This window comes from Triticum aestivum, chromosome 3A (assembly GCF_018294505.1).
Source record: "Triticum aestivum cultivar Chinese Spring chromosome 3A, IWGSC CS RefSeq v2.1, whole genome shotgun sequence".
Classification (NCBI taxonomy): domain Eukaryota; kingdom Viridiplantae; phylum Streptophyta; class Magnoliopsida; order Poales; family Poaceae; genus Triticum; species Triticum aestivum.
The window spans coordinates 134,361,637-134,433,725 of NC_057800.1; the positions used below are offsets into that span (position 1 = coordinate 134,361,637).

Below are 72,089 nucleotides of genomic sequence, written 5' to 3' on the forward strand. Positions count from 1 at the left end.
GTTCGTACTAGAATAACACCTTAAGACACAAATCAACCAAAACCCTAATGTCACCTACATACTCCAATGTCACCTCAAGTATCCGTGGGTATGATTATACGATATGCGTCACACAATCTCATATTCATCTATTCAAACCAAATTAAAGTACTTCAAAGAGTGCCCCAAAGATTCTATCGGAGAGTCAAGACGAAAATGTGTTCCAACCCCTATGCATAGGTCCATGGGCGGAACCCGCAAGTTGATCACCAAAACATACATCAAGTGGATCAATAGAATACCCCATTGTCACCACGGGTATCCCACCCAGGACATACATCAAGTGTTCTCAAATCCTTAAAGACTCAATCCGATAAGATAACTTCAAAGGGAAAACTCAATCCATTACAAGAGAGTAGAGGGGGAGAAACATCATAAGATCCAACTATAATAGAAAAGCTCGCGATACATCAAGATCGTACCACCTCAAGAACACGAGAGAGAGAGAGAGAGATCAAACACATAGCTACTGGTACATACCCTCAGCCCCGAGGGAGAACTACTCCCTCCTCGTCATGGATTGCACCGGGATGATGAAGATGGCCACCGGAGAGGGATTCCCCCCTCCGGCAGGGTGCCGGAACGGGCCTGGATTGGTTTTCGGTGGCTATGGAGGCTTCTGGCGGCGGAACTCCCAATCTATTGTGCTCCTCGAAGTTTTTAGGGTATATGGGTATATATGGGAGGAAGAAGTACGTCGGTGGACCTCCGGGCTGTCCACGAGGCAGGGGGTGCGCCCAGGGGGGTGGGCGCGCCCCCCACCCTCGTGGGCAGCCCGGGACTCTCCTGGTCCATCTTCGATACTCTGTGGGCTTCTTTTGGTCCAAAAATAAGTTCCATGAAGTTTCAGGTCAATTGGACTCCGTTTGATTTTCCTTTTCTGCGATACTCTAAAACAAGGAAAAAACAGAAACTGGCACTAGGCTCTGGCTTAATAGGTTAGTCCCAAAAATCATATAAAATAGCATATAAATGCATATAAAACATCCAAGGTTGATAATATAATAGCATGGAACAATCAAAAATTATAGATATATTGGAGACGTATCATCCAGCAGCCCGGAGAGTCAGCCAGACAGCTTTGGACCAGGTTCTTTGTTAAAAAGAACCAAATCGTCGACTATCCGAACGCGGAAGCCCTTGCGTCCTTCAAACACAGCGTCTGGGATGAATGGCTTGCACGCCACCTCGGTCAAGAAGGACCTAGATCCATGACAGCCCTTACCGCTCTAATGAACCGCTTTTGCGCGGGAGAAGACAGCTGGCTCGCTCGTGGAAGCAATAGTACCAGCAACTCGGGCACTTCCAAAATCCAAGACGGCAATGGCAAGCCATGACAAAGTAAACACAACAGTCACAATAATAATGAAAGATCACGCGACACAGCGGTCAACACCGGATTCAGCAATCCCATGCCCGGTCAACGGAAAAAGCCATTCAAGGCGAACAGAGACAAACCATCCAACCTAGATAGGATACTGGACCGACCCTGCCAGATTCACGGCCACGCCAATAAACCAGCTAATCATACCAACAGAAACTGTTGGGTCCTCAAGCAGGCCGGCAAGCTCAACGCCAAACACAAGGGAAGGGGGCCGCCAAGCAACAGGGATGACAAAGCGATTCACCAGCCAAATGTCAGGGGCCAAAAGCAATTTCCCCCGAAGGTCGATCAAATCCGGAGCAGAAATATCAGTTCGGCTTCCGTCGCCCATCTCATATACCTGTTAAAACTATACCGCGCATACATAACTACGCACTAAAGATACCATGGGCATTGGCGGAAGCATAATACAAACAAGTCTGCAAGCACTCTGGTAACATTTTTATTTACTTTCCTTTTTCTTTCTTCATTACCTCTTAAAAACAGGTGGCTTGAAGGAGAAACATCTAAGACTGACTCTATCGGAGTTCGGATCCGTACACTCACCTATGGGGCTATTTCCTTCAAGGATTCCCCTAGCCGAGGACAGGTGGCGTAGACGTGCGACAGGAGGTCCAAAATAACTTTTTCTAGACCGCACTCTTTTTCGAGCTTGTAACTTGCCTTTTTCCTCTGCCTTCGACCCAGGGAACATCAAATAGCAGGGGTCATGGCCTTTATATATATCAAGTAATCTTTGGCATATCGCTCAGGTCCCAGTTCACATTACCAGTATTAATTATCCGCGTCTTTTCGCAAATGAATACGCCTGCTATGGTTGTTTCACAGATATACCCTGGTTTAAACTTGCCAGGGGTTCGATACGGGAACAATTGAGTTGCCAACAAAGTCCGAACAGCTTTTGCAGCATACTTTGACATCGCGAGTTTGGCCTTATATGCATCAGCTCCGAATCATGTCTTGGGTCAATAGTTGGGTTGCCCGGCTCCTGTGCTTGCTATCCTACATTCAGCTCTATCGGCTAGGGTAGTAAAGGGAGAACTACTGCGATTGTGCTTCCGGTTCACCTGGCTCAGCACCTCAGTAGAGAAAGCCAAAAACTAACTGTCATGATGTGGCGAGAGCTAGTCAACCACTCGATGACTTATCGGAATCTCTAGCGATTCCTCTGTGTCACACGAAGGACCTCTTTTCGGTAAGATATGTACACGCATCGTATGAATAAGCCGCATACATACCAGGGGCTATGTCGTAGACCCACCATAAAACTCCTATGGCTAAGTGAAAGTGTTAACGCCCTATAGTCTGGTTGCCTGGTTCGCCGCATTGACACCTCCTTCACGGACCAAGACGTTGGGTCAAGAGTGATCAAATGCTTTTTCGAAACCCCCGTACTTCCTACGAGGGGGCTGAAGCCGACGACTGTAAAACTTTCAGATTATATTAAAATGGCCGCACAGGAGGAACACAAACTTTCGAGCAATATATAAAAAAACAGATTAACTATAAAATTGTCTCATATAATTCTCATACACCTCACTCGAACATTATGTCTTTCGAGCACTGACCCTCTATCAAGCGGGCAGCCACTAGGACATCTTCAAAATAATTCTCCGGTTCATGGTAGTCCTTGCCCTTGGGTGGACTCTTCACCGCAACATCGATGGCCTTCATCTTCCCCCAGAATGTCTTGACTCGGGCAAAGGCCATCCGTGCACCCTCGATGCACATCAACCGCTTCACAACATCGATATGTGGCACCGCGTCAACAAGCCGTTGCACCAAGCCGAAGTAACAATTCGGAATAGGCTCAGTTGGCCATAACCGGGTTATGACGTTCTTCATGGCAACGCCAGATATCCTATGAAGCTCGGCCCACTTGGACATTTGCTCATTTAGCAACAGGGGGCGCTTTGACGCGCTGAATTGTGACCAGAAAAGCTTCTCCGTTGCATACCCCTCTCACGCCTGGTAAAAATGCGCTGCATCGGAAGAACTCTTCGGCAAGTCTAGAAACTCATCCGGAGAACTCCACAATTGGTTAAGCTGAGCATAGTTCGGATCTCCGAACTTAGTCTGTAGATAACATGGCTCACCGGCCGCAATCTCCCTAGCTTCCCGGATCTCCTCACGGGCGGCTCTGGAATCAGACCACGCTTCTCTCGCCTCTCGTAAGGCCTTGTCAACTTCAGCCGTTTTGGCTTCATTCTCCTTCTTAAGGATTTCACAGCGGCTAGCAGCACTTTTTAGTTTGAGGGCCATTGTGGATATCTTCTCCTTGTCTTGACGCCGAGGAGCTCGTTCGGCTTTTAACTCAGCCGATGCCTTTTCAACAGCCGCATTACTACGGCGGTCCTGCTCCTTGGCCCGGGCTAGCTCCACCCGAAGAATTTCAACGGCAGCAGCACCATCTGCAGCCATGCATATTACAGTATATAAATTTCAGCATTATGCTTATATCACAAAAATGTATGTGAAGGGACTGCCCCGAATACATACCTTGCGATTCGTCAAGACGCACATTAATTAACGCAATGTCATCCCCGGCCATATCAAGCTTCCATTGCAGCTCGACAATATCCGTAGTCTGGGAAGTAGCCAGGGGGGAAGCAGCCTATGTTCAAGTTAATCAGATTAGTCCTTGAATGTTTCTTCTTGATCCTCCGTTCGCCTCCCATGGGAAGCCAACATGAGTCTGAGGGGATACTATCTATACACAGGTGTATTTTGTTAATAAAACCCAATTGCACATATTACAGTACAAACCTCGAAGACTCTTAGTAGGCTCGCAAAGGCCTCATCCAATCCCCTCTTCGCGGACTGGACCTTTTCAACCACCGTGCCCATTAAGGTACGATGTTCCTCTGAGACGGACCCCTGCCGCAGCATGTTCGTCAAGATATCCGGCGCCTCTGGGTCTCTGGAGGCTGGCGTAAGAGTACGGCTACCCTTTGAAGGGATCCCTTCATTCGTATTCGGCTGTATATCAGATTGTCCGAGGCCCTCATTGTTATCCCCTGGACCCTAGGCCACCGAAGTATCACCTTCAGGCAATGTCTTCATCATCCCTTGCACCACTTGTTGGTCGGGGGAGATCCTCCGCGACGACACCTCCAAGTCATCTGCCCTATTGGACGGGGAATCCGGTGGGGGCGTCTCGCTTTCCATCATCTCTGGGAGAAGGTCCCCCGAGGAAAAGGATTGTTGAGGAAGACTATGTGTTGAACTGCAAAAACAAGGAATATATATTCCGGACTTAATAAGAAAGGAATGGGACACGTTTAAAACGGCCTTGATTCACTTACGAATTGGCCTGAGGCTTGTCCTCGTCATGAGACTGCGCTTCGATGTCCTCCAAGCCTGAGCCAGCCACCTGAGGCATCTTGCCTCGCTTAGAAGCCTGCTTCTCCCCATCTTCGGAGGCGGCCCTTCTCTTCCTAGGAGGAAGGGAGACGGTGCCCCCCCCCCTTCACTTTTGTCTTCGGATGAGGGGACTTTGATTCCTCCAGACACAATGTCCGATGCACCCTTGGAATAGGGGCCATCTTTGGTCTTCCCACTCTCCGCCTCGCCCTCCTTCACAGGCATCTGGTATGGTGCCAGGGCCAGCATCCTGGTTAGAACAGGATTCGCTGGGCCCTCTGGCAGAGGGGCCGAACACATAATTAGTTCTGCCTTCTCTATCCAGCCCTGGAAGAAGATAGCTTGCTCAGTACCATATTACGGTATGCATAATTACAAAGTGTTCGGGAGCCAAGTGCTTACCGGGGTATCCGGACGGTTGCAGTTAAGGCCAGCATCTTCGGTGGTGTCCGGCCAATGTTTCCGCTTCCCAAAAAGTGTTGTGACGAAGAAGTGTTGGAGAGTTTGTGGTCCTTCTGGATTAAACTCCCACATGCGGCGAGACCTGCGCTGGCACGGTAGGATTCGACGAACTAACATCACTTGGATCACGTTGACAAGATCGATGTCTCTCTCGAGGAGGGTTCGGATGTGGCTTTGTAGAGTATGTACTTCATCAACTAATCCCCGGTCCATCCCCTTGTTAACCCATGATGCAAGCTGTAACGGTGGGCCAGGACGGAATGTGGGTGCAGCTACCCACTTGGTGCTGCGGGGCTCCGCTGCCAGTGATTGGAAGTTTCGGTAAAAGAACCTTTTGGCCAAGGAGTGCTGGTGAGTTGGCTGATCGTAGCACCGCCGCACTCCACCTGTTTCCCATCGACCACCTTCGGCTTCACACTGAAGGTCTTGATCCATAAGCCGAAGTGTGGGGGGATTCAGAGGAAGGCCTCGCATGTAATGATAAACGCCGTGATGTGGAGGATAGAGTCCGGGGCTAGGTTATGAAAATCTAGTCCATAATAAAACATTAGCCCCCGGAGGAAGTGGGAGATGAGTACGACCCTCTCGCCAGATCTGGGGGTCGGAATAACCTGCCCTTGAGCAGGAAGCCTGTGGTGGACCTCCGCGGTCAAATATTTGGCCGCCTAAAGCTTTGTGATATCCTCCTCCGTAACGGAGGAAGCCACCCATCAACTTTGGAGCTGGGCCCGGACATGATGGGAGGCTTGAAACGATGAAGTCGAACCTTGGGTGCTAGAACTCGAGGTCGGGAAGGCTGAGGAGAGGTTTGGCATAAAAGCGGGCCCTTGGTTCCTTTATAAAGGCAGTGGGTGTTGGACGCCTCCTCCTAAGCCTAAGAACCTGCCTATTCCTAAGGAATCTTTCCCGCAGGACGTTGGGTTACCCACGCTCATATCAATGATAATCCCGCAATTAGGGTACACGATCTCTGCTTCGACGAGACGTGTCAATGACAACCACGCCCCGAAACGTGGAACAGCGGGATGGGAAATGGTTTGAAATAATGACCGAGAAGCGCGACGTCACATTACTAAAAGTTATCAGCAGATTGGATTCGTAGAATACTATACTCTCTGCGGTTGTGTGTTACAGGTCCAGACATGATCAATTCGTCCGAATGCTATTTTGGAGTTCGGAAGGAGGAACCCGCCTTGCAATGCCGAAGACAGCACTACGCGTCGGATACCTTGTCATTGAAGCCAGGTTCAGGGGCTACTGAGGGAGTGCTGGACTAAGGGGTCCTCCGGCGTCCGGCCTGTTAGCCATGGGACGGACTGATGGGCTATGAAGATACGAAGACCGAAGACTGCACCAGTGTCCGGGTGGGACTCTCCTTGGCATAGAAGGCAAGCTTTGCAACCGGATATGTAGATTCCCTTCTTTGTAACCCACCTTGTGTAACCCTAGATCCTCCCGGTGTCTAGATAAACCGGAGGACTTAGTCCGGATAGGACACTCATCATCATAGCCATACAAGCTAGACCTTTAGGGTTTAGCCATTACGATCTCGAGGTAGATCAACTCTTGTAATACTCGTATTCATCAATATCAATCAAGCAGGACGTAGGGTATTACCTCCATAGAGAGGGCCCGAACCTGGGTAAACATCGTGTCCCTTGTCTGCTGTTACCGTCGACCTTAGACGCATAGTTCGGGACCCCCTACACGAGATCCCCCGGTTTTGACACCGACAGCTGGGCCTTCGGCCCAGTCGGGCGGCGAACTTTTTTTAAAAAAAATTGCCCGAACAAAAACCATGTTAAAATATAAAAAAAATAAAAATACTAGAAACAATTTTCGTCGTCTAAACCTATTATTTAGAACAAAGTGAACATTTTTCTGGCCTAAAATGCAATTTTCAAAAATGCATATTTTTAATTCAAATAAAATCCAAATAAAATATAAATTTCATTTTAAAATTTCTTCTCCAATATTCCTTTCTTTTGAAGAAGTCATCTTATCTTATCTCTTTTATTTTGATTATTGGAAATAATTGGAGAGAAAAATATTAAAACCAAATTGACCCTCTTTTCAAATTTGAGAAAATTCAAATACAAAAATATGTGAAACCTCCAACTCTCTCCTTGGGTCCTTGAGTTGCTTAAGATTTCTAGGATCGCAACAAAAAATGCAAGTAAAACATGATATGCATATGATGACCTATGTATAACATCCAAATTGGAAATTGGGATGTTACATTATCCATCTATATCATATCTCACTTTACAAATAACCGTGATGGGATTGATAACCCCTAATCACGTTTGGTGCAAGTTTGTGTTTGTTTGTGCATGTATTCGGTGGCTTGTCGTGTTGTCTCCTACTAGATTGATATCTTGGTTCTCAAAACTGGGGGAAATACTTACTCTACTTTGCTACATCACCCTTTCTTCTTCAAGGGAAAACCAACGCAAGCTCAAGAGGTGGGAGATAGACCTTGCTTTTCATGGTCGGATGCATCATATTTTTGTCTTGGTGCTTTACTGCTACTGTTACCTACTTCCTTGCACCATCAAAATGTTTCATCGGTATTCTCGCAAAAAAAAAATAATCTATTTGTAGTAATTTTCATCGAAGCTGACACTTTACAACTTCTTTTGGTTGTTTCTACACTCAGGTATGGAAGGAACAATCGGATATTCTAGCTCCACGCACTTATGAGAGGTGAGCTTAGATTTGTTCACTGATCAAGACGATATCTTGCTGCATGCCATTGACGACCAAATTGCATCAATATTGACTCTCGGGATGAGGAGAAAAAAAGGATCAATGGGTGTGAGAAAGGGTGATAGGGAGAAGCACGCGGCCCTAGTGGTAATGCCTAATGCGGAGCAAACCCTTGATCTACATGTTAATAAAAGTTCACTATTTTTAATAGTTGTCAATGAATTTGAAGTGTATTTGGAGTTTGCACATTTTTCACTTTCAACTTTTAAAGGTTATAAGTGTCGTATCCAGGATTCTTTAAACATGTTTATGTGATCATCTGTTCGTCTTATTAATTTCTCTCTTGAAGTGTATTCGGTGTTTGCACGTTTTTCAGACTTTCGGCTTTTAAAGAATATAAGTGTCGTATCCAGGATTCTTTAAGCATGTTTATGTGCTCACCTGTTTCCTCAATAATGGTCTTATTAATTTCTCTCTCTCATTACTAGATGAGAGACAACCACTGATGTTAATGAATTTCTAAAAACTTCGATTACAATGAACTTGTTTGGTAATATTGCTTTTCTATATTGTGGGACCATAATGTAATTTATTTTTAAGAGCTAGAGGTTTCTGACACATACATGTTTGTAATATTCCTATCATCTTTTTGTCGAAATCGGCGGGCGTGGCAACACTCGTGCCATCAATGGTCTAGTGCCTCCTAATAGCAAAGGGAGAGGCATGGTCGTCCAACATGTATTCTTTTAGAATCTGGCCGAACACTAAGTAAGTCATTTGGCTGGACCTCCACCTGGGCATACGCTCGAAGGCCCAACCAAGCCAGTTAGGTCATCGCATCATCAATATAATGTACTTTCAAACATAAGAAAACTCAATTAGCAAAAAAAAATTGGTGTGGATTGTGAGAATTGAACCCACAACCTCACGCTCAATAGTAAGAGCGTCTACAGCCGGCCTTCTCAAATCCTCCTCAAACCCGGTCAGTGACTGGACAGAAGAGAGGATAAAAAACAACCGGCCCTCATATCATCCCTATACATTTGGATTGTCCATGAACCCTCGTATTGAGACCAAATGTAGAAGGATACGAGGGCTCGAGGATGCACCCGGTCAATTCGACACATAGGACGCGGCCCACCTGAACCACATTTTCTCTTTCTTTATTCTTTATTGTTTTTCTCTCTCTTCATTTCCGTCAATAACATGCAAATGACCAGACATATAACAGAGACAATGAGGAGTAGGGCTACATGGACGACCAAATAGGGGCTCAAAATAGATACGCCCGGTGCACGGACGGTTAGGGGATGCGGATTTGCTAAGTTTGGTTGTATATGCTCTAACCCTAGTAACCAACTGAGCGCCCAGATCACATTTCATGTAAAAAAAACTACAAGCTGTGCAATAGATTGTGCATGTGCTAAAAGATAAGATTCATTTACCAATTAATAAGTCTATCTCACTTCTTTACACCAAATCTCACCAATTTATATATTCTCCGAGTAATGAGTAGTGGGGGAGCTTGGTTAGGGCCAAGAGGGGCCATGGCCCACCCAACTATTTTTCTTGTGCATATTAACACTTAATAGTGACCACTATATTGGTCAAATTTTGACATGATATCCCAAATTAGTCCCCTCAACTCTCACTAAGTATCATTTAGCCCCCTCTTAATTTTTGCTGAACCTTCGCCACTGATAATGAGAATCACAAGCTGAGTCATCAACAAACAAACGATGTGGTATGTGTTTCGTTTACTCAAGAAAAACGAAGAAATTAAATTAGATGATGACTGATCCCGGATTACTTGTCTTCGTATTTCGACATATATTAGTATTAGATACATCCATACCTATAAAAATTTAAAACAAGTTTTTTTAGGACGTAAGTAATAGAAGATCTCGTGCCAACTAAAAAAACAGAAGATCTTGTGGGAATCTAGCTGGAGAGCATGGATGACTTTCAAGGCGGGCAACTAACTAGCAGAAGAAGCACACATGTGTGCATATAACAATCAAAGAGAGCGCATGAGTGCCAAGGCACTGAGCTCTCCTCTCTCGCGAGTTCAGATGTTTTTTGTTGGAGGTGGTTGCCGGCTTTTGAGCATTCTGGTGGTATTCTGATGGGTGGTCGCGTTGAGGTTTTTGATTTTTCTCTCCTTCGAGTTGGGTAATTTCTTTGCCACTTCATCATCGGATTCTTGACAAGACATGGGAGGTTATAGGTTTTGACGTCCCTACTGACACTCCTTACCTAATGCTTTCATCTATGAAATTTCTACTTAGCTTGAGGTCTCCTCTCTTCCTCTTCTAATTGGTAGTAATTTTAACTTGCTTAGGTTTCCTTGGGATAAGAATAACGACAATTTCTCTTGGTCTAGGGTGGAGGGCTTCAACGATTTTATCATCAACTTTGTCATGAGAGAATTACATAGGGTTGGTGCTCGGTTTACTTAGTCCAGTCACCAACTTGATCCGGTCATATCGGTGCTTGATAGGGTGCTTATTTCTCCAAATTGGGACGTCCTCTTTCCTAGATCTTCCCTCATCGCTGAATCCCATATTGGCAGGGACCACACCCCTTGGTCTTGGACTCGGGGGACATTCCCCACAAGTTTAGGTTCGATTCCTCTTGGTTGTTAGTTGATGGTTTTATCCCTATGGTTTCTGACAAGCTTACGCCTACCTACTATCCAACCACCACTCTTTTGCTCCTATTGATGATTGGAAGTTTTGCTCCTCCCTTCTCTGCAAATTCTTGAAAGGTTGGAGCCTAAATCAGGTTGTGAAGAGCCATAGGGCAAAGGTTAACCTATTTGGGCTTGATCAAAGAACTTGATGACTAGGCGGATACTGGCAATTTGGGGCCCGCGGGTTGGGCGGGTATAATCTTGAAAAGGCCCTTCTTGACATCCATCGCTAGGAGGAGGCTTATTGGCAACAATACGGGAGGTTGACCTGGCTCCTTAAGGGTGACCCCATTTTGGCTTATTTTTGTTTTTGTGGCCAACGGTAGAAGAAGAAGGTGCTCGATTTTTAGGTTGCTCATATACGGTGTCCTAGTGGCGGATCCTTCGGTTATTTGGGTAATGTATGTTCTTTTTTCACGTCCCTCCTCGTGGATGCCCCTCCTTTCAGTTTAAGAATTTCTCCCAACCTTTGGCATCCTGATAACCATATCTCTGCGGAGGATAAAACTGCTCTATTGATCCCTCTCTCCCCCACTGAGATTGATGAGGTGGTGGCCTCATCCAAGTCTAATTCTGCCCCGGGTCCTGATGGCTTTTCTGTTTCCTTTAAAAAGTTCTAGCAGGTGCTGAAACATTTGGTCTACGTGGTCATCATGGGCTTCTGCCTTAGTACATTAATATTTATAGGCTTAACTATGATACGATCTATCTTATTCCTAAAGTTAAGGGTGCTAACTAGATTTGCCTCTTTAGACCTATTGCCTTGATGAATAACATTGCTAAGTTTCCCTCTAAAGGCTTTGCAACTCACCTTTCTCCTGTAGCCCACAAGGTCATTAGCCAACATCAATCTACCTTCATCAAGGGCCGCTTCATCCTGGATGGCATTCTCTCACTACTAGGGAGAAGCCTAGTATTAGCACGGGGTAAAGGCCTAGTAGTACGACCCACGCTACTACTAGCGCGCTACAACTAACTTTTAGTAGTAGCATGGACCTTGCCTCGCACTACTACTACATTTCTTAGCAGTAGCATGCGGTAAGACCCCTGCTACTGCTAAATAGCAGCAGCGCTTGGTATTACCCTGCGCCACTACTATACCTACGTATTTCATTTCAGCGTATTTATACACCCTTATACAAATTTTTATACAGTAGCAATGATATTTCAGATCTGGCTGCACGAGATCGTGCATGACCTCGGATCTAATGGCAATAAGGCAATAATCCTTAAGCTTGATTTTGACAAAGTGTACGACAGTTAGTTGGCCTTTCCTGCGTGATGTCTTGCTGGATAAGGTTTCGATGTGGCCTATGTGCAACGTTTGATGTAGTTGGTCTCGGGTGGCCATACTGTTGTGAACGTGCATGGGGTTGTAGGCCCCTACTTTAAGAATGGTTGGGGCCTCTGGTAAGGGGACCCCATCTCCCCCTACTATTTAATTTTTTGGATGATGCTTTCTCTTGTATCCTCAACCGGGCCGCGGAGGCTGGGCATATCACCCTTGTGATCTCCAATCTTATTCATGTTAGGGTTTCTCACCTTCAGTATGCTGACGCCACGATTATGCTAGTCCAAAATAATGATGTCTGCATTGCTTGAGTGCACACATGCCAGATTTGATAAACATAAAAGTGGCTTCTTCTGGAATACAACCGATAACAAGAAAAAGTACATGATGGTCTGGCACATCATGTGTAGACCTAAGAATTGTGGAGGCATGGGCGTCATCATTACGTCCATTATGAATAAGTGTTTGATCCTGAAATGGTGGTGGAGTATCCTTACTACTGATCATAACGCCCTATGGATGCAAATCCTCAAAGCTAAGTACTTCCCTGACTCCAGCCCCTTGTTTGCCTTTGGACCCGGAGGGTCTCAATTTTGGTGTCAACTACTGGCTGTTTGAGATTCTTTCCAGTCTCAGGTCAAATTTTCTGTTGGGAATGGTGCTTCTATCTGCTTTTGGCTGGATTGGTGGGCCGTGGAGGGCCCATTGGCCTATGCTTTCCCCACCCTCTTGTTCTATGTTTATAGTCGTGGGTGGGACTTGGGCTTTCACCGAGTTCTGTTTCATGTAGAGTTGGAAGAATGGCATGGTCTCGCTGCTCTCCTTCTGGTGCTCTCGGAGTCCTCGTATACTGTCTCTTGGCCCCACTCCACTTTTGGGCATTTTTCGGTTAAGTCTTGCTACCGCTCATTGGTGTCTACCGCGTGTACCTCCGGGTTCTCTAGGATTTGGTCTGCTCGTGTCCCTCTCAAAATCAAGATTTTCTTGTGGTAGGCCATGCGCGGTCGTCTGCTTGCGGATGGCCAGATCATTAAATGACACGGAACGGGCTTGGAATTATGTGCTCTTTGCGGTTTGGTCGAAAAGTTGGACCATATTTTCTTCTCTTGCCCCCTGTCAAAATTATTCTGGAGTTGTCTTAGGGAGTGGTGTGTTGTTTCTTGGGCCCCATCTAGCTTTGGGAAGCTGCGACCCTTACTACTCACTCTCTCTGGGCAATTCAGAAGGCTTTTCTGGTTCGGTTTTGCGTGTTGGGGAACGTTGCAGAAAATTAAAATTTTTCCTATGGTTTCACCAAGATCCATCTATGAGTTCATCTAAGCAACGAGTCAAGGGAGTGAGTTTGCATCTACATACCACTTGCAGATCGAGTGCGGAAGCGTTCAAGGGGATGGTGATGATGGAGTCGTACTCGTCGTGATTCGGATCACGATGACCAAGTGCTGAACGGACAGCACCTCCGCATTCAACACACGTACGGGACGGATGACGTCTCCTCCGTCTTGATCCAGCAAGGAGGAAGGAGAGGTTGAGGAAGGCAGCTCTAACGGCAGCACGACGGCGTGGTGTAGTTGGTGCAGCAGTACTCCGACAGGGCTTCGCCAAGCACGTACGGAGGAGGAGAGGTGTTGGGGAGGGGAGGGGCTGCGCCTTGAGTTGTGTCCAGCAGCCCTCCCCTCACCCCTCTATTTATAGGGGAATGGGCAAGGGGGGCCGACCCCTCTAGATGGGATCTAGAGGGGGGGCGGCGGCCAGGGAGGGGAGGCTTGCCCCCCAAGCAAGGGGGGCGCCCCCTTTAGGGTTCCCCCCCAACCCTAGGCGCATGGGCCCAAGGTGGGGGGCGCGCCCAGCCCTCCAGGGGCTGACTCCCTGCCCCTTGCGGCCCATGTGGCCCTCCGGGAGGGGTGGACCCCCGGAACCCCTCCGGTGGCCCCGGTACAATACCGATAGGACCCCGAATTCTTCCGGTGTCCGCATGACAACTTCCCATATATAAAACTTCACCACCGGACCATTCCGGAACTCCTCGTGACGTCCAGGATCTCATCCGGGACTCCGAACAACTTTCGGTAATCACATACAAGTCGTCCTAATAACCCTAGCGTCACCGAACCTTAAGTGTGTAGACCCTACGGGTTCGGGAGACATGCAGACATGACCGAGACTCTCCGGTCAATAACCAACAGCGGGATCTGGATACCCATGTTGGCTCCCACATGCTCCTCGATGATGTCATTGGATGAACCACAATGTCGAGGATTCGATCAAACCCCGTATACAATTCCCTTTGTCAATCGGTACGTTACTTGCCCGAGACCCGATCGTCGGTATCCCAATACCTTGTTCAGTCTCGTTACCGGCAAGTCACTTTACTCGTACCATAATGCATGATCCCGTGATCAACCACTTGGTCACTTTGAGCTCATTATGATGATGCATTACCGAGTGGGCCCAGAGATACCTCTCTGTCATACGGAGTGACAAATCCCAGTCTCGATCCGTGTCAACCCAACAGACACTTTCGGAGATACCTGTAGTGCACCTTTATAATCACCCAGTTACGTTGTGACGTTTGATACACCCAAAGCACTTCTACGGTATCCGGGAGTTACACGATCTCATGGTCGAAGGAAGAGATACTTGACATTGGAAAAGCTCTAGCAAATGAACTAACCGACCTTTGTGCTATGCTTAGGATTGGGTCTTGTCCATCACATCATTCTCCTAATGATGTGATCCCGTTATCAACGACATCCAATGTCCATAGCCAGGAAACCATGACTATCTGTTGATCACAACGAGCTAGTCAACTAGAGGCTCACTAGGGACATATTGTGGTCTATGTATTCACACGTGTATTACGATTTCCGGATAATACAGTTATAGCATGAATAAAAGACTATTATCATGAACAAAGAAATATAATAATAACACTTTTATTATTGCCTCTAGGGCATATTTCCAACAGTCTCCCACTTGCACTAGAGTCAATAATCTAGTTACATTGTGATGAATCGAACACCCATAGAGTCCTGGTGTTGATCATGTTTTGCTCGCGAGAGAGGTTTAGTCAACGGATCTGCGACATTCAGATCCGTATGTACTTTGCAAATTTCTATGTCTCCATCTTAAACATTTTCACGGATGGAGTTGAAACGATGCTTGATGTGCCTGGTCTTCTTGTGAAATCTGGGCTCCTTTGCAAGGGCAATAGCTCCAGTATTGTCACAGAAAAGTTTGATCGGCCCCGACGCATTGGGTATGACTCCTAGGTCGGTGATGAACTCCTTCACCCAAATAGCTTCATGCGCTGCCTCCGAGGCTGCCATGTACTCCGCTTCACATGTAGATCCCGCCACGATGCTCTGCTTGCAGCTGCACCAGCTTACTGCTCCACCATTCAACATATACACATATCCGGTTTGTGACTTAGAGTCATCCAGATCTGTGTCGAAGCTAGCGTCGACGTAACCCTTTACGACGAGCTCTTCGTCACCTCCATAAACGAGAAACATGTCCTTTGTCCTTTTCAGGTACTTCAGGATATTCTTGACCGCTGTCCAGTGTTCCTTGCCGGGATTACTTTGGTACCTACCTACCAAACTTACGAAAAGGTTTACATCAGGTCTGGTACACAGCATGGCATACATAATAGATCCTATGGCTGAAGCATAGGGGATGACACTCATCTCTTCTTTATCTTTTGCCGTGGTCGGGCATCGAGCTGAGCTCAATCTCACACCTTGCAACACAGGAAAGAACCCCTTCTTGGACTGATCCATTTTGAACTTCTTCAAAATCTTATCAAGGTATGTGCTTTGTGAAAGACCTATGAGGCGTCTTGATCTATCCCTATAGATCTTGATGCCTAATATATAAGCAGCTTCTCCAAGGTCCTTCATTGAAAAACACTTATTCAACTAGGCCTTAATGCTGTCCAAAAGTTCTATATCATTTCCCATCAAGAGTATGTCATCTACATATAATATGAGAAATGCTACAGAGCTCCCACTCACTTTTTTGTAAACGCAGGCTTCTCCATAAGTCGGCATAAACCCAAACGCTTTGATCATCTCATCAAAGCGAATATTCCAACTCCGAGATGCTTGCACCAGCCCCTAAATGGATCACTGGAGCTTGCATGCTTTGTTAGCGTTCTTAGGATTGACAAAACCTTTCGGTTGCATCATATACAGTTCTTCCTTAAGATGCCCGTTAAGGAATGCCGTTTTGACATCCATCTGCCATATCTCATAATCATAGTATGCGGCAATTTCTAACATGATTCGGACGGACTTCAGCTTCGCTACGGGAGAGAATGTCTCGTCATAGTCAATCCCTTGAACTTGTCGATAACCCTTAGCGACAAGTCGAGCTTTATAGATGGTAACATTGCCATTCGCGTCCGTCTTCTTCTTAAAGATCCATTTGTTTTCTATCGCTCGCCGATCATCGGGCAAGTCTGTCAAAGTCCATACTTTGTTTTCATACATGGATTCTATCTCGGATTTCATGGCTTCAAGCCATTTGTTGGAATCTGGGCCCGCCATCGCTTCTTCATAGTTCGAAGGTTCACCGTTATCTAACAACATGATTTCCAAGACGGGGTTGCCGTACCACTCTGGTGCGGAACGTGTCCTTGTGGACCTACGAAGTTCAGTAGCAACTTGATCGGAAGTACCTTGATCATCATCATTATTTTCCTCTTCATTAGGTGTAGGCATCACAGGAACATTTTCTTGACCTGCACTACTATCCCGTTCAAGAGGTAGTACTTCATCGAGTTCTACTTTCCTCCCACTTACTTCTTTCGAGAGAAACTCTTTTTCCAGAAAGCATCCGTTCTTGGCAACAAAGATCTTGCCCTCGGATCTTAAGTACAAGGTATACCCAACGGTTTCCTTAGGGTACCCTATGAAGACGCATTTTTCCGACTTGGGTTCGAGCTTTTCAGGTTGAAGTTTCTTGACATAAGCATCGCATCCCCAAACTTTTAGAAACGACAGCTTAGGTTTCTTCCCAAACCATAATTCATACGGTGTCGTCTCAACGGATTTAGACGGTGCCCTATTTAAAGTGAATGTAGCTGTCTCTAGAGCGTATCCCCAAAATGATAGCGGTAAATCGGTAAGAGACATTATAGACCGCACCATATCCAATAGAGTGCGATTACGACGTTCGGACACACCGTTACGCTGAGGTGTTCCAGGCGGCGTGAGTTGTGAAACGACTCCACATTTTCTTAAGTGTGTACCAAATTCGTGACTTAAGTATTCTCCTCCACGATCTGATCGTAGGAACTTTATCTTTCGGTCACGTTGATTCTCTACCTCATTCTAAAATTCCTTGAACTTTTCAAAGGTCTCAGACTTGTGTTTCATTAAGTAGACATACCCATATCTACTCAAGTCATCAGTGAGAGTGAGAACATAACGATATCCTCCGCGAGCCTCAACGCTCATTGGACCGCACACATCGGTATGTATGATTTCCAACAAGTTGGTTGCTCGCTCCATTGTTCCGGAGAACGGAGTTTTGGTCATCTTGCCCATGAGGCATGGTTCGCATGTGTCAAATGATTCATAATATAGAGACTCCAAAAGTCCATCAGCATGGAGCTTCTTCATGCGCTTGACACCAATGTGACCAAGGCGGCAGTGCCACAAGTATGTGGGACTATCGTTATCAACTTTACATCTTTTGGTATTCACGCTATGAATATGTGTAACACTACGCTCGAGATTCATTAAGAATAAACCATTGACCATCGGAGCATGACCATAAAACATATCTCTCATATAAATAGAACAACCATTATTCTCGGATTTAAATGAGTAGCCATCTCATATCAAACGAGATCCAGATACAATGTTCATGCTCAAACTTGGCACGAAATAACAATTATTAAGGTTCAAAACTAATCCCGTAGGTAAATGTAGAGGTAGCGTGCCGATGGCGATCACATCGACTCTGGAACCATTCCCGACGCGCATCGTCACCTCGTCCTTTGCCAGTCTTCGCTTATTCCGCAGCTCATGCTGTGAGTTACAAATACGAGCAACGGCACCGGTATCAAATACCCAGGAGTTACTACGAGTACTGGTAAGGTACACATCAATTACATGTATATCAAATATACCTTTGGTGTTGCCGGCCTTCTTATCCGCTAAGTATTTGGGGCAGTTCCGCTTCCAGTGACCCTTCCCCTTGCAATAAAAGCACTCAGTCTCAGGCTTGGGTCCATTCTTTGATTTCTTCCCGGTAGCAGGCTTACCGGGCGCGACAACCTCCTTGCCATCCTTCTTGAAGTTCTTCTTGCCCTTGCCCTTCTTGAACTTAGTGGTCTTATTGACCATCAACACTTGATGTTCTTTCTTGATTTCAGCCTCTGCTGACTTCAGCATAGAAAATACTTCAGGAATGGTCTTTTCCATCCCTTGCATATTGTAGTTCATCACAAAGCTCTTGTAGCTTGGTGGGAGCGACTGAAGGATTCTGTCAATGACCGCCTCATCAGGGAGGTTAATATTCAGCTGGGTCATACGGTTGTGCAACCCAGACATCTTGAGTATGTGCTCACTGACAGAACTATTTTCCTCCATCTTACAACTATAGAACTTGTCGGAGATGTCATATCTCTCGACCCGGGCGTGAGCTTGGAAAACTAGTTTCAGCTCCTCGAACATCTCATATGCTCCGTGATGCTCAAAACGCTTTTGGAGCCCCGGTTCTAAGCTGTAAAGCATGATGCACTGAACGAGGGAGTAATCATCAGCACGAGTCTGCCAAGCATTCATAATGTCTTGGTTCTCTGGGACGGGAGCGTCACCTAGCGGTCCTTCTAGGACATATTGTTTCCTGGCAGTTATGAGGATGATCCTCAGGTTCCGGACCCAGTCCGTATAGTTGCTGCCATCATCTTTCAGCTTGGTTTTCTCTAGGAACGCGTTGAAGTTCATGTTGACATGAGCGTTGGCTATTTGACCTACAAGACATATTTTGCAAAGGTTTTAGACTAAGTTCATGATAATTAAGTTCATCTAATCAAATTATAATGAACTCCCACTCAGATTTGACATCCCTCTAGTCATCTAAGTGATACACGATCCGAGTCGACTAGGCCGTGTCCGATCATCACGTGAGACGGACTAGTCATCGTCGGTGAACATTCTCATGTTGATCGTATCTTCCATACGACTCGTGTCGACCTTTCGGTCTCCGTGTTCCGAGGCCATGTCTGTACATGCTAGGCTCGTCAAGTTAACCCTAAGTGTATTGCATGTGTAAATCTATCTTACACCCGTTGTATGTGAACGTAAGGATCTATCACACCCGATCATCACGTGGTGCTTCGAAGCGACGGACTTTAGCAATGGTGCACAGTTAGGGGAGAACACTTCTTGAAATTGGTGTAAGGGATCATCTTATTTACTACCGTCGTTCTAAGTAAACAAGATGCATAAACATAATAAACATCACATGCAATTATATAATAGTGACATGATATGGCCAATATCATATAGCTCCATTGATCTCCATCTTCGGGGCTCCATGATCATCTTGTCACCGGCATGACACCATGATCTCCATCATCATGATCTCCATCATCGTGTCTTCATGAAGTTGTCACGCCAACGACTACTTCTACTTCTATGGCTAACGCGTTTAGCAATAAAGTAAAGTAAGTTACATGGTGTTCTTCAATGACACGCAAGTCATACAAAAATAAAGACAACTCCTATGGCTCCTGCCGGTTGTCATACTCATCGACATGCAAGTCGTGATTCCTATTACAAGAACATGATCTCATACATCATCATTCATCACAACTTCTGGCCATATCACATCACATCAACAATCGCTGCAAAAACAAGTTAGACGTCCTCTAATTGTTGTTGCATCTTTTACGTGGCTGCAATTGGGTTCTAGCAAGAACGCTTTCTTACCTACGAATAACCACAACGTGATTTTGTCAACTTCTATTTACCCTTCATAAGGACCCTTTTCATCGAATCCGCTCCAACTAAAGTGGGAGAGACAGACACCCGCCAGCCACCTTATGCAACTAGTGCATGTCAGTCGGTGGAACCGGTCTCACGTAAGCGTACGTGTAAGGTTGGTCCGGGCCGCTTCATCCCACAATACCGCTGAAGCAAGATAAGACTAGTAGCGGCAAGCAAGTTGACAAGATCTACGCCCACAACAAAATTGTGTTCTACTCGTGCAAAGAGAACTACGCATAGACCTAGCTCATGATGCCACTGTTGGGGAAAGTTGCAGAAAATTAAAAATTTTCCTACGGTTTCACCAAGATCCGTCTATGAGTTCATCTAAGCAACAAGTCAAGGGAGTGAGTTTGCATCTACATACCACTTGCAGATCGAGTGCGGAAGCGTTCAAGGGGATGGTGATGATGGAGTCGTACTCATCGTGATTCGGATCACCGATGACCAAGTGCTGAACGGACAGCACCTCCGCGTTCAACACACGTACGGGACGGACGACGTATCCTCCGTCTTGATCTAGCAAGGAGGAAGGAGAGGTTGAGGAAGGCAGCTCCAACGGCAGCACGACGACGTGGTGTAGTTGGTGCAGCAGTACTCCGACAGGGCTTCGCCAAGCACGTACGGAGGAGGAGAGGTGTTGGGGAGGGGAGGGGCTGCGCCTTGAGTTGTGTCCAGCAGCCCTCCCCTAACCCCTCTATTTATAGGGGAACGGGCAAGGGGGCCGACCCCTCTAGATGGGATCTAGAGGGGGGGCAGCGGCCAGGGAGGTGAGGCTTGCCCCCCAAGCAAGGGGGGCGCCCCCTTTAGGGTTTCCCCCCCCCCAATCCTAGGCGCATGGGCCCAAGGTGGGGGCACGCCCAGCCCTCCAGGGGCTGACTCCCTGCCCCTTGCGGCCCATGTGGCCCTCCGGGAGGGGTGGACCCCCGGAACCCCTCCGGTGGCCCCGGTACAATACCGATAGGACCCCGAATTCTTCCGGTGTCCGCATGACAACTTCCCATATATAAAACTTCACCTCTGGACCATTTCGGAACTCCTCGTGACGTCCGGGATCTCATCCGGGACTCCGAACAACTTTAGGTAATCACATACAAGTCTTCCTAATAACCCTAGCGTCACCGAACCTTAAGTGTGTAGACCCTACGGGTTCGGGAGACATGCAGACATGACCGAGACTCTCCGGTCAATAACCAACAGCGGGATCTGGATACCCATGTTGGCTCCCACATGCTCCTCGATGATGTCATCGGATGAACCACGATGTCGAGGATTCCATCAAACCCCGTATACAATTCCCTTTGTCAATCGGTACGTTACTTGCCCGAGACCCGATTGTCGGTATCCCAATACCTTGTTCAGTCTCGTTACCGGCAAGTCACTTTACTCATACCATAATGCAAGATCCCGTGATCAACCACTTGGTCACTTTGAGCTCATTATGATGATGCATTACCGAGTGGGCCCAGAGATACCTCTCCGTCATACGGAGTGACAAATCCCAGTCTCGATCCGTGTCAACCCAACAGACACTTTCGGAGATACCTGTAGTGCACCTTTATAATCACCCAGTTACGTTGTGACGTTTGATACACCCAAAGCACTCCTACGGTATCCGGGAGTTACACGATCTCATGGTCGAAGGAAGAGATACTTGACATTGGAAAAGCTCTAGCAAATGAACTAACCGACCTTTGTGCTATGCTTAGGATTGGGTCTTGTCCATCACATCATTCTCCTAATGATGTGATCCCGTTATCAACGACATCCAATGTCCATAGCCAGGAAACCATGACTATCTGTTGATCACAACGAGCTAGTCAACTAGAGGCTCACTAGGGACATATTGTGGTCGATGTATTCACACGTGTATTACAATTTCCGGATAATACAGTTATAGCATGAATAAAAGACTATTATCATGAACAAAGAAATATAATAATAACACTTTTATTATTGCCTCTAGGGCATATTTCCAACATTGCGGCCATGTGTTGACTCTTTGGACCATGAGGAACAAGTTTACCATCGAGCACTCCTTCCCTAACCGGGTGGTTGAATGCATTTTCAAAATGTCCTTTCTTTTGCAGCAGTGGATATCTCTGATTTAGGAGGGCGATAAGGTAGTTGTGGAGCTTTTGATCTCTCGTTTGCGGGGAACTGCGAACTTCATCTTGGCCAGAGTTTCAATGCGGCTGTCCTAGTTGGGTGCTAGTTTCTGTTGGAAATATGCCCTAGAGGCAATAATAAAAGCATTATTATTATATTTCCTTGTTCATGATAATTGTCTTTATTCATGCTATAATTGTGTTATCCGGAAATCGTAATACATGTGTGAATAACAGACACCAACATGTCCCTAGTGAGCCTCTAGTTGACTAGCTCGTTGATCAACAGATAGTCATGGTTTCCTGACTATGGACACTGGATGTCATTGATAACGAGATCACATCATTGGGAGAATGATGTGATGGACAAGACCCAATCCTAAACATAGCACAAGATCGTATAGTTCGTTTGCTAGAGTTTTCCAATGTCAAAGTATCTTTTCCTTAGACCATGAGATCGTGTAACTCCCGGATACCGTAGGAGTGCTTTGGGTATGCCAAACGTCACAACGTAACTGGGTGACTATAAAGGTAGACTACGGGTATCTCTGAAAGTGTTTGTTGGGTGACATGGATCAAGACTGGGATTTGTCACTCCGTATGACGGAGAGGTATCACTGGGCCCACTCGGTAATGCATCATCATAATGAGCTCAGAGTGACCAAGTGTCTGGTCACGGGATCATGCATTACGGTACGAGTAAAGTGACTTGCCGGTAACGAGATTGAAAGAGGTATTGGGATACCGACGATCGAATCTCGGGCAAGTAACATATCGATAGACAAAGGGAATAGCGTACGGGATTGATTAAATCCTCGACATCGTGGTTCATCCGATGAGATCATCGTGGAGCATGTGGGAGCCAACATGGGTATCCAGATCCCGCTGTTGGTCATTGACCGGAGAGTCATCTCGGTCATGTCTGCTTGTCTCCCGAACCCGTAGGGTCTACACACTTAAGGTTCGGTGACTCTAGGGTTATGAAGATATGTATATGCAGAAACCAGAATGTTGTTCGGAGTCCCGGATGAGATCCCGAACATCACGAGGAGTTCCGGAATGGTCCGGAGGTAAAGAATTATATATAGGAAGTGCTGTTTCGGGCATCGGGACAAGTTTCGGGGTTATCGGTATTGTACCAGGACCACCGGAAGGGTCCCGGGGGTCCACCGGGTGGGCCCACCTGTCCCGGGGGGCCACATGGGCTGTAGGGGGTGCGCCTTGGCCTAGATGGGCCAAGGGCACCAGCCCCTATAGGCCCATGCGCCTAGGGTTTCCACCATGGAAGAGTCCATGTGGTGGAAGGCACCCCTAGGTGCCTTGGGGGGGAGGGAAACCTCCCCTTGGCCGCCGCCCCCCTAGTAGATCTCATCTACTAGGGCCGGCGCCCCCCCTGGCACCCCTATATATAGTGGGGGGGAGAGGAGGGATTTCACACCAGCCCCTGGCGCCTCCATCTCCCCCGTTACGTCTCTCCCTCGTAGTCTCGGCGAAGCCCTGCTGCTGTGACGCCCTGCATCCACCACCACGCCGTCGTGCTGCTGGATCTTCATCAACCTCTCCTTCCCCCTTGCTGGATCAAGAAGGAGGAGACATCTCCTGTCCCGTACGTGTGTTGAACACGGAGGTGCCGTCCGTTCGGCGCTGGTCATCGGTGATTTGAATCACGTCGAGTACGACTACATCATCACCGTTCTTTTGAACGCTTCCGTGCGCGATCTACAAAGGTATGTAGATGCATCTAATCACTCATTGCTAGATGAACTCCTAGATGATCTTGGTGAAACGAGTAGGAAAATTTTTGTTTTCTGCAACGTTCCCCAACAGTGGCATCATGAGCTAGGTCTATGCGTAGTTCTTCTTGCGCGAGTAGAACACAATTTGTTGTGGGCATAGATTTGTCAACTTTCTTGCCGTTACTAGTCCTTTCTTGCTTCAGCGGTATTGTGGGATGAAGCGGCCCGGACCAACCTTACACGTACGCTTACGTGAGACCGGTTCCACCGACTAACATGCACTAGTTGCATAAGGTGGCTGGCGGGTGTCTGTCTCTCCTACTTTAGTTGGAGCGGAATCGATGAACAGGGTCCTTATGAAGGGTAAATAGAAGTTGAAAAATCACGTTGTGGCTTTAACTTAGGTAAGAAGACGTTCTTGCTAGAACCCTAATTCAGCCACGTAAAACTTGCAACAACAATTAGAGGACGTCTAACTTGTTTTTGCAGCAAGTGGTTTGTGATATGATATGGCCAAAGTTGTGATGAATGATGAATGATCTATATGTGATGTATGAGATGTTCATGCTATTGTAATAGGATTCACGACTTGCATGTCGATGAGTATGACAACCGGCAGGAGCCATAGGAGTTGTCTTTATTCTTTTATATGACCTGCGTGTCATCAAGAAACGCCATGTAAATTACTTTACTTTATTGCTAAACGCGTTAGCCATAGTAGTAGAAGTAATAGTTGGCGAGCAACTTCATGGAGACACGATGATGGAGATCATGATGATGGAGATCATGGTGTCAAGCCGGTGACAAGATGATCATGGAGCCCCAAGATGGAGATCAAAGGAGCTATGTGATATTGGCCATATCATGTCACCTTTATTATTTGATTGCATGTGATGTTTATCATGTTTTGCATCTTGTTTACTTAGAACGACGGTAGTAAATAAGATGATCCCTCACAATAATTTCAAGAAGTGTTCCCCCTAACTGTGCACCGTTGCGACAGTTCGCTGTTTCAAAACACCACGTGATGATCGGGTGTTTTATTCAGACGTTCACATACAACGGGTGTAAGACAGATTTACACATGCAAACACTTAGGTTGACTTGACGAGCCTAGCATGTACAGACATGGCCTCGGAACACGGAAGACCGAAAGGTCGAGCATGAGTCGTATAGAAGATACGATCAACATGAAGATGTTCACCGATGTTGACTAGTCCGTCTCACGTGATGATCGGACGCGGTCTAGTTAACTTGGATCATGTAATACTTAGATGACTGGAGGGATGTCTAATCTAAGTGGGAGTTCACTAATAATTTGATTAGTTGAACTTAATTATCATGAACTTAGTCTAAAAATCTTTGCAATATGTCTTGTAGATCAAATGGCCAACGTAGTCCTCAACTTCAACACGTTCCTAGAGAAAACTAAGCTGAAAGACGATGGCAGCAACTATACGGACTGGGTCCGGAACCTGAGGATCATCCTCATAGCTGCCAAGAAAGATTATGTCCTACAAGCACCGCTTGGTGACGCACCCGTTCTCCCTGCAGAACAAGATGTTATGAACGCTTGGCAGGCACGTTCCGATGACTACTCCCTCGTTCAGTGCGGCATGCTTTACAGCCTAGAGCCGGGGCTCCAAAAGCGTTTTGAGAGACATGGAGCATATGAGATGTTCGAAGAGCTGAAAATGGTTTTCCAAGCTCATGCCTGGGTCGAGAGATATGAAGTCTCCGACAATTTCTTCAGCTGTAAGATGGAGGAAAACAGTTCTGTCAGTGAGCACATACTCACTATGTCTGGGTTGCATAACCGCTTGACTCAGCTGGGAGTTAATCTTCCGGATGATGCGGTCATTGACAGAATCCTCCAGTCGCTTCCACCAAGCTACAAGAGCTTTGTGATGAACTTCAATATGCAGGGGATGGAAAAGACCATTCCTGAAGTATTTGCTATGCTGAAATCAGCAGAGGTAGAAGTCAGGAAGGAACATCAAGTGTTGATGGTCAATAAAACCACTAAGTTCAAGAAAGGCAAGGGTAAAAAGAACTTCAAGAAGGACGGCAAGGAGGTTGCCGCGCCCGGCAAGCAAGCTGCCGGGAAGAAGCCAAAGAATGGACCCAAGCCCGAGACTGAGTGCTTTTATTGCAAGGGAAGCGGTCACTGGAAGCGGAACTGCCCTAAGTACTTAGCGGATAAGAAGGCCAGCAAAACAAAAGGTATATGTGATATACATGTAATTGATGTGTACCTTACTAGTGCCCGTAGTAGCTCCTGGGTATTTGATACCGGTGCAGTTGCTCACATTTGTAACTCAAAGCAGGGGCTGCGGAATAAGCGGAAACTGGCAAAGGACGAGGTGACGATGCGCGTCGGGAATGGTTCCAAGGTCAATGTGATCGCCGTCGGCACGCTGCCTCTGCATCTCCCTTCGGGATTAGTTTTAAACCTTAATAATTGTTATTTAGTGCCAGCTTTGAGCATGAACATTGTATCGGGATCTCGTTTAATTCGAGATGGCTACTCTTTTAAATCTGAGAATAATGGTTGTTCCATTTTTATGAGAGATATGTTTTATGGTCATGCTCCTATGGTGAATGGTTTATTCCTTATGAATCTCGAACGTGATGCTACACATGTTCATAATGTGAGTACCAAAAGAAGTAAGGTTGATAATGATAGTCCCACATACCTGTGGCACTGCCGCCTTGGTCACATAGGTGTCAAACGCATGAAGAAGCTCCATGCTGATGGACTTTTAGAGTCTCTTGATTATGAATCATTTGACACATGCGAACCATGCCTTATGGGTAAAATGACCAAGACTCCGTTCTCAGGAACAATGGAGCGAGCAACCGACTTATTGGAAATCATACATACTGATGTGTGCGGTCCAATGAGTATTGAGGCTCGCGGTGGCTATCGTTATGTTCTCACCCTCACTGATGATTTAAGTAGGTATGGGTATATCTACTTAATGAAACACAAGTCTGAAACCTTTGAAAAGTTCAAGGAATTTCAGAGTGAGGTTGAAAATCAACGTGACAGGAAAATCAAGTTTCTACGATCAGATCGTGGAGGAGAATACTTGAGTCACGAATTTGGCACGCACTTAAGAAAATGTGGAATAGTTTCACAACTCACGCCACCTGGAACACCTCAGCGTAATGGTGTGTCCGAACGTCGTAATCGCACTCTGTTAGATATGGTGCGATCTATGATGTCTCTTACCGATTTACCGCTTTCTTTTGGGGCTATGCTTTAGAGACTGCCGCATTCACTTTAAATAGGGCTCCGTCGAAATCCGTTGAGACGACACCGTATGAATTGTGGTTTGGGAAGAAACCTAAGCTGTCGTTTCTAAAAGTTTGGGGATGCGATGCTTATGTCAAGAAACTTCAACCTGAAAAGCTCGAACCCAAGTCGGAAAAATGCGTCTTCATAGGATACCCAAAAGAAACTATTGGGTACACCTTCTACCTCAGATCCGAAGGCAAGATCTTTGTTGCCAAGAATGGGTCCTTTCTGGAGAAAGAGTTTCTCTCGAAAGAAGTAAGTGGGAGGAAAGTAGATCTTGATGAAGTATTACCTCTTGAACCGGAAAATGGCGCAACTCAAGAAAATGTTCCTGAGGTGCCTGCACCGACTAGAGAGGAAGTTAATGACAATGATCAAGATACTTCTGATCAAGCCCCTACTGAAATTCGAAGGTCCACAAGGACACGTTCCGCACCAGAGTGGTACGGCAACCCTGTCTTGGAAATCATGCTGTTAGACAACGGTGAACCTTCGAACTATGAAGAAGCGATGGCGGGCCCGGATTCCGACAAATGGCTAGAAGCCATGAAATCCGAGATAGGATCCATGTATGAAAACAAAGTATGGACTTTGACTGACTTGCCCGTTGAGCGGCGAGCCATAGAAAATAAATGGATCTTTAAGAGGAAGACAGACGCGGATGGTAATGTGACCATCTATAAAGCTCGGCTTGTCGCTAAGGGTTATCGACAAGTTCAAGGGGTTGACTGCAATGAGACTTTCTCACCGGTAGCGAAGCTGAAGTCCGTCCGAATCATGTTAGCAATTGCCGCATTCTATGATTACGAAATATGGCAAATGGACGTCAAAACGGCATTCCTTAATGGTTTCCTTAAGGAAGAATTGTATATGATACAGCCGGAAGGTTTTGTCGATCCTAAGAATGCTGACAAAGTGTGCAAGCTCCAACGCTCGATTTATGGGCTGGTGCAAGCATCTCGGAGTTGGAACATTCGCTTTGATGAGATGATCAAAGCGTTTGGGTTTACACAGACTTATGGAGAAGCCTGCGTTTACAAGAAAGTGAGTGGGAGCTCTGTAGCATTTCTCATATTATATGTAGATGACATACTTTTGATGGGAAATGATATAGAACTCTTGGACAGCATCAAGGCCTACTTGAATAAAAGTTTTTCAATGAAGGACCTTGGAGAAGCTGCTTATATATTAGGCATCAAAATCTATAGAGATAGATCGAGACGCCTCATAGGTCTTTCACAAAGCACATACCTTGATAAGATATTGAAGAAGTTCAATATGGATCAATCCAAGAAGGGGTTCTTGCCAGTGTTACAAGGTATGAAATTGAGCTCAGCTCAATGTCCGACCACGGCAGAAGATATAGAAGAGATGAGAGTCATCCCCTATGCCTCAGCCATAGGTTCTATTATGTATGCCATGCTGTGTACCAGACCTGATGTTAACCTTGCCGTAAGTTTGGTAGGAAGGTACCAAAGTAATCCCGGCAAGGAACACTGGACAGCGGTCAAGAATATCCTGAAGTACCTGAAAAGGACTAAGGAAATGTTTCTTGTTTATGGAGGTGACGAAGAGCTCGTCGTAAAGGGTTACGTCGACGCTAGCTTCGACACAGATCTGGATGACTCTAAGTCACAAACCGGATACGTGTATATTTTGAATGGTGGGGCAGTAAGCTGGTGCAGTTGCAAGCAAAGCGTCGTGGCGGGATCTACATGTGAAGCGGAGTACATGGCAGCCTCGGAGGCAGCACATGAAGCAATATGGGTGAAGGAGTTCATCACCGACCTAGGAGTCATACCCAATGCGTCGGGGCCGATCAAGCTCTTCTGTGACAACACTGGAGCTATTGCACTTGCCAAGGAGCCCAGGTTTCACAAGAAGACAAGGCACATCAAGCGTCGCTTCAACTCCATTAGTGAAAATGTTCAAGATGGAGACATAGAGATTTGTAAAGTACATACGGACCTGAATGTAGCAGATCCGTTGACTAAACCTCTCCCTAGAGCAAAACATGATCAACACCAGAATTCCATGGGTGTTCGATTCATCACGATGTAACTAGATTATTGACTCTAGTGCAAGTGGGAGACTGTTGGAAATATGCCCTAGAGGCAATAATAAAAGCATTATTATTATATTTCCTTGTTCATGATAATTGTCTTTATTCATGCTATAATTGTGTTATCCGGAAATCGTAATACATGTGTGAATAACAGACACCAACATGTCCCTAGTGAGCCTCTAGTTGACTAGCTCGTTGATCAACAGATAGTCATGGTTTCCTGACTATGGACACTGGATGTCATTGATAACGAGATCACATCATTGGGAGAATGATGTGATGGACAAGACCCAATCCTAAACATAGCACAAGATCGTATAGTTCGTTTGCTAGAGTTTTCCAATGTCAAAGTATCTTTTCCTTAGACCATGAGATCGTGTAACTCCCGGATACCGTAGGAGTGCTTTGGGTATGCCAAACGTCACAACGTAACTGGGTGACTATAAAGGTAGACTACGGGTATCTCCGAAAGTGTTTGTTGGGTGACATGGATCAAGACTGGGATTTGTCACTCCGTATGACGGAGAGGTATCACTGGGCCCACTCGGTAATGCATCATCATAATGAGCTCAGAGTGACCAAGTGTCTGGTCACGGGATCATGCATTACGGTACGAGTAAAGTGACTTGCCGGTAACGAGATTGAAAGAGGTATTGGGATACCGACGATCGAATCTCGGGCAAGTAACATATCGATAGACAAAGGGAATAGCGTACGGGATTGATTAAATCCTCGACATCGTGGTTCATCCGATGAGATCATCGTGGAGCATGTGGGAGCCAACATGGGTATCCAGATCCCGCTGTTGGTCATTGACCGGAGAGTCATCTCGGTCATGTCTGCTTGTCTCCCGAACCCGTAGGGTCTACACACTTAAGGTTCGGTGACTCTAGGGTTATGAAGATATGTATATGCAGAAACCAGAATGTTGTTCGGAGTCCCGGATGAGATCCCGAACATCACGAGGAGTTCCGGAATGGTCCGGAGGTAAAGAATTATATATAGGAAGTGCTGTTTCGGGCATCGGGACAAGTTTCGGGGTTATCGGTATTGTACCAGGACCACCGGAAGGGTCCCGGGGGTCCACCGGGTGGGCCCACCTGTCCCGGGGGGCCACATGGGCTGTAGGGGGTGCGCCTTGGCCTAGATGGGCCAAGGGCACCAGCCCCTATAGGCCCATGCGCCTAGGGTTTCCACCATGGAAGAGTCCATGTGGTGGAAGGCACCCCTAGGTGCCTTGGGGGGGAGGGAAACCTCCCCTTGGCCGCCGCCCCCCTAGTAGATCTCATCTACTAGGGCCGGCGCCCCCCCTGGCACCCCTATATATAGTGGGGGGAGAGGAGGGATTTCACACCAGCCCCTGGCGCCTCCATCTCCCCCCTTACGTCTCTCCCTCGTAGTCTCGGCGAAGCCCTGCTGCTGTGACGCCCTGCATCCACCACCACGCCGTCGTGCTGCTGGATCTTCATCAACCTCTCCTTCCCCCTTGCTGGATCAAGAAGGAGGAGACATCTCCCGTCCCGTACGTGTGTTGAACGCGGAGGTGCCGTCCGTTCGGCGCTGGTCATCGGTGATTTGAATCACGTCGAGTACGACTACATCATCACCGTTCTTTTGAACGCTTCCGTGCGCGATCTACAAAGGTATGTAGATGCATCTAATCACTCATTGCTAGATGAACTCCTAGATGATCTTGGTGAAACGAGTAGGAAAATTTTTGTTTTCTGCAACGTTCCCCAACAGTTTCGCCCCCTCGTTATCTTATCTGGTATGTGTGCCATGCTTTCTGTTGCCGGTTGTGGCCTTCTTATTTTCTCCCTAGTTGTTTGCGTACCTCTGCTCGTGTACTTTTTATGTTGGATGCTTGGTGACTTTGCCACGCTTGATGGCTTTATTAATTTAAAGTCGGGCCACCACTAGGGAAAAGCCTAGCAGCAGCGCGGGTTTTAGGCCTATCAGTAGCGCGGGATGGTGCGCTACTGGTACGGCACTACACCTAAAGGTTAGCAATAGCGTGGGTTAACCAACGCTACTATTATATCGACTTAGTAGTAGCGTTTTCTCCAAACGGCGCTACTGGTAATTACTAGTAGCGCTTCTCCCTGCACGCGCTACTACTATTATTTCGTATTTTATTTCTTTTTTATTTCATGTTTTATTCGTACACCTTCATACAAGTTTTCATGCAGCAGCAATTTAGATATTGTTTTTACATCATAATGAGTTATTACATCACTGGGTGAAAGAACCATGGACTAGTTTCAAGTGGATGGGCATCCACTTGAAACTAATCTGCGGTTCTTTCACCCAATGATATAATAAGTATCATCATCATATCATCATCATCATATCATTAACAACTTATCATCATAATACATCATTGTCATATAACACCTCCTCATGATCATAATTTTCATCAATGAGACATCACATAGCAAGTTGGTCACTAGTCATAATCACAACTACTCCTCATCATCAACTCTAACACATTGTACCACATAATAAATATTATACCTCATAGGACCTACTACATTCTCTTAGGACCTACTATATTCTTTTAGGTAAAATAGCATAAAACAAGATAGCCCCTGACTCTCCATTATGGAGAATGGAGATTGTCCTGTCTCCAATTCTTGCCTTTCGCACAATGTTGCTTCCAAGTAGCTCCTTATGACTGTTCATACATTTTTCCATTCTGTGATTTTCATGTCTCCGTCTCTTTTCGAAATCCGATATGGACAGCTGAGATTCGTAGGACGACCTGGCTGCAGGTTTAAAACATTAAGGCGACATTTCTGATACATCATATGAGGCGCACAATCATCCGGTATTTTCTGTTGAAAAACATAGTAAAAACTTTGTAGTTAACAATGTAGTTAAGTTTTAAAAGAATTTATGCAAAAGATGCACGGATGTCGTAATAGTAAAAAATCTTACCATGGCATCTCCATGGATGTTACCTTAGTTCAACACGTGCACTAGTGGCACGTATTGACCATAATGTGGAGGTGTTTTATTATAGATATTGTAATTCTCAAGATCAGTACAAAATGCGACCAGATGATTTTTCTCCTGATAAGTTAACTGAGAGCCATCGGTGTAGTAGGTTATGTCTACCATGTTCAGCACATTGTTTGAATAATTAAAATAAGCTATCAATGGAAATAAGTTGTCAACTATTTTGAAATGAACAATATAAATTAGTTAATAACTATGTTTGAGAAACTCACATAGCGATAGAATTGGAAGCGTATCAGCAAGGACCCAAATGTCCAAATTGTCTTGGTCGATGTCAGGATCACCAAGATCCATGGTGACAAACATCCCCTCTTGAAAATCATACATCTTGCGAAGTGCTTCCCAACCCGGGCAACCAAAATGGGATACGCTCTCAAAATTGTATAGATTTACCTCAAAATCCATACCATGATGGGTCCTTAGGTTAATTTTCTTTGTTTCATTCCTCTCATGATCTTCAAAACCCATCCTCTCCAAGACATAGCGTCTTGCATGGCATGAGATAAGCTAGTCGAATTGTAAAAGACAAAAATTACATGCTGAAGTAGTGCAAGTCGAGCTTAATTACGAAAAAAACACTTTGCATTGTAGCTTACCGTATCACAATCGAAGGCCTCCTCGAGCTTAATGCTGAAGTGCCGATCTTCGTCCAGGTGAGGCCTATCACAGAAACCCCGGTCGCCGTGGCACCAGAAGCACTCACCCGGGAGACTTTCTTCATCCAAGTACGACATTTCCTATGTTCATAATTCAAATATTAAACTTGTAGAATTAAATATATGTATTATAAAAATTAATTTATATCATTATTATTCATCATGGGTTGACTATCGGTCTTTAGTCTATATGTTGGAGGCTCTCCCTCACTGATTCCCCTCTGACATTTGCGACCGTCGGTGATGGTCGTTACTCCTTTTTCCCTAGTGCATAACAAAGGTCTAGCACAAGGAAAAGAAGGAGAAACGACCCCCATGACAATAGTCGGGATTCTTCGTCCTCTCTCATATATGGTGGATACACTCCCTCACTGATTTTTCGACCTTCGGTGATGGAGCCTCGGCAGACTTAATGTCAACCCGAAATGCCATTTAATTATTTTTCTAAAAAGATCCAGGCCACTCGATATTTCCTACATATTCTAGCACAAGTCATGCCAAAATTCACGAAAAATCCAGCATGATCTTTGCTAAAAACAGGACATATCGAGCGCTTGAAATTTGCCGGAACGGAAATTAATCAACACTCCGGCAAAACATAGGCCACTCGAAGGTGTAACATGAACATGACCGGCCACTTGGGCAACCACATATCCTAAAAAAATAACAACACATGTTACATGTTCAACTAGTTCTATTAATTCAAATAGTTCTTACTAAATATGAACTTACTATAAATAAACTAAAAATAAACTAGTTCAACTAGTTATATTAATTTTCTTACTAAAAATACATTAGTTCTATTAATTCAACTAGTTCTTACTAAAACTAAACTAGTTCAACTAGTTTATTAATTTACTTACTAATTATTTTAAATACTTACTAAAAACAATAAAAAACTATATTGAATTTTTTTCTCTAAACTAAACACTACTGCCGTAATTAACATCTAGTTAAACCCTACTGCCCTAACCCTACTGCCCTAGTTCTTAAGCATCTACAAGTACTAACTAATTAGATGAACTCTACCTAGGTGCTTAAGCATCTACAACTACTTAAGCACCCATTGATGAACCCTAGGAATTTGTCCTAAAAACTAATTAAGTATCTACAACCACTGCCCTAATTAACATCTAGTTTACAATTAAGTACCTACAACTACTGCCCTGATTAGCATCTAATTTCATGAACCCTAACTAATTTGATGCAGTATAAAATTTGATGAACCCTAGCTAGGAACCCTAGCTAGGCATAGGTAGGGGAGGAGGAGGTGTAGACGTGCTCACCTCGGGCGCCGACAGAGTTAGGGAGCGGCCGAGGGAGGGGCAGGCGGCGTCGAGGTCGGCGTCAGGCTCGGGCGCGCGACGGAGGGCGGCGATGTAGGGCGGCGGCGAGGTCAGGGTTAGGGGAGGCGTTGAGGTCGGGGTCGGGGGCGGCGTCGAGGGCGTGCGGAGGGCGACGGGAGAGCACGTGGTGGCCGACGGCAATGCAGGGCGACGATGACGCGGTAACAGCAAAGGAGTTGGATTTGGAGGAAGTGGCCGTGGAGAAGAAGAATCGCATGGTTAAGTCAAGAATAGCAGTAGCGCGGTCCAGGAAAAGCGCTATTGCTACATTAGCTATAGCTAACTTAGCGCTCTATAGCCAACTTAGCTATAGCACTGTCTGACAGAACGCGCTACTGCTAAGTTAGCTATAGCGCCTGTCCAGAAAGCACTGTTCAAAATATCTTCCGATATTTCGATAAATCGACCGATTTATCACTTACCAATGTCTGACCGATAAGATATATCGGCCGATAAATCAACCGATATGATGATAAATCGGCCGATATGCCGATATACTGGTCAATTTACCCCTTATCATGGGTCGACCGATAAGTTTCAGATAAGCGATATCCCCAACATTGCCTGAAAGCACGCTGCTGCTACGCATTTCTCTTTATTTTTATTTTTCATTTGTTTTCCTTCACATTTTCATTTTTTCCGTCCCCTTTTTCTATTTCATTCATTTTCATTTACTTTTATATATGTTTTTCATTTGATTTTCCTTTCATTAGCAGTAGCGCTTTTTGCGTAAAACACCTTGCTACAACAACCTTAGCAGCAGCGCGCTTTGCTTAAGCTCGCTACTACTATTGGTAGCCTGGCGAGAACAGTAGGGGAATTGTAGTTGCAGCGCTTCTTCGCTGAGACGCGCTACTGCTATAAACTTAGCTGCAGCGCTTTCTTTGCCACGCGCTAGTGGTAAGTAGTAGTAGCACTTATTTTTGTCCCGCGCTACTGGTAAGATTCTGTGTATAAGGTTTTCCCTAGTAATGGGCAAAGGCCTTTTATCAAAAAATTACCCAAGCAAGTGTGTGTGTGCACAACAATCAAAGATGGATGTCTGTCCCATGCATGCAACACCCCAGCCAAGCCATTGTCACTCAGCTCAAGATGCAACCGGTAGCACGGCCAGCGAGAGCAACACACACACATGACCTTCAACATCTCAGCATCGATGGAGGCAAACTAAGAGACACACACATAAACTCGTCAACAATCAGTTCATGGGCTAGGGAAAAACAGACACACAAGCCCATAACACATGTGCTAATTGAAACGTGTTGAAGAGAGGTACACATGTTCTAATCAAACGAACTGATCTCTACATACGTACCTGTACCTCCAGGTACACTCCCAAACTAAAACCAAAAACCCACAGTAAAACTGAAAAGAACATGCGGATTCTTTCATGTTATTGTCTCTAGTTTCACTTTTTGCATCCTGGCTTTCCAACACTATTCGTGGAAACATGCACAAACTGCACAACAGGAGCACAAAAGATTGATATACGTCAATTATCCACAAAACGCACTGATTTCCCCATCGCTCCACCAACATGAAAGACCAAAGTGTTGGAGGACAATCTGCTGCAACTTGAAACCATTGATCCGTGAAACCATAGTACGACATGTTCTTTGATATCTGCCACGTTGGTCACGACGGACACTTTTTTCGATAAAGGGCTATTTTTATTAACTCATAATAATGTAGCATCGTTGGATAGGTGGCATGACCACATTTGGCAGAAAGCCAAGTTGTTTCGAGGGGACATGACCTCGTTCTTCCTTAGATTGTTTAGGTGTGGGCCAATCGCGAGTAGTCACGTTGTAATCGGCCTAAGGCCAACCTTGTAACTTGGTGGATGGGATTTTTTCCTTTTCTTCTATGAATTTACGATACACATGCTTGTGCGTATTTAAAAAAATAATATAGCATCGAGGGATACAATTATAATGAATACACATCTAACCTCTGCATAACTAAGATCAACATATCCTGCACACACACACAAACACACACGCACGCACACGCACACGCACACACACACAAGATCACACCGGCAAGAGGCAAAGTCATATGAGACCAAAACTATGCCCGCAGATGGAGAAAAGGAAAAAATGAAGCAATGAAACAATTATTGACGAGAGACAACAATGACCATCGGCACCAACTATCTCTTAACAACACAAAGACTAAATAAAAGGCTCCAAAAACAACGCCTCCAGAAAGGGAACGACGCGTAAGCGCCGCCATCGCCTGATCCAACCATCAAAGATCGGATCATGGATTTTCACCCTGAAGAGCAAGTCCGAGCAAACTCTGAGCAATGCCTTCGTCATGGTACCGACAGAAACGTCGCCATTGCTAGGTATAGCAATAGGGTCATACCTAGGGTTTTCACCTTGGAGTTCGAGACCGGGTATTCGAGAAGCACTACCCAAGGTCCAAGTCATGTATTGTTTCCTTCGCTTGCCACAATCTCTGCAATTGCATACATGCAAGAGTCGCTCATCACGCGAACCAAACTGTTGTTGGATGGTTAGAGGGATTGTGGTATCCTCAGCCCATTAGGGTTCAAATCCTGATGCTCGCATTTATTCCTGAATTTATTTCATGATTTCCGGAGATGCGCATTCAGTGAAAGGAGACGTCCATGAAGGAAATATGCCCTAGAGGCAATAATAAAGTTATTATTTATTTCCTTATATCATGATGAATGTTTATTACTCATGCTAGAATTGTATTAACCGGAAACATAATACATGTGTGAATACATAGACAAACAGAGTGTCACTAGTATGCCTCTACTTGACTAGCTCGTTAATAGAAGATGGTTATGTTTCCTAACCATAAACAAAAGAGTTGTTATTTGATTAATGGGATCACATCATTAGGAGAATGATGTGATTGACATGACCCATTCCATTAGCTTAGCACTCGATCGTTTAGTATGTTGCTATTGCTTTCTTCATGACTTATTCATGTTCCTATGACTATGAGATTATGCAACTCCCTTTTGCCGGAGGAACACTTTGTGTGCTACCAAACGTCACAACATAACTGGGTGATTATAAAGGAGCTCTACAGGTGTCTCCAAAGGTACATGTTGGGTTCGCGTATTTCGAGATTAGGATTTGTTACTCCGATTGTCGGAGAGGTATCTCTGGGCCCTCTCGGTAATGCACATCACATAAGCCTTGCAAGCATTGCAACTAATGAGTTAGTTGTGAGATGATGTATTACAGAACAAGTAAAGAGACTTGCCGGTAACGAGATTGAACTAGGTATTAAGATACCGACGATCGAATCTCGGGCAAGTAACATACCGATGACAAAGGGAACAACGTATGTTGTTATGCGGTCTGACCAATAAAGATCTTCGTAGAATATGTAGGAGCCAATATGGGCATCCAGGTCCCGCTATTGGTTATTCACCGGAGACGTGTCTCGGTCATGTCTACATTGTTCTCGAACCGTAGGGTCCGCACGCTTAAGGTTTTGATGACAGTTATAATATGAGTTTATGAGTTTTGATGTACCGAAGGAGTTGGGAGTCCCGGATAAGATCGGGGACATGACGAGGAGTCTCGAAATGGTCGAGACGTAAAGATCGATATATTGGACGATTATTCGGACATCAGAAAGGTTCCGAGTGATTCGGGTATTTTTCGGAGTACCGGAGAGTTACGGGAATTCGCCGGGGAGTATATGGGCCTTATTGGGCCATACGGGAATAGAGGAGAGAGGCCAAAAGGAAGGAGGCCTGCGCCCCCCCTCTGGTCCGAATTGGACAAGGGGCGCAGCCCCCTTTTCCTTCTTCCTCTCCCCCTCTTTCCCCTTCTCCTACTCCAACAAGGAAGGAAGGAGTCCTACTCCCGGTGGGAGTAGGACTCCCCTTGGCGTGCCCCCTCCTAGGCCGGCCGCCCCCTCCCCCTTGCTCCTTTATATACGGGGGCAGGAGGGCACCTCTAGACACACAAGTTGATCTTCGTGATCGTTCCTTAGCCGTGTGCGGTGCCCCCCTCCACCATATTCCACCTTGGTCATATTGTAGTGGTGCTTAGGCGAAGCCCTGCGACGGTAGAACATCAAGATTGTCACCACGCCGTCGTGCTGACGGAACTCCTCCCCGACCCTTTGCTGGATCGGAGCCCGGGGATCGTCATCGAGCTGAACGTGTGCCAAGAACTCGGAGGTGCCGGAGTAACGGTGCTTGGATCGGTCGGATCGTGAAGACATGCGACTACATCAACTGTGTTGTCACAATGCTTCCGCTGTCGGTCTACAAGGGTACGTAGATCACACTCTCCCCTCTCGTTGCTATGCATCACCATGATCTTGCGTGTGCGTATGAATTTTTTTGAAATTACTATGTTCCGCAACAGTGGCATCCGAGCCTAGGTTTTATGTGTTGATGTTATATGCACGAGTAGAACATAAGTGAGTTGTGGGCGATATAAGTCATACTACTTACCAGCATGTCATACTTTGGTTCGGCGGTATTGTTGGACGAAGCGGCCCGGACCGACATTACGCGTACGCTTACGCGAGACCGGTTCTCCCGACGTGCTTTGCACAAAGGTGGCTAGCGGCTGACAGTTTCTCCAACTTTAGTTGAACCGAGTGTGGCTACGCCCGGTCCTTGCGAAGGTTAAAACAGCACCAACTTGACAAACTATCATTGTGGTTTTGATGCGTAGGTAAGATTGGTTCTTGCTTAAGCCCGTAGCAGCCACGTAAAACTTGCAACAACAAAGTAGAGGACGTCTAACTTGTTTTTGCAGGGCATGTTGTGATGTGATATGGTCAAAACATGATACTAAATTTTATTGTATGAGATGATCATGTTTTGTAACCGAGTTATCGGCAACTGGCAGGAGCCATATGGTTATCGCTTTATTGTATGCAATGCAATCGCGCTGTAATGCTTTACTTTATCACTAAGCGGTAGCGATAGTCGTGGAAGCATAAGATTGGCGAGACGACAACGATGCTACGATGGAGATCAAGGTGTCGCGCCGGTGACGATGGTGATCATGACGGTGCTTCGAAGATGGAGATCACAAGCACAAGATGATGATGGCCATATCATATCACTTATATTGATTGCATGTGATGTTTATCTTTTATGCATCTTATCTTGCTTTAATTGACAGTAGCATTTTAAGATGATCCCTCACTAATTATCAAGAAGTGTTCTCCCTGAGTATGCACCGTTGCGAAAGTTCTTCGTGCTGAGACACCACGTGATGATCGGGTGTGATAGGCTCTATGTTCAAATACAACGGGTGCAAAATAGTTGCACGCGCGGAATACTCAGGTTATACTTGACGAGCCAAGCATATATAGATATGGCCTCGGAACATGGAGACCGAAAGGTCGAGCGTGAATCATATAGTAGATATGATCAACATAGTGATGTTCACCATTGAAACTACTCCATCTCACGTGATGATCGGACATGGTTTAGTTGATTTGGATCACGTGGTCACTTAGAGGATTAGAGGGATGTCTATCTAAGTGGGAGTTCTTAAGTAATATAATTAATTGAACTTAAATTTATCATGAACTTAGTCCTAGTAGTATTTTGCAAATTATGTTGTAGATCAATAGCTCGCGTTGTTGCTTCCCTGTGTTTATTTTGATATATTCCTAGAGAAAATTGTGTTGAAAGATGTTAGTAGCAATGATGCGGATTGGATCCGTGATCTGAGGTTTATCCTCATTGTTGCACAGAAGAATTATGTCCTTGATGCACCGCTAGGTGACGGACCTATTGCAGGAGCAGATGCAAACGTTATGAACGTTTGGCTAGCTCCATATGATGACTACTTGATAGTTTAGTGCACCATGCTTAATGGCTTAGAATCGGGACTTCAAAGACGTTTTGAACGTCATGGAGCATATGAGATGTTCCAGGAGTTGAAGTTAATATTTCAAGCAAATACCCGAGTTGAGAGATATGAAGTCTCCAACAAGTTCTATAGCTAAAAGATGGAGGAGAATCGCTCAACTAGTGAGCATGTGCCCAGATTGTCTGAGTACTACAATCGCTTGAATCAAGTGGGAGTTAATCTTCCAGATAAGATAGTGATTGACAGAATTCTCTAGTCACCATCACCAAGTTAGTAGAACTTCATGATGAACTATGATATGCAAGGGATAACGGAAACGATTCCCAAGCTCTTCATAATGCGGAAATTGACGAAGGTAGAAATCGAGAAAAACATCAAGTGTTGATGGTAGACAAGACCACTAGTTTCAAGAAAAGGGCAGAGGGAAGAAGGGGAACTTCAAGAAGAACAGCAAGAAAGTTGCTGCTCAAGTGAATAAGCCAAGTCTGGTCTTAAGCCTGAGACTAAGTGCTTCTATTGCAAAGGGACTGGTCACTGGAAGCGGAACTACCCCAAGTGATTGGCGGATAAGAAGGATGGCAAACTGAACATAAGTATATTTGATATACATGTTATTGATGTGTACTTTACTAGTGTTTATAGCAACCCCTCAGTATTTGATACTAGTTCAGTTGCTAAGATTAGTAACTCGAAACGGGAGTTGCAGAATAAACAAAGACTAGTTAAGGGTGAAGTGACGATGTGTGTTGGAAGTGGTTCCAAGATTGATATGATCATCATCGCACACTCCCTATACTTTTGGGATTAGTGTTGAACCTGAATAAGTGTTATTTGGTGTTTGCGTTGAGCATGAATATGATTTGATCATGTTTATTGTAATACGGTTATTCATTTAAGTAAGAGAATAAATTGTTGTTCTTTTTACATGAATAAAACCTTATATGGTTACACACCCAATGAAAATAGTTCGTTGGATCTCGATCATAGTGATACACATAATCATAAATTTGAAACCAAAAGATGCAAAGTTAATAATGATAGTGCAACTTATTTGTAGCACTGTCGTTTAGGTCATATTGGTCTAAAGTGCATGAAGAAACTCCATGCTGATGGGATTTTGGAATCACTTGATTATGAATCACTTGATGCTTGCGAACCATGCCTCATGGGCAAGATGACTAAGACTCCGTTCTCCGAAGCGAGCAACTGACTTATTGGAAATAATACATACTGATGTATGCGGTCCGATGAGTGTTAAGGCTCAGAGCAAGTATCGTTATTTTCTGAACTTCACAGTTGATTTGAGCAGATATGGGTATATCTACTTGATGAAACATAAGTCTGAAACATTTGAAAAGTTCAAAGAATTTCAGAGTGAAGTGGAAAAACATCGTGACAAGAAAATAAAGTTTCTATGATCTGATCGCGGAGACAAATATTTGAGTTACGAGTTTGGTCTTCAATTAAAACAATGTGGAATAGTTTCACAAACTCATGCCACATGGAACACCACAGCATAATGGTGTGTCCGAACGTCATAACCGTACTTTATTGGATATAGTGCAATCTATGATGTCTCTTACCGATCTACCACTATCGTTTTGGGGTTATGCATTAGAGACAGCTGCATTCACGTTAAAAGGGCACCATCTAAATCTGTTGATACGACACCGTATGAACTGTGGTTTGGCAAGAAACCAAAGTTGTCGTTTCTTAAAGTTTGGGGTTGCAATGCTTATGTGAAAAAGTTTCATCCTGATAAGCTCAAACCCAAATCGGAAAAGTGTGTCTTCATAGGATACCCAAAAAGTTACTATTGGGTACACCTTCTATCACAAATCCAAAGGCAAGACATTCGTTGCTAAGAATGGATCATTTCTAGAGAAGGAGGTTCTCTCGAAAGAAGTGAGTGGCAGGAAAGTAGAACTTGATAAGGTAATTGTACCTTCTCCCTTATTGGAAAGTAGTTCACCACAGAAATCTGTTCCTGTGACTACTACACCAATTAGTGAGGAAGCTAATGATGATGATCATGTAACTTCAGATCAAGTTACTACCGAATCTCGTAGGTAAACCAAAGTGAGATCCGCACCAGAGTGGTACGGTAATCCTGTTCTGGAGGTCATGCTACTTGACCATGACGAACCTACGAACTATGAAGAAGCGATGGTGAGCCCAGATTCCGCAAAATGGCTTGAGGCCATGAAATCTGAGATGGGATCCATGTATGAGAACAAAGTATGGACTTTGGTTGACTTGCCCGATGATCCGCAAGCCATTGATAATAAATGGATCTTCAAGAGGAAGATGGACACTGATAGTAGTGTTACTATCTACAAAGCTAGAATTGTCGCAAAAGTTTTCGACAAGTTCAAGGTGTTGACTACGATGAGAGTTTCTCACTCGTATCTATGCTTAAGTCTGTCCGAATCATGTTAGCAATTGCCGCATTTTATGAAATCTGGCAAATGGATAAACAAAACTGCATTCCATAATAGATTTATTAAAGAAGAGTTGTATATGATACAACCAGAAGGTTTTGTCAATCCTAAAGGTGCTAACAAAATATGCAAGCTCTAGCGATCCATCTATGGACTGGTGCAAGCATCTCTGAGTTGGAATATACGCTTTGATAAGTTGATCAAAGCATATAGTTTTATACAGACTTGCGATGAAGCCTGTATTTACAAGAAAGTGAGTGGGAGCACTACAACATTTCTGATAAGTATACGTGAATGACATATTGTTGATTGGAAATAATGTAGAATTATTCTGCAAAGCATAAAGGAGTGTTTGAAAGGAATTTTCCAAAGAAAGACCTCGGTGAAGCTGCTGACATATTGAACATCAAGATCTATAGAGATAGATCAAGACGCTTGATAAGTTTTTTTCAATGAGTACATACCTTGACAAGATTTTGAAGTAGTTCAAAATAGAACAGTCAAAGAAAGAGTTCTTGTATGTGTTACAAGGTGTGAAATTGAGTAAGACTCAAAACCCGACCACGACAGAAGATAGAAAGAGAATGAAAGTCATTCCCTATGCCTCAGCCATAGGTTCTATAAAGTATGTCATGCTATGTACCAGATCTATTGTATACCCTACACTGATTTTGGCAAGGTAGTACAATAGTGATCTAGGAGTAGATCACTGGACAGCGGTCAAAATTATCCTTAGTGGAATAAGGATATGTTTCTCGATTATGGAGGTGACAAAAAGGTTCGTCGTAAAGGGTTATGTCGATGCAAGTTTTGACACTAATCCAGATGACTCTAAGTCTCAATCTGGATACATATTGAAAGTGGGAGCAATTAGCTAGAGTAGCTCTGTGCAGAGCATTGTTGACATAGAAATTTGCAAAATACATACGGATCTAAATGTGGCAGACCCGTTGACTAAACTTCTCTCACAAGCAAAACATGATCACTTTTTGGGTCTTAATCACATAGCGATGTGAACTAGATTATTGAATCTAGTAAACCCTTTGGGTGTTAGTCACATGGAGATGTGAACCAATCACATAAAGATGTGAACTATTGATGTTAAATCACATGGCCATGTGATCTAGATTATTGACTCTAGTGCAAGTAGGAGACTGAAGGAAATATGCCCTAGAGGCAATAATAAAGTTATTATTTATTTCCTTATATCATGATAAATGTTTATTATTCATGCTAGAATTGTATTAACCGGAAACATAATACATGTGTGAATACATAGACAAACAGAGTGTCACTAGTATGCCTCTACTTGACTAGCTCGTTAGTCGAAGATGGTTATGTTTCCTAACCATAAACAAAAGAGTTGTTATTTGGTTAATGGGATCACATCATTAGGAGAATGATGTGATTGACATGACCCATTCCATTAGCTTAGCACCCGATCGTTTAGTATGTTGCTATTGCTTTCTTCATGACTTATACATGTTCCTATGACTATGAGATTATGCAACTCCCGTTTGCCGAAGGAACACTTTGTGTGCTACCAAACGTCACAACGTAACTGGGTGATTATAAAGGAGCTCTACAGGTGTCTCCAAAGGTACATGTTGGGTTGGCGTATTTCGAGATTAGGATTTGTCACTCCGATTGTCGGAGAGGTATCTCTGGGCCCTCTCGGTAATGCACATCACATAAGCCTTGCAAGCATTGCAACTAATGAGTTAGTTGTGAGATGATGTATTACGGAACGAGTAAAGAGACTTGCCGGTAACGAGATTGAACTAGGTATTAAGATACCGACGATCGAATCTCGGTCAAGTAACATACCGATGAAAAAGGGAACAACGTATGTTGTTATGCGGTCTGACCGATAAAGATCTTCGTAGAATATGTAGGAGCCAATATGGGCATCCAGGTCCCACTATTGGTTATTGACCGGAGACGTGTCTCGGTCATGTCTACATTGTTCTCGAACCGTAGGGTCCGCACGCTTAAGGTTTCGATGACAGTTATATTATGAGTTTATGAGTTTTGATGTACCGAAGGAGTTCGGAGTCCCGGATGAGATCGGAGACATGACGAGGAGTCTCGAAATGGTCGAGACGTAAAGATCGATATATTGGACAACTATATTCGGACATCGGAAAGGTTCCGAGTGATTCGGGTATTTTTCGGAGTACCGGAGAGTTACGAGAATTCGCCGGGGAGTATATGGGCCTTATTGGGCCATATGGGAATAGAGGAGAGAGGCCAAAAGGAAGGAGGCCTGCGCCCCCCTCTGGTCCGAATTGGACAAGTGGCGCAGCCCCCTTTTCCTTCTTCCTCTCCCCCTCTTTCCCCTTCTCCTACTCCAACAAGGAAGGAAGGAGTCCTACTTCCGGTGGGAGTAGGACTCCTTGGCGCGCCCCCTCCTAGGCCGGCCGCCCCCTCCCTCTTGCTCCTTTATATACGGGGGCAGGGGGGCACCTCTGGACACACAAGTTGATCTTCGTGATCGTTCCTTAGCCGTGTGCGGTGCCCCCCTCCACCATATTCCACTCGGTCATATTGTAGTGGTGCTTAGGCGAAGCCCTGCGACGGTAGAACACCAAGATCGTCACCACGCCGTCGTGCTGACGGAACTCCTCCCCGACGCTTTGCTGGATCGGAGCACGGGGATCGTCATCGAGCTGAACGTGTGCCAAGAACTCGAAGATGCCGGAGTAACGGTGCTTGGATCGGTCGGATCGTGAAGACGTACGACTACATCAACCGCGTTGTCACAACGCTTCCGCTGTCGGTCTACAAGGGTACGTAGATCACACTCTCCCCTCTCGTTGCTATGCATCACCATGATCTTGCGTATGCGTAGGAAATTTTTTGAAATTACTACGTTCCCCAACAGTTCACGTCGACGACGAGGTGCCTACAGTGACTTCGTAAATTTCAAGATGATATGCCGGCTCAGTCTTTCGAAGGTGTTCACAGGGATAGGGTGTGCGTGTGTGCGTTCATAAAGATGATTGTATGCGCGTGTATATGAGCGCTTGCGTATGTATTGATGTTAAAAAAAAGAGTCGCTCACCACGTCATGACAAGTCTTTGACGGGGAGGAAAGACATCCACACCGCCGAAATCCCGAGTTCGGGGCGCTCTGGAGGCCCTGCACCATCCTCATAAGTGGTTGCCGATGACTATTCTGCATTAGATGGCATCACCAAGCGCCGGCACTAGCCCTGCTGTCCTCGCCCGTGGCAGCAAATCATGCCTAGGGGAAGGACACGACTGACACCATGCAACACCCGTAGCGGCACAGGCGACGAACCATCCTACGCGGGAATGAGAGACGTCTCCGCACTGACGACTGACTCCAACACTTGGACGGAGATGTTGTGGACGTGCGAAGCCGCTCTAGCTCTCGTGGCTACGCTACGTTTGCATTTGGTCCGGCAGTCCGGCAAGCATGGGCTCCACTCCGGCACATGTGAAGTTTGACCAAAGAAGATAAATGGCGCCATCATATGGGAGTGTGAGGCTACAAGCCCATGGTCAGTCCTTGACTTCTCAACAACACGGCAGTAGGTCACACCAGACACCATACGTCCCTGTTCTCCGTCCGGGTGCATGCACTGAAATTTCTGTCAAGATCCCACCACGACTATTGTCGATTGCATTATTGCATCTGCATATTTCGCCGCGCGTCCACCGGATCTTCGCCGCCAGCCTATCATGCACCGTTCTGCGATATTTATACAGAGAGATCTTGGCGAGCTTCCTCCTCACCCGGTCACCCCCACACCAGAGAAGCAGTGCAGTGCAGCTAGCCTACCAGCTACCACTACCAGTACCAATCTCGACTCAACGGTAGCTCACCATGGCGACGTCTCCTTCCCCTAAGAAGGTACTACTATACTCTCCCACCAGTCCATATGGTCACTGCCTCTATAGCACAGAGTGCTAAGGCGTGGAGGAGATCCACTGCTCGGCGCAGCCTGACTGACCTCTCTAGCTACGTTGCGCGACAAGCAGAAGCAGGTGCTTCTGCCGATAGTCGCCGGCACGGAGCCGATCGAGGCGTCCATCCCCATCGACATCCTCCGCCGCGCCGGCGCCGACGTCACCGTCGCTTCCGCAGGCGACGCCCTTCTGGTCGAGATCATGTACGGCGTCAAAATAATGGCCGACGAGCTCCTGGCTGACTGCGCCGCCGCTTCCTACGACCTCATCGTCCTCCCCGTACGGTCGCATATGCGTATACTACTCCATACTCCCTCCATTTCTATTTAATCTGCATATTAACTTTGCAATAATCCTACACCTATGGACATGTCTAGCGTTACTTTTAACTTTGTAAACTTAATTCTAGTTTATGTATAGAAAATTTATTAACATATACGGGGCCAAATCAATATCATTAGATTCATCATCAAAATATTTTTACATAATATATATTTCTTATATTGTAAATGTTTATGTTGTTTCCCTATAAATTTAGTCAAGCTTGTAAATATTGACTTAAGAGTTAAGACAAAGCTAATTAATATGCAAACAATTAGAAGGGACCTTGGCATACCTTGGCAAACAATTAGAAGGGACCTTGGCATACCAATTAATCTGGTCTACCTTTCCGTCGGGTCTCATGCTCCGGGCTCGTATTGCCATGCATGGGTCTCAACTGTCTACGAATGATGCAGGGTGGTGTTCCTGGCGCTGTGAATCTCGGTGGCTCTGCGACGTTGGAGAGCATAGTGAGGAAGCACGCAGAGAAGGGAGGACTCTACGCTGCCATATGCGCTGCACCGCCGCTGGCGTTGGCGTCCTGGGGCCTACTCAATGGACATAAGGTAACTCTTGGGGCATATGCATTTTACTTGACTCTTTACTGGTAAAGGTGGAGTGATCCGGGTATAAATACGACTAAATTTATTTATACATTGTTATTTCCTATATTGTTGAGTGTTGTTATGCATATTTAGTTTTTTCTAGGGTGCTGCGACTTTCAGAGCAACTCCAATGGAGCGACCCAAACGGACGGCGCATTTGTCCGTTTTTTGTCCGTTTGGGTCGGCCGCCCGCCCGGCGTCCGTCCAGTTTTGCATTTGGGTCCGCAATACGCCCAACGCGCCGACTCATTTCATGTCCGCATTCAACTTTTAAATAAAAAAGGCCCGCGGCCGATCATGCCAGCGGCCATGTCTCATGCCGGCACCATGCCAGCGCCGGCATACAATGCCGGCTTCAAAAAATACCACAGTTCATGCTGGCGCACTCACCAGCCGGCCGGCACACATGCCAGCACACAAAAAATGGTGGGACTTGAGTTCGACCACGTCATCGCAGCTCCCGTGGTCATGCTGGCACACCTGCCGACATACAAAAAAGATGGACCTCGACGCCATAGATCACTCGTCGTCGAATTTGAGCATGTCGGCCTGCATCTTTTCGAACCACGGCCTCTTCCTTGGCGACAAGGCGTTGAGATCCACCTTCATGATGTTCACCCCTGTCATCATGCTTGCAAGAGCCACTTCTTTCTCCTTTGTCTTGGCGTTGGCGGCCTCGATCTCTAGCATCTTGACTTGCTTCTCCGCCTCGAGCTCGAACATCTTGGCTTGCTTCTTGGCGTCAAGATCAAGCCTCCTCCTTTGGATCTCCATGAAAGCATCCATTTGCTCCACCTTGAAACGCCGGCGCTCCTCCTCCCTTGAGTCCTTCTTATTCATCATGCCGTCCACGGTTACGATCAAGGCGTTGGTGGCCGCATCTCGCTTGTCCCCCTTCTTGGAGTTGGTCTTCCCCCGCGGCCGTGCCAGCTCGCCCTCCCCAACATCCTCCACGGCGCCCTTCCCCCCACGTGCCTTGAGTGCGGCATATTGTGCCTTGAACTTCTCTTCGTCCTTGATGACCCGATGCAATGGGAGAGGTTGAAGCACTTGCCATTTTGTTGAACCTTGAATGCCTCCAAAGCTTGAAATGCCTACGAAATGTTTCCATGCAAGACGTAAAAGGATGATCTTGATGGCACAAAAGAGGGCGGCTTGCTTGCTATCATACCATGTCTTGCACGCTGATGCCGCTCACGGGACGGGCCTTGACGCTCTCAAGGGTGGCGCAAAACTTGTTGCACTCTTGTTGGATCACCCTCCACCGCTTGGAAATGGAGACCCACCCGCGCGTGCTCACAAATTGGTAAGGTGGAAACTTCTTGCACTCATGAAACTCGCGGTGCACACGAGTCCAAAAGGTCGAATTCTTTTTCTCGGCGCCTGTCTTTGGGTCTTGTCCAATGTCTCGCCAACACTTGCAAAGAAGCTTGTCCTCGGCAGATGTGTACACCTTCGTGCGCTTGCTCTTGCGCTTCGGCTTAGGACCGGCGGTTTGGTTGGCGAGCTCGTCCTCGAACAAAGGCTCCACTTCGATGTCGCACTCGTCCTCTTCCTTTAGCCCATAGTCCTCCGGGAACTCGTGGTCGAGGGGGAAGCCATCCAGGTCGATGCCGACCTGATCACGCATGAAGGCCGCCTGATCGGGATCATAGCCAGTGGCCGGCGTGAACGCCCCGCGGCCGTCCTGGCTTTGTGTCTCGTCGGGATCGTAGCCAGCGCACCACCCTCGAAGATGAGGTTTTGCATGTAGTCCTCGTCGACGGCGGACGGCATTTCCTCGAATAGGTTACGGGCGTCCGGGTGCCCGCCCGCCGGCGTCTGTCGCGTGTGTTTCCTCGTGCGCCGGACGACGAGCCACCGACCACCGGGGTGGCGTTGAGGTCGATGGGCGTGGGCGCGGGCATGGAAGGCGCGACCACGCTCACGTCGGGTGAGCACTTCCCAGAGAGGCGGGAGGCCCGCGGGTAGGCGTGGAGGCCGGGGACAAGTCGACGCGCGGGGTGAGTCGGGCAGCACCATCCGAGGAAACGCCGACGAGCCGGTGCTGGCCGTGGCGACGGCGGCTTGGAGGACGCTGTGCTGGCTAGGGTTTACCCCTAGCATGCAGAGCGCCTCACTCATTGCCGCGGCGACACGGGCGTTGGTGAACTCCTGCTGCGCGACGGCCTCATCCCTCGCGTCCGCGGCGTGCCTCCGGCCCTTCCTCTTGGCCGACTCCCTTGCCCGCTGTTCGGGCGTCAGCGCCTTCTTCGGCTTGGTCGCGGCGGCGGTCTTGCGCGGGGCACGAGGCTTGCCTCTCCCGGAGGGGGCGGCGGTGCCGGACGAGGTGAGGGAGGCGAGGCCGGCAACGGCGTCGAGGTCGAGGTCGATGGCGTCCTTCATGGCTGGTTGGGGGGTGTGGGCGCGCACGGGCGGGACCGTTTTTGGGGAAATGGGGGAAATGTTGATGGCTGTCACCGACCGACGGGCCCGGGGAGAGCAGTAAGCGCACGCACGCGTCCGTCTCGTGTCCGCGCCGAGGCAAATTCGCCTCAAAATTGGGCCTGGAATGGGTCGCCGTGGACGAAAAACGGACACGCGTTCGTTTGGGTCGGCGCGTTGGGCCGCCACTTTTGTCCGCGCCGACCCAAATAGACGCGGGCGGACAAAATGGGTCGCCCCGATGAAGTTGATCTCATACTTGTGGGGTTAGTCTCCTGGTTGGCTCCCGCCATACTTGTGGCACGATTTTATTTTCTTTCAATCTAAGTCATGTGTATCATTGACTCATGATAGTTTGACAAGATTATCTCAAGTATGACAAAGTTTGACGCTAACTTCGCTACCCTAACCTTAGCAAAAAGTGTGGCATATGTTGGCAAACTTAGCATATGAATCAGACAGACCTTCCACTCGTACATGTACTTGGTTTGATTTGCCGCTCCATCATTAGATTTTAGTAAAAAGAATATGTAGTATGTGTGCTAAATAGTTTTTTTCCTTAAAAAACTAGGAGCAGCCTTGGCATATTGATTGCGGAATTGTTACAACACCGCATAAAAAACACAAAAAATAAAAGTTACAATTACAATTAAGTCTTTCCTGCTTGCAAACAAGACCGCAAAGATACAATGAATAATGCAACCCAGTGCTTATGCCAACAACAATCTCACTGGAGACAAGCATCCCATCATCTCCGATGAAAACCCTGTCGACAATGGGGCACAAAGAAGAGTCCTCCCATTGACACCGGATGTTTCTGTTAGGATGATCTTTGGTTCCGATGGCGAGATATAAGTCATGATCAAACGAGGATGATGAAACACCAAGAAAACTTGTAATCCCAACAAAGCACCAGATCTGATAAGCCTTAGCATGGATCCATGCCCTCTCTCCTTCTATCCCTATGATGGTGAAGAAAGATGAGACATGGAATCATGTTTGATCGATCTGATGGTTTACCAAGCTTATTTAAGGAGCTATTGCAAGATCCAGCTCCCGCCTCCCCCATCTACGATTAGCGTTGACTAGAAGAAGGACCGGACCGCCTATCGATGTCGTTCGCATGCATCAAAGAGCAGCTCCAATGTAGCATGAAGCCATACGCCAAGAGGGTAAAACCTAAAGTAGACCTAAGCCTACTATCTATAACAATGACTCATCCATCTCTCCCATCCCCACTCCAGTAGGCGGCGCTGCTAGAGGAGCAGTGGTGACAGTTTGGGGAACTCTAGGCAACTCTCAAGTACATGATGAGAGAGAAAAGGAAGGGGGTATGAGATCTATGTGTGTTAGAAAGTTGGCAATGACATCGGTGTGTAAGAAGAGAAAAGTGAAAGGTATGTGGCACACCATGTAAAATCATAGTCTCATACTTATATGTAGCTTTATAGAATACACTTTTGTTGTACTTTACGATGTGTTTGCTTTGCAATTAATCAAATTACATAATGTTTGACCATGTTTGTTTTACGTGCAATTGAACTGAAAAACATGGAATCGGTTCTTGACCCAGTAAAGCTTGATTCCGATGAAAAAGGGGTGTAATTGCACACGCACACACAATAATTATTGGTATCGATACTCACTTGTCCTATATAACTAAATATGTGATTTTCACTAAATTATTTATCTCAACATTTAAGCATGCAAAAATAATGCATATACGATACTATGGTCTCATAGTTGTACGGTCAGCAATTCATCGGTATGATGCACACAAAATTCAACCAACTAGTGTATTTATGTGCATTGTTGGACAAAAGTCATATGGCAAATGTCGTATGTGTAGCGGGGCTCTTAAGCATGCGATCTCAGCATGCATGGGAAGAGCCTCGCCCCCTTTTCCATTGTATCGTGATACCTATATCCAGTAAATATCTTATAACTATACATTAATGTAGTACAATAAATTATATGTAATTCTAGTTCTAGATCTCATATAATTCTTAAGTGCAAAGGTTTCAACTATCATATTATTAATCCAAATATTCATAATCCATACAACCAAATCTTATTGAATTATATTGCAACCAATTCCCATAACAACGTGTGAGTATTATCTAGTGTGGATAAACATGGTGTATTTTCTTCTTCTTTCTTTTTAATTATGAAACTATACAACAGTAACTTACAACTTTGCGAAATCATAGTCCATTTCTTATTCCTTATCTCATTCATGTTCACACTCACCAAACCCCTTATTAATTATCTGGGAAATATTACACAAAAATGTGAGTTTAAATTTAGGTTCCCACAAAAACAAAATAAGTGCAATTGTATAAGATTTTTTTAAAAAAATTGAACAAAATAAAGTGCAAATATATAAATTTCTTATAACCGACTAGTGCCATGACTGATAAGCAAAAATGCAATCAAAACAAAAAACGTAATTGCGAAAAAGGTAAAATGACCAAGTGTTGATATGCTTAATGTACACAAACAAATACATAAAGGAAAATAAAATAGATGGCACAAATAAATGCTCTAAACTCTTTAAAATGAATATCATACTCTTTTTTTGTAGGGGTGCCAAACTCTTCTATATAAGCATGCAATGTGCATTATAGTTTGATTACTAGGTTAAATAAAGAAGGTGGATCTTAGTATGTTTGAGTCCCCACAGGTGCACTTTTTTTGTCCATTTTTCTATTGAACATATAACCAATACAAATATTTGTGCTGGTCTAATAGTCGAAACATTGTCGTAATGCGACGACTACAGAATGTGGATTACAGATTCCTACTTATAAACGTAATCTAATAGCTCAGAAAATCAACTTATCCAAAGTCAATTTTCTTGCGACTTATGTATAATTGCCTCTAAATTTTGCGATGGGCCCCATGACATTCAACCAAATGACACCATGTCCCCAATAATGCTAAACATACAAAGAGTTACACACAATTACACGCTGACTAGGATTTTTTCTATCTACTAACCAATCACAAACTTGCCCTCCCTGATTTTTAGAGGGGGTGGGCCGTCTCCCCACCTATTGACCAATCAATAAACCTTCTTTGTAAAAGCTTGTAACTTGTTTGTACGTGTAGCATAAGATAATTTCACAGGGAATCTCCGTAAGTGTAGCAAAGCTTAAAAGATTATCTGCCTTCTGTAAGAAAGAAAAATAAAGAAAAGAAAAAGGCAAGCCACTATATTTTAGGGATGTCATTTTCTTTTCTTTTGGGTAGATATAGATTATGTTCCCACCTTTTTTTTTCAACAAACGCCTGTGTGCTTAGGCTACGGGTCATCCATGGTTCGTCGAGAAGTTCCCTCCCGAGGTTACCGCCGTGGACGCGAACGTGGTGGTGGACAGCAACGCCGTGACGGGCACTGGGCCGGCGACGTCGATGGAGTTTGCGCTGGCTTTGGTGGAACAGCTCTACGGGAAGGAGAAGGTCGAGCAGATCGCTAAACCAATGGTGAGTTTTCTTATCAACTCGATTGTCCATCTAATTGCAAGGTGGCGGCATTTTTCTCATTAACTGCGCTACCATATTCTGCTGCTCCCTTTAATCCATATTAATTGTCGCTGATTTATTACAAGAAATATGGATCAGACGGAGTATGTTTTTCATTTATTTATTTTTGAAAGTTGCGATGTCTTTTTGTTGTTTAGCTAGTGAGATACGAATGTGGCTATAGCATGAAAGAAGTCAACTCGGTCGAGTGGCACTGCAGCGGCACACCCAAGGTCAGGTGCATTGCAAAGCGCGCAGTACTCTGGAATTCTGAAGTTCCACTCCTGGATCACGAGGTTCTCTAAAACCCATTGCCTCCAATTCCTGGTACTGCAGGTTCTTCTTCCACTAGCCAACGGCATTGAGGAGATGGAGGCGATAATACTCGTGGACGCGCTGCGCAGAGCCAAAGCAGACGTCGTGGTCGCGTCCATCGAGGGCGGCGTCGAGATCACCGCGCGATACGGGACAAGGATCGTGGCCGACGTGATGCTGGGCGAGGCCGCCGATCGGGCGCCCTTCGATCTGATCATCGTGCCGGCAAGTAGCATGCAAGAGCTTCAGATGCACGCACGCTGGTAGCCACTGATTGATTGATCGGCCACCGTTTCTTTGATTCAAACAGGGCGGCATGCCGGGCGCGAAGACGCTGGGCGGCTGTGAGCAGCTCGTCGCTCTGCTGAAGAAGCAGGCGGAAGCGAACAGGCCATACGGCGCGATCGGCGCCGCCACCGCCCACGTGCTCGAGCCCCATGGCCTGCTCAAGGTACGCGCTGATCGAGCTACCAAGCACTCCAACCCGCTCACCGCGCGCTGACGCTGATCGGAATGCGAAATCGGTTCGGGTGCTCCAGGGTAGGAAGGCGACGACGTGCGCATCCATGGCCGGGCTGCTCACGGACGGTAGCGAGTGCGAGAACAGGGTGGTGGTCGACGGGAACGTGATCACGAGCAGGAGCCCCGGCACCGCCATGGAGTACGCGGTGGCCGTCGTCGAGAAGATGCTGGGCCGCGACGAGGCGCGGCGACTGGCGGAAGGCCTGCTCTTCTTGGGCTGACCCCCCGTGTGCTGGAGCTTGAGAAGCTGTTGTTGAGCTGGCTCGTCGGATCATCCGACAATAACAGCCGACAACAGTGGTGATCATCATCAATAAAAGTCCCGTTCATTCGTACTGTTCCCTGTCGCTTTTACATTTAACATGTCATCACTACTGTAGGCTCCACCTGAGAGCGACTCCGGACATGGAGGAGACTACGCCACACCGGTATTGTAGGGAGAATATCACCGGGTTTAGCCTGCTCCCATGATACGGGTTCCGACAGCCGTTGGATCTCGGAAGCCGTTGGATCTGGTGCATCAAATTACTCATAATTGTTCATATCAAGTTGGGTCATTCAACATCGTGCACCGAACATTCGTCGATTGGTCCGGACGTCTGAAAGCCCACAAATCAAAAGCTAACTCGGAAGTTTCTAACAGTCCGGACCTCCTCCACGTAAGCATCCGACACCCCTACCCACCTCACCCTCCTCCCCCACCCCACCTTCCTCCCTCACCCCTCTCATTCCGCTCCAACCGTCATCCCACTTTTTCGTATTTATGTTGATCCAGAGCGGAGTTGGTCATTGCCGCATGCTGGCCAAATGGCACAACATTCACAAGGTGCCGCGGTTGAGAAAGATGCTTCGGCTCGCCGCTGCTGCCGCGTTAATGTTTGTTCAGAGCGGACGTGACCGGGAGGGCCAACGGGACAACTTCCTGCAAAATTCTAGTGGCGTCTGCCCGCCTGCTTGGCATTCACGCCGGTTCGACGAACGAGAGGCCAACTCTGGCTGAACGCATTCAATCTGGCCGTCTGTCTTCAAATAGTATTTGATAGCGCGGTTGATGTACTCTGATAACGCGGAGATGGGGTTCGACGAACGAGAAGCCAACTCTGGCTGGACGCATTCAATCTTCAACGAGAGGGGGAGAGTGTGTCCACGTATCCTCGTAGACCGAAAGCGGAAGCATTTGATAACGCGGTTGATGTACTGGAACTTCTTCTCATTCTGACCGATGAAGCACCGAACGTACGACACCTCCGAGTTCTGCACACATTCAGCTCGATGACATCCCTCGAACTCTTGATGCAGCAAAGTGTCGAGGGAGAGTTCCGTCAGCACGACGGCGTGGTGACGGTGATGGTGAAGGGATCCGTGCAAGGTTTCGCCTAAGCACTGCGAAGATATGACCGAAGGCGTAAACTATGAAGAGGGCGCCGCACACGGCTAACAATTTTTGGTCTATGTTCTAGCGATGCCCCCCACCCACATATATATGGGTTTGAGGGGAGGAGAGGCAGCCAAGGGGGCGCCCCAAGTAGGAGGAATCCTACTTGGGCGCCTCCCAATTCGGCCTCCCCCCTCTTCCATATTCATCCGGAGGGGGGAGGAAGGAGGAGGGAGGAGAGAAGGAAGAGGAAGGCCGAATTGCTCCCCTTCCTGTCTCTCTTCCTCTCTTTCCTTCCCCCTTATTTCGGCCTACATGGGGCGCACTGTCCCCTTCTTGGCCCATTAGGCCCATGTAGTTGCCGGGGGATGTCCGAAACCCCTTCTAGTGACCTGATATGTACCCGGTACCCCCAGAACACTTCCGGTGTCCGAATACATCTTGTTACCAGCAAGTCTCTTACTCGTTCCGTAATACATCATCCCATGATTAACTCATTAGTCATTTGCTTGCAAGGCTTATTATGATGTGCACTACCGAGAGGGCCCAGAGATACCTCTCCGATACTCGGAGTGACAAACCCTAATCTCGATTCATGCGAACCCAACAAAACACCTTCGGAGATACCTGTAGAGCATCTTTATAATCACCCAGTTACATTGTGGCGTTTGATAGCACACAAGGTACTCCTCCGATATTCGGGAGTTGCATGATCTCATAGTCAAAGGAATATGTATGTGGCATACATGAAAGTAGTAGCAATAAACTGTACGATCAAATGCTAAGCGAACGTATGGGTCTTGTCCATCACATTATTCTCCTAATGATGTGATCCCGTTATCAAATGACAACTCATGTCCATGGTGAGGAAACCTTAACCATGTTTGATCAACGAGCTAGTCAAGTATGGGCTCACTAGGGACTCAGTGTTTTGTCTATGTATTCACACATGTATTAAGGTTTCCGGTCAATACAATTCTAGCATGAATAATAAACATTTATCATGATATAATGAAATATAGAATAACAACTTTATTACTTCCTCTAGGGCATATTTCCTTCAGTCTCCCACTTGCACTAGAGTCAATAATCTTGTTCACATCACCATGTGATTTAACACCCATAGTTCACATCTCTATGTGACCCCCCCCCAAAGAGTTTACTAGAGTCAATAATCTACTTCACATCGATATGTGATTACCACCCAAATAGTACTAAGGTGTGATTGTGTTTTGCTTGTGAGAGATGTTTAGTCAACGGGTCTGTCACATTCAGATCCATATGTATCTAACATTCTTAAGAAGTTGATCCCCACTAATTTCAATTCTCTTAACATGCACAATGTCCACATCAGCATCCATGCCACATCACCAATTCAGTTCCCACTACCACTTGCAATCCTTCCACGTCAACAATTATCAACATGCAGTGTTCCACGGAAACAGATTTGCCACCTGAGCTTTCCATAAAAAGAATAAAAGGAATCTCAAAGAAATCATGTGATTTAGGAAGCTACCGATCGTTTCCCCTTTTATGTGACCATAGGCTTCAGTAACCGACAAGTCCATATAATAGACGCCATAGGGAGAGCTCTTCGTGTCACAAATCCGCATAGGCTGCAACCTCCACCATGTGTGGAGTTCGCCAAGGCAGCCCCAGCCAGATCTGATGTGGGATCACCGCCGCTGCCATCTGCCGAGAAACTGAGAGGGGCAGAGCTTCTCTCTCGCCGGCTAGACTTAGGCACGCAGCCTGCCACCCCCCACGAATCCAAGTGAGACGGCCAGGTCCATCAATGAGAGGAACAACACCGGCGTCGGGACCAAGATGCCTCCCTTGCAGCCTACACGTGCCCAGCACCGGCGACCCGGCCACCTCCAAGTGTGATGACTCCGTTTCCTCAAGGACAACCTCCCAACACGACGACACCGCCGGATCTCAAATGACCTCAGGCGCCCCAGCTACACTGTCCCTTTGTGGAGTTCCATCATTCTCATCGTCTCCCATCACTACTTGGTATCCCCTCATTTGCTCTAAGATCATTTCATGTTGGCCAGGGCACATACAGTTAATCACGGTTTCTCTTGCATTGTTGATCCCAAAAGGACATATGTTGTATCATGGTTACAACTACAGATGCATTCCAATATGGTTACAACTTCAGATAGAAAGGAGCGGATCATGAATTTCGGTTTAAATAGCAAAGATAGAAAGTATTACATATTCAATAGAAAAGATGTACTAATGTGTTGATATTGTACTAACAAACTTTCTTGAACGATATTCCCATCTAAACAGATCAAGACCTAGATTACATGTTAAAACCTAGATTACATGTTAAAAGTACGCTCCTGTTTAGTCATTTATTACTACGTCAAGTATATCACCGACTCCAAATGGTTGCTTTGTGCTGGAAAACTACTTCATGTCTGCACTATAGATGAAGGTGTAACCGAGGTGCTGCAGGCTGCAGCTAGCTTTATATCTGTCTGATACAATCATCACCCAGTTATAAAAGCTTCCTGATTTGATTTGTAAACTTCATTGTTCATTCTGGAGTCTGGACTTTATTTGCAAGGTAACGATATCTTCCACCTACTAACACGAGAATAGGTCATCGTTACCTATTTGACTTCATTTGGCTACATAAAAAAGTTATATAAATATGTTGACTCCTCCATGGATGTTATTCAATGTATCGGCACCTACCTACTATTATGACAGATATATGAAACCGATAGGGTATCTATTTGGCGACACAAATATGTTTTGTTTTCCTCTAGGGTCTTCTCTTTCTTAAGCTTTGTTATCCAGCATGTTTCTAAATTAGAACATCTTTTAAAACATATATCATTAACGCCTATTTCGATGTTGTGTCTTGCTGTTTGTTCTAGGTCATTCATAATCCATTGCAATATTTGATCAGGTTTGTTACGTCTTTGGTCTACATTTAATCAGCCATCTGACTTTCCCAAGTGATCATACATATATTATATGATTTTTTAGGAAGCATATATTGTCTGATAATTCACAATTTTTAGTCTATAATAGTATAAGGAGATTTAGGCTATTAACCCGTAAGTATTACTTTAATGTTGAATTACCTTCTGTATTGCAGAGTTCTATTTTAGTGGCCAACTCCTTTTCTGATTTTACATTAAAATTGCTCTATTCATTTCTTATTGTTCTGACCTACATGGTAATCTTTGCCACTTAAACATAGAAAATAATAACCAGTTATTTATGGTTATTTATTTTTTGCATCACTAGATGCGAAGGGATCAATATATCAACTCACTATGTAAATTTCTATCTAATCTAGGAAATTTTCATTTTTCTATCGGTGCAGACTCATTGGGTTGTTCAATTTTTTTCTGAATGTGCGTGCGGGAATGGCCCAATGTTTTCACAAAGAGCAGTGAAGTGGGTGTTCTAACATTCGTCTTTTCTTTGCTTTGGAATTCTTCATCCCAGATTACAATTGTGCTTTATGTCGGGACCATATCATGTCAGGCAATATTGTTGTACCTTTCATAGGATTGTTTATCTGCCTTGTAGTGCTGGAACTTTCTTTGGCTTGCGTGAAGAAGAGGCATCTTAATAATGGGAGATATGGAAATTGTTAAAGGAGGGATCGATAAACTATTTTCCATGGAAATTGCCATTCAGGGCCTACTGCATTTGGAAACTACCGTTGTTGATTGAATCCAGAGGACTGGAAGGTCATTTAATTTGTTGGATAGTTAATTTTTATGGTAGTGTATTCTCTCCTCTGAACTCAGAAATTATTTCCATGTGACCAAAAGAATAAGTTAATCATCAAAATTGTCATTTTATAGCCTTTAAATCATTAGTGTTAATTTTTAACCATATATTCCCGCAGCAACGCGTGGGGAATTGTCTAGTTTTGCAAATTTCTATGTCTACAATGCTCTACATGGAGCTACTCTAGCTAATTGCTCCCACTTTCAATATGTATCCAGATCGAGACTCAGAGTCATCTGAATCGGTGTTAAAGCTTGCATCAGCGTAACCCTTTACGATGAACTCTTTATCACCTCTATAACCGATAAACATTTCCTTAGTCCTGTTAGGTAACTAAGGATAATTTTGACCGTTGTCCAGTAATCTACTCTTGGATCACCATTGTACCCCTTGCCAAACTCATGCCAAGATACATAATAGGTCTGGTACACATCATGGCATACTTTATAGAACCTATGGATGAGGTAGAGGAATGACTTCCATTCTCTCTTTATCTTATGTCGTGGTCGGGTTTTGAGTCTTACTCCACACCTTGCAACACAGACAAGAACCCTTTCTTTCACTGATCTAATTCGAACTTCTTCAAAACCTTGTCAAGGTTTGTGTTTTGTGAAAGTCCTATCAAGTGTCTCGATCTATCCCTATAGATCTTAATGCCCAATATATAAGTAGCTTCACCGAGGTCTTTCATTGAAAAATTCATATTCAATTATCCTTTTATGCTATCCAGAAATTCTATATCATTTTCAATCAATAATATGCCATCCACATATAATATCATAAATGCTATAGAGCTCCAACCCACTTTTAAATACAGGCTTCACCATAAGTCTGTGTAAAATCATATGCTTTGATCTCCTCATCAAAGCGTATATTCCAACTCTGAGATTCTTGCACCGGTCCATAGATGGATCACTGGAGCTTGCACACTTTGTTAGCACCTTTGGGATCGACAAAACCTTTTAGTTGCATCATATACAACTCTTCTTTAAGAAATCCATGAAGGAATGCATTCTTGACATCCATTTGCCAGATTTCATAAAATGCGGCAATTACTAACATGATTCGGATAGACTTAAGCATCGCTATGAGTGAGAAAAACCCATCGTAGTCAACACCTTGAACTTGTTAAAAAATCTTTTGCGACAAGTCGGGTGTCGGTGTCAAAACCGACGGATCTCGGGTAGGGGGTCCCGAACTGTGCGTCTAAGGCGGATGGTAACAGGAGGCAGGGGACACAATGTTTTACCCAGGTTCGGGCCCTCTTGATGGAGGTAAAACCCTACGTCCTTCTTGATTTATTCTTGATGATATGAGTATAACAAGAGTTGATCTACCACGAGATCGGAGAGGCTAAACCCTAGAAGCTAGCCTATGGTATGATTGTATGTTGTCCTACGGACTAAAACCCTCCGGTTTATATAGACACCGGAGAGGGTTAGGGTTACACAAGGTCGGTTACAAAGGAGGAGATATCCATATCCGTACTGCCTAGCTTGCCTTCCACGCCAAGTAGAGTCCTATCCGGACACGGGACGAAGTCTTCAATCTTGTATCTTCATAGTCCAACAGTCCGGCCAAAGGATATAGTTCGGCTGTCCGGAGACCCCCTAATCCAGGACTCCCTCAGTAGCCCCTGAACCAGGCTTCAATGACGATGAGCCCGGCGCGCAGTGTTGTCTTCGGCATTGCAAGGCGGGTTCTTCCTCCGAATACACCACAGAAGAATTTGAATACAAGGATAGTGTCTGACCTTGCAAAATAAGTTCCACATACCACCATAGAGAGAATAATATTTCCACAAATCTAATCTGCTGACTTGTTTTGGTAACATGACATTAAGCCGTGACCCGGTGATTATTCAAACCGTTCCCTTTAACTAGCCCCGCACATAACGTGAGGCGGTTTTTGACACGTCTTGTCAAAGCAGAGATCATGTCCCCCTTATTATGGGATTCTCATCAATACGGGCGTGGGTAACCCAACCGCGCCATCGATTACGGTGCTTGGGGGATAAGCGAGTTTTACCAGGCTAGTGGGACGCATAGTTTTGTCCGCCCATATAAAGGGACAAGGATTCACCTTTTCATCCATGCCTTCTTCCTCCTTTGCTCATCCATTTTCGCACACTCGAGCTCCAGCGCCCAAGTCCGCATTTCCCACCTCAACCTTCTCCAACCATGTCCGAAGTGGGAGGCAGGTGGATGGTCTCGTCCATCACGGAGGGACACATCAAGAAGCTGAGGAGAGCCGGATACCTGCCCGACAACATCACGCACCGGCTCCTAGATGAGGGGCAGCTCATCCCCACCTCCAGGCCCCACGAGAGGGTAGTGTTCCTTACCCATTTCCTCCACGGACTAGGATTCCCTCTCCTCTCATTCGTCCGGGGGCTCATGTTCTACTACGGCCTGGATTTCCACGATCTGGCCCCTAACTTCATCCTCAACATCTCGGCGTTTATCATCGTGTGCGAGACCTTCCTCCGCATCAAGCCCCACTTCGGCTTATGGCTGAAGACCTTCAATGTCAAGCCGAAGGTAGTGAGCGGCCGCCAGGCGGAGTGCGGAGGTGCCATGGTGGGCAAGATGGCCAACGTCACATGGCTCAAGGGCTCCTTCGTGGAGACCATAAAGGTGTGGCAATCGGGGTGGTTCTACATCATCGAGCCGCGTGACCCTGCATGGGCAGCGGCCGCCGAGTTCCGATCTGGCATCCCCACGCGGCTCACCTCCTGGCAAGAGAAGGGCCTGTCCTGGGGTAGTTCGGGAGAGCTGACCGGACTCCAAACATGTATCCAAAACATGGTGAGCAAGAAGCTCAAACTCGTCAACGTAGTCCAGGTCATGCTCATCCGCCGGATCCTCCCGTGTCAACAACGGGCTTTCGACTTGTGGGAGTTTGACCCGGCCCAGCACCAAACTCTGAACAGGCTCTTCGACACAACACACGAGGATGCCTGGAAGGTGCTATTCAAGGGCGCCGAGGTTCCCCCTCCCACTACTGAGGATCGCGGATTCTGCGCGAAGCGCCAAGCCAGCGCGGTAAGCTGTTTTATCTCTTACAGGATACTTGTTTTTCATAGTTTGACTCTATGCGGGATCTAAGCTCCCGTACCTTTGACAGGACTGGCAGGAGACGGCCGGACAGATCGACTATCCGGCTCCTTTGCCCGAAGGCCCAGCAGACGCTCTCCTGACGGAGATGCTGACTCCGGCTCCTTACAAGGTGCCGGAGGAGACCAAGAAGGCCAAGGGAACCCAAAAGAGTTCCCGGCGCCAGGTGATATCAGACTCATCGTCCGAGGACTCCTCGGCACACTCCTCCCACGAAGACGAGGAGGAAGATGAAGACGCTCCCCTCCAGTCGGGGGAGACAAGAAAAGGAAGGCCGCCCCAACTGGGGGGGCCGAAGGGTCCAAGAAGGGAAGGACTCTCCTTCCGGATAGTTCCACCACCGCCGCCGAAGGCGAAGACGAGTGGCTGCCCAGGGCCAAGCCCCTAGCGAAGTCGTAAGTATTCGGATACCAGAGTAACTCATAGCATTCCTTTGTCGCACTGCTTCTCCTAATGCCGAATCATGATTATGCAGACCGTCCCGAGCCCGTATCGACGTATCCTCGTCCGACGGCTCCCTGGACTCGTCGGATATGGATAGCGATCCACTTCCGACTGCCACCTCCCCTTGCCCTACGGACAATGCCGAGGTGTTGTCTCAAGAGGCACCGGGTCGAGGGGAGACAGTCCCGGAGGCGCCTCAAGGCAACCTTCCGGACTCCGAGAGCAGAGGGAACAAAGCCCCCGAGGGCTCCGAGTTCGGCCCTCAGCCGAACACCGCGCCGGAACCTCCAGAGGTTTCGAACTCGGGCAGGCGGCCTCCTTCCAAGAGGGGCAAGACGCCTGTGCCGGTGACCTCTGCCATCCAGAGGCACCAGACAATCTGCTGGGAGCGCTTCGCAGTGCTTCCATCGACGAAGAGCACTGCACAATTATGAGTGCGGTGGTCCAAAAGGTTCAGTCTGCCAAGAGTGGACTGGCTGAAGCCTGTGCCAGCCTTCTAACAGGCTTTGAGGTAAGTTTTAGAAATATGGGAAAAATATTACCGCATAAACAGTAGCCCTTGCTGCTCTGTTCGGTGTTCACAAAGAAAAGCCGAACAGAGGATCAAACAATATCGCAGGAGTCTAATCTAAGTATGTCTATATGCGTATGCAGGCTTCGGTACTGGCCTCTGCCGCACAGACTGCGAAGGTTGCCGCATTGAAGCAGGACCTCGAGGGGTCCAGGAAAGAGCTCGGCCTTGCCAAGAGGCAGCTCGAGGAGAACAAGGGTAAGTAATACCCTTTCTATAGATATGTATATATAAAAGAAGACGCGATTGCAAAATGACAGGATCATCGTAAATTTGCCAGGGGCCACGACCAAGGTGGCGACCCTAAAGCAAGCACTATCTGAGGCCGAAGACAGAGCGTCCAAGGAGCGCACCGAGCGGGAAAGGAAGGAGGCACGGGTGGGCGAGGTGCAGCAAGAGCTCCAAGCTCTCGTGTCGAAGCATGAGGCGTTGGAGCGTGACTCGAAGACACGAGAGTCCGAGCTTGCCGCAGCCCTCGAAAGCGCAAAAAATGCCAAGGCTGAAGCCCAAAGAGCCCTCCAGGAGATTGAGGCGATGAAGAAAATAGCGGTGGGTAAGGCATTCTATATGCAAAGAAAGCATGTGAAAGTAAATTACTTGTTACTTACCCGAATCCGAAGCTCTCCAGGAGCATTCGCAGATTTGCCCGCAGCGTTTCGATGCCGCACAGTTTTACCAGGCCGAGGAGGGAAGCTCAACGGAGAAGTTGTTCTGGGCCCAATATACTGGGACCGAACACCCGGTGCCTATGAGCGACCAACTAAAGCAACTGGTCGAGCTACACAAGGCGGTCGAACAGGCCATGAAGGGCTTTATAGTCCGGCTGTGGCCTGGCGACGCCCGTCCGAATAGCTACTTCGTCATGGTGAGGCGGCTTGTGGATGCCTGCCCATGGCTGGAAGTCGTTAAGCGGTCCGTCTGCATCGAAGGTGCACGCCGGGCTTTCGCCCGTGTGAAGGTGCAATGGGCCAAGCTAGACGCCGTGAAGCTGATCAAGGAAGGGCCGCCGGAGGGCAAGGAGCATCACCACCCCGAGATGTACTATGAGGGTGTCCTAAAGGGTGCTCGTCTCGTAGCGGACGAGTGTACGAAAGATATAATATTTGAGTAAACTTGCTCGTGTAATCCTGTAGTTATGAAAACTTGTTCATATGCGCTATGCAACGCTTGTTTGAATTTAAAATATTACCTTCTGTTTGGCTATTTATCAAATCTGAGAGATGACCAGCCGTCGGCTTTTGCCCCCATGCCACGAATGCTGGGGTGTTCGGGATAAACCTGAGCACTCTTGTTCCCATTGTTGGGTCCTTCGAGGGAGATGCTCAGCACGACGAACAAGGCAATCGGACTATAATGCATTATCACTCTCACTTAGCCATAGAATTCTATAATTTTAAATTTCGGCGAAGCCCCTAGTATTCGTAAGGCCGAATTCGAGGCGCGATACACGCCTTAAGCCGGACAGAGCCGACTCCTCGCTCTAAGCGGCATAAGTCTTTAGGGACTCAAAAACCTCTCGAACAGCGACCAGTCTCTCGCCTTATCATGACAGTCAGTTTTAGCTCTCTCTACTGAGGTGCTTAGCCCAGCTGAACCAGGGCACAATCGCAGTAGTTCTCCCAGTGCTACCTTAGCCGATATAGCGGAACGTAAGGTACCAAAACATGGGAGCCGGGCAAACCCAACTATTGACCAAAGGCATGATTCGGAGCTGATGCATATAATGCTATAAGTTCGGGGTGCTGCACTTGTGAAAGTGTTCGGACTTCTCACACCATATTGTGGGGTACTTGAGCCCGTGGTGTATTGGCCGTACCAAAGTGTATGGTTGCAAGGTGTCATTAATGAACACATATATATAAAAAAAGAATGCAATAATAGTCTTAATGCTATGCATTGTTTATTAAAAAACGTGCGTTAGAGCAGAATGATACAGGTAGTGCGATAAGCAAAAAGTAGGACTATGTCCCCTCCAAGGGCAAGCTGAGGAATAATATTAAAGCAAGTATTTCACTCGTTATCGTAATCCACCTGGGAGTTCCGTAGTGTGATGTAGCTTTCTGCCTCCTTGGTTGCTGCATCATGTGTTCGGCAATCATGCTGCCGGACCGGGTTTCCAGAGATTAATGTCCTGAAAGAGAGAAAAATAACAAAGCGGGAAGCCCCTAGTGCGGTTTAAGCGGCGTCTTGGGGCGTGCGGTAGTCGTGCCCCCTCCCTACCTGTGCCCATGGTATTTTTAATGCGTAATTATGTACGCGTGGCACGAGTTTTGCCGTTTGGCATGGGCTGGGGTGGGGGCCGCATTGCTATGCGAGCTCGGAACGTGCCAAGCGGTCCTGTTGCCGATTACTCCGGGCGCACTTGAAGGTGTTCGGGTCCTTAAACGCCGAACTAGTGGATTGCCTTAAGAGGCTTCTTTGCGCTTCCGCTGCGAGGGCCGCAGTGCGCTCCTCCGTTCGGAGAGAGCGCTCTGTGTTTCCATTAACTGTAATGACCCCCTGAGGTCCTGGCATCTTGAGCTTGAGGTATGCATAATGCGGTACCGCATTGAATCTTGCAAATGCGGTTCGCCCGAGCAGTGCATGATAACCACTGCGGAACGGGACTATATCGAAGATTAACTCTTCGCTTCGGAACTTATCCGGGGATCCGAAGACCACTTCCAGTGTGACTGAGCCTGTGCAATGGGCCTCTACACCTGGTATGACGCCTTTAAAGGTCGTTTTTGTGGGTTTGATCCTTAAGGGTCTATACCCATTTTGTGCACCGTGTCCTGGTAAAGCAGGTTCAGGCTGCTGCCGCCATCCATAAGGACTCGAGTGAGGTGAAATCCGTCAATAATTGGGTCTAGGACCAATGCGGTGAATCCTTCATGACGGATACTAGTGGGGTGGTCCCTGCGATCGAAAGTGATCGGACAAGAGGACCATGGGTTGAACTTTGGGGCGACTGGCTCCAGCGCATATACGTCCCTGAGCGCATGCTTCCGCTCCCTCTTGGGGATGTGGGTTGCGTATATCATGTTCACCATCCACACTTGTGGGGGGAACCTCTTCTGTCCTCCGGTATTCGGCTGTCGGGGCTCCTCCTCGTCATCTCTATGTGGCCCCTTATCTTTGTTTTCGGCAATTAACTTGCCAGCCTGCTTGAACACCCAACAATCCCTATTGGTGTGGTTGGCTAGCTTGTCGGGGGTGCCATGTATTTGACACAAGCAATCGAGTATACGGTCCAAACTGGACGGGCCCAGAGTGCTTCTTTTGAATGGCTTTTTCCGCTGACCGGGTTTAGAGCCTTTGAATCCGGCATTGACTGCCGTATCCTCGGTATTGTCGCTATTAATGCGGCGCTTATGTTTGTTGCGACGTGACCTGCTACTACCGTCCTTGGTATTCGAAGTACCATGGTTCTTTGATATGTTGTTACTGCGAGCCAGCTAGCTGTCTTCTCCCGCACAAAAGCGGGTCATGAGTGTCGTGAGGGCTGCCATAGATTTTGGCTTTTCCTGACCAAGGTGCCGGGCTAGCCACTCGTCGCGGATGTTGTGCTTGAAAGCCGCTAGAGCCTCTGCTTCCGGACAGTCAACGATTTGATTTTTCTTTGTTAGGAACCGTGTCCAGAATTGCCTGGCCGATTCCTCTGGCTGCTGAATTATGTGGCTCAAGTCATCGGCGTCTGGTGGTCGCACATAAGTGCCCTGAAAGTTGTCGAGGAATGCGGCTTCCAGATCTTCCCAACAGCCAATGGACTCTGCTGGCAAGCTGTTGAGCTAATGCCGAGCTGGTCCTTTAAGTTTGAGTGGGAGGTATTTAATGGCGTGTAGATCATCACTTCATGCCATGTGGATATGCAGGAGGAAATCCTCGATCCATACCGCAGGATCTGTTGTGTCGTCGTATGATTCTATGTTTACGGGTTTGAAACCCTCTGGGATTTAATGATCCATGACTTCATCTGTGAAGCATAAGGGGTGTGCAGCACCTCTGTACTGGGCTATATCGCGATGCAGCTCCAATGAGTCTTGCCCTCTATGTTCGGCCCAGCCGGATTTACTTTTACTGTATCTGGCGTGACGTTTATCGTCTCGCGTAGTGGCGCGACCTTCTGATCCGTAGATCGATCTTGCATGTTTTGCTTTGTCCTCCAGTACGTCTCGCAGGTCTGGCGTATTTCCCCATGCCTTTTTATTTGAATGGCGTCGGGGTGCAGGCTGAGCTTTTGGCTGAAATGCCTCTCTATCGCGGCCACGAGGTGGCCGATCAGCCGCGTCATACGCTTCTTCCTCCATTCGGGGTAGCAACCTGCATTTTGGGTAACTCTTGGAGGGGCGTTCAAGTTTATATTCCTCGGCCGCGAGGACTTCAGTACATCTGTTAGCTAGCAGATCTTGATCAGCTTGAAGCTGCTGCTGCTTTTCCTTAAGGCTATTTGCCGTGGCTATAAGCCGGCGCTTGAAGCTCTCTTGTTCGACGGGATCCTCTGGCACGATGAATTCGTCATCGTCGAGGCTCGCCTCATCTTCGGAGGGGGGCGTGTAATTATCATCCTCCGCCTCTCCATCTGCCGCTCTCTCTGGAGGGCTGGCCTCTCCATCCTCCTGTCCTAGATTGTGTTGGAGGGGATTGTTTTCATCTTCGCCACTATCCGGAGTGTTATTATCTCCTGTGTGGGTATCACCACTTTTGCTTTGGCGGGACCTAGAGCGGCGCCGCTGACGTTAGTGCTTGGGTTGCTTCTTGGAGGGGTCATCCTCCGCTGTCTCGTCGCCATTGCCTTCTTTGGGTGTGTCCACCATGTATATATCGTATGATGAGGTGGCTGTCCAGTGCCCTGTGGGCAGTGGTTCCTCTTCGTCTCCCGCATCGTCGTCCATACCGTCGATGTCTTCGGAGTCGAGCATGTCGGTTAAGTCGTCGACAGTGGCTATGAAGTGGGTGGTGGGTGGGCGTCGAATTTCTTCGTCATCTGCATCCCAATCCTGCCGGTCATAATCTGAATAGGACTCTCCTGAAAAAGAGAGAGACCTTAGTGAATTCACTATGTCGCTGAAGGGCGAGTGTTGAAAGATATCCGCGGCAGTGAACTCCATGATCGGCGCCCAATCGGATTCGATTGGCAGGGGCGCGGATGGTTTAGAGTTCGGAGGAGAACCCGGCAATGTGGAGTCACGGGCCTCGCGAAGGATAAGGTTGGTGTTTGGCTCGATCGCTGTTGAGGCTGCAGCCTCCGTGGCTGGGTCTAGCCACCCGCCCTCGGTCAGCGCAGTTGGCCCCGAATTAAAGGTCGGAGCGGATGCGGGTGCAGCCTCCCGGGCACTGTTCGGTGGCAGAGCTAAATCATGCCCATCGTGACAGTGCGGCACACTCAGCAGGGGCTCGAATCCGCCGAAGATCAAGTCTCTGCGGACATCGGTCATGTAGTTTAAGTTTCCAAACCTGACCTAATGGCCAGGGGCGTAGCTTTCAATCTGCTCCAGATGGCCAAGCGAATTGGCCCGCAGTGCAAAGCAGCCGAATACAAAAATCTGTCCGGGGACAAAAGTCTCACTCTGGATTGCATCGCCAACGATGATCGAAGGAGCCATCAAGCCTGATGATGATGACACAGAGGAACTCTCAATGAAAGCACCAATGTCGTTGTCAAAACCGGCGGATCTCGAGTAGGGGGTCCCGAACTGTACGTCTAAGGCGGATGGTAACAGGAGGCAGGGGACACGATGTTTTACCCAGGTTCGGGCCCTCTTGATGGAGGTAAAACCCTACGTCCTGCTTGATTTATTCTTGATGATATGAGTGTTACAAGAGTTGATCTACCACGAGATCGGAGAGGCTAAACCCTAGAAGCTAGCCTATGGTATGATTGTATGTTGTCCTACGGACTAAAACCCTCCGGTTTATATAGACACCGGAGAGGGTTAGGGTTACACAAGGTCGGTTACAAAGGAGGAGATATCCATATCTGTACTGCCTAGCTTGCCTTCCATGCCAAGTAGAGTCCTATCCGGACACGGGACGAAGTCTTCAATCTTGTATCTTCATAGTCCAACAGTCCGGCTGTCCGGAGACCCCCTAATCCAGGACTCCCTCATCGAGCTTTATAGATAGTAACACCACCATCAGTGTCTGTCTTCCTCTTGAAGATCCATTTATTTTTCAATGGCTTACCGATCATCGCGCAAGTCCACCAAAGTCCACACTTTGTTCTTATACATGGATTCTATCTCAGATTTTATGGCCTCAAGCCATTTATCGGAATCTGGGCTCATCATAGCTTCTTCATAGTTCGTAAGTTTTTCATGATCTAGTAACACTGGTATAACGACGTGCTATACAAATGGTTTTTAACCCCTTTCCGCAACGGCGTTTGGAACCGCCGCCAAGTGAGAGTGGGCGATAGGGGGGTCCTTCCCACATGACCCAGAAATCGTCGGGGATAGGCCCTCATGGGACACCAAATGAGCTCGTGTGCGATCAACGAGGCATCAAAACCCAATCATTTCTGTAGTGAAAGTGCGTTATATCGACTAGAGGGGGGTGAATAGGCGATTTTTATGAAAGTCTTCAGAACATGGGAGTTTTGAAGACAAACGATAAAATTAAACCTATTACCATGCAGCGGAAGGTAGACTACACTAGGCAAACCATAGTCAAGTATTCAATGAAGTGAAATCACAAAGACTAATAGCAGCTAGGTAGTAAGGATCAGGTAGGAAGATATTGTGAAGCCAAACAGAACACGCAGTCAGTCAGTGAAGACAAATGATAGAGCAAACATACAATGACTTCACAAGGAGGAACAGTAAGTAAAGTGAAGTGAAGATGAAACCAGTGACTCGTTGAAGACAATGATTTGTTGAACCAGTTCCAGTTGCTGTGAAAACTGTACGTCTGGTTGGAGCGGCTAGGTATTTAAACCTTAGGACACACAGTCCCGGACACCCAGTCCTGAACACGCAGCTCAGGACACCCAGTCCTCACCGTATTCTCCTTGAGCTAAGGTCACATAGACCTCGCCCAATCATTCTGGTAAGTCTTCAAGGTAGACTCCCAAACCTTCACAGACTTCATTCACTGGCAATCCACAATGTCTCTTGGAAGCTCAGAACGCGACGCCTAACCGGCTGGAGGATGCATAGTCCTCAAGTGTAATAAGTCTTTAGATCACACAGACAAGAAGACTTAAGTGATGCCCAATTCTCTTTGGCTCTGGTGGTTAGGGCTTTTACCCTCGCAAGGAATTCTCTCTCAAAGGCTTCGAGGTGGGTTGCTCTCAAACGACAAAAGCCATACTTTCAATCTAAGCAGCCAACCGTTTATGGTTGTAGGGGGTGGGCTATTTATAGCCACTTGGCACCCCGACCTGATTTGTTTGAAATGACCCTGGGTCACTAAGGAACTGACATGTGTTCCAACGGTCAGATTTCAAACTCACACGACAACTTTACTTGGGCTACAAGCAAAGCTGACTTGTCTGACTCTTGACAAGATTCGCTCTCATAGTCTTCACTCGAAGACATAGGTTTTTGGTTTAGGCATCACTTCAGTCATTCTGACTGGTTCTCTTGGACCCCACTTAACAGTACGGTGGTTCCTATGACTCAACACAAAAGAAAAAGACCTACGAAAGATCTAAGTCTTCGAGCTCCATAGGCTTCATATCGTGTCTTCTCTTGTCATAGTCTTCAATGTGAATATATTCATATACCACCTTTGACTTCAATGTCTTCATACATTTTGAGGGGTCATCTCTGGTAGTAAAACCGAATCATGAGGAACTTCTACCTGTGTTATCCTGCAATTCTCACAAACACATTAGTCCCTCAACTAGGTTTGTCGTCAATACTCCAAAACCAACTAGGGGTGGCACTAGATGCACTTACATGTAGGTATGTACATCCCACACGGTGAATCTCTGAAAATCATTTCCATTCGTATGTATATCACACACAGTTCTTTGTGTGGAAACATTTGTGCAAGGTGGGCTAACGCAAACAGTTCGCTGTCGGAAGCTGTGTGTGATTGTTTTTGATCGAACACGCCTACTTTCTAGAAACCATGTGGGTTGTTTGATTTTTAGGGATCTTGTGGTACTTCTTGTTCTGCGGCTGATGCAGCCGGAATGTCTTCAGCAGAGACTTGAGGCCTTGGATCTTTGCGAAGCCTGCGGAACATAGACGACGCCTGTGGAGTTGGAGTGGGCTGGGCCTCATAGTCTTCTTCCTCTTGTGGGCGATCCGCCCATGAAGCATCCTGTGCAATTGGCGTGAGTGGACGACCAATGCTGATGAGTTTGCTGTTTTCTAACTGAGGAAGGACTGCATCATCTTCTACATTGTCATGATGACCAATGTCTTCAGCAGCAATGGGATCAGCTGCTGGAATGTCTTCAGCTTCAGGAGCCTCTGTGGAAACAGGCTCATGAACTGTCAGTTGACGTTCTGCGTCAGGATGAACCATAGAAATGGGTTCAACTATCAAGGGCTCTGTGGGAGCAGCCCGAGCTTTCTTGGTCTTTCTCTTTGTCTTGGTGGGGGCAGTAGGAGAGTCTTCAGAGTGTTTCCTCTTCCTGGCTTCAGCCTCAGTAGTTCTTGTCTTCTTGAGCTCTGAAGCTGTTGATCGGCTCTTTGGTTTCGAGCCAGTCATTCTTGTTGGGAAGACAATCGGAACTGCTTCTTGCCTTGGTGCATCAGTTTCAGCCGTAGCAGGCTTCTTCTTCTTC

At 46.5% G+C, this 72,089-nt stretch overlaps 1 protein-coding gene across 4 annotated transcripts; it reads left to right on the top strand.

Annotated features, from left to right (window-relative positions):
- Positions 1-46,009: 46,009 nt before the first annotated feature.
- Positions 46,010-54,641, top strand: LOC123060684 (protein DJ-1 homolog B). 4 transcript variants are annotated; one of them, XR_006428103.1, is made up of 9 exons: positions 46,010-46,331; positions 46,460-46,666; positions 47,125-47,274; positions 53,041-53,223; positions 53,421-53,495; positions 53,599-53,802; positions 53,888-54,028; positions 54,117-54,399; positions 54,480-54,641. XR_006428103.1 is itself a non-coding variant. In XM_044483501.1 (8 exons), the coding sequence occupies exons 1-8, from the start codon at positions 46,305-46,307 to the stop codon at positions 54,318-54,320; spliced, it is 1,191 nt and encodes a 396-aa protein (XP_044339436.1). In that variant the 5' UTR covers positions 46,010-46,304; the 3' UTR covers positions 54,321-54,641. The 4 variants fall into 4 exon arrangements, 3 of the variants coding, with proteins under 3 accessions (XP_044339436.1, XP_044339438.1, XP_044339437.1); XM_044483501.1 differs by having other exon boundaries at positions 54,117-54,641; XM_044483502.1 differs by having other exon boundaries at positions 46,066-46,331; positions 46,440-46,666; positions 54,117-54,641.
- The last annotated feature ends 17,448 nt before the right edge of the window (positions 54,642-72,089 follow it).

What these genes read in the sequence shown, in the direction of transcription:
- LOC123060684 (XM_044483501.1), top strand. Translation starts at nt 46,305, where the DNA reads ATGGCGACGTCTCCTTCCCCTAAGAAG. An exon ending in GCCTACTCAATGGACATAAG is followed by an intron (nt 47,275 to 53,040) that starts GTAACTCTTGGG and finishes CTGTGTGCTTAG; the next exon opens with GCTACGGGTCATCCATGGTT. An exon ending in AGCAGATCGCTAAACCAATG is followed by an intron (nt 53,224 to 53,420) that starts GTGAGTTTTCTT and finishes TTTGTTGTTTAG; the next exon opens with CTAGTGAGATACGAATGTGG.